Source organism: Hemicordylus capensis, chromosome 2 (genome assembly GCF_027244095.1).
Source record: "Hemicordylus capensis ecotype Gifberg chromosome 2, rHemCap1.1.pri, whole genome shotgun sequence".
NCBI lineage: Eukaryota > Metazoa > Chordata > Lepidosauria > Squamata > Cordylidae > Hemicordylus > Hemicordylus capensis.
This window is the reverse complement of record NC_069658.1, coordinates 419,562,951-419,635,039: the sequence shown is the minus strand read 5'-3', so window position 1 is coordinate 419,635,039 and position 72,089 is coordinate 419,562,951. Positions and strand designations below refer to the sequence as shown.

The 72,089-nt window shown below is 45.6% G+C and overlaps 2 long non-coding RNA genes across 3 annotated transcripts; one reads left to right on the top strand and one right to left on the bottom strand.

The window, feature by feature from the left end:
* Positions 1-31,261: 31,261 nt before the first annotated feature.
* On the bottom strand, positions 31,262-37,700 carry LOC128341806 (uncharacterized). Of its 2 annotated transcripts, none has more exons than XR_008314590.1 (4): positions 37,585-37,700; positions 34,876-34,960; positions 33,075-33,206; positions 31,262-31,773 (listed from the first exon to the last, which is right to left on the bottom strand). It is a non-coding gene; the product is annotated as an uncharacterized LOC128341806 (long non-coding RNA). The 2 variants fall into 2 exon arrangements; XR_008314589.1 differs by having other exon boundaries at positions 34,884-34,960.
* Positions 37,701-37,738: 38 nt separating this feature from the next.
* On the top strand, positions 37,739-51,491 carry LOC128341807 (uncharacterized). Its single transcript, XR_008314591.1, has 2 exons — positions 37,739-37,819; positions 46,573-51,491. It is a non-coding gene; the product is annotated as an uncharacterized LOC128341807 (long non-coding RNA).
* Positions 51,492-72,089: the final 20,598 nt, after the last annotated feature.

Sequence of the window (72,089 nt, the reverse complement as noted above, 5' to 3'; positions counted from 1 at the left end):
TTGAACACTACAGTATCAGTGGGGAACTGTGTCTTCTCTGCCACTGTGGTGGAAAGTCTCTTGTGTTGATTGCCACAATTTAAAAAAGTGCTAGAAATGCTATTAAGTTAATTGTATCATTCAAAGAGGAAATAACATATTGGACATTTTGCAATGAAACTGGCATTCAAGGACTTCCAATTTCCAGGATTTTATATATCCTGTTAGGAGACTATCATATGTCAGTTTGTGCTGAATTGCAGGCTGATGTTGTTGCTTTATGTTTTCCAGCATCATGTATGGAAATAACTGGCTTCGTCTTTTGAATCTTGTAGTAAATGACTGGCCCATACAAAAATTAGTATTACAGGTATTCTACTTTCTACTGTTTCTCTGTAACACTCCAGAATAAGCCTCACCTCCCTCCCTCCTTTCTTTCCTTCCTTAGCCCTTTTCAGCGTTTTCATCCATGCTGGGCATTTCACTGTCTCCTGCTTGTTTTTTGTTTTGCCTCCACTTGTATTTCTATAATACAAGCCAGTCAAAGTGGACTTCCTCAGAGATGTAGTCAGAACCTAACCCTAGAATAGTGTTTCCCAACCTGTTACACATTCACATGTAACAACAAACTGCGGGTAGACGAACCTGAGGTTAATTTTTGTAAACATGAATCGCATTGCAGATGTTTGTCTAACCTTATCCGGCAACATCCAGTTTCAGGGCAGGGGAGCCACTCCCTCTTCCTGGTCCACTGAGGCCACATCCCAGCAAGGAGAAATAGATGTGGGTGTCGTCAGCCTATTGATATCACCCAGAACCAAATCCCTTGATGACCTCACCCAGTGGTTTCATGTATGTGTTTGTTAGATTTTTATACCATCTCACCCAGATGGCTCCAGGTGGTTCACAAACATAAAAACATATTAAATAACTAATTATATTTCATTATATTTTAATATATTTAACATTTAAAACACACATAAATAACTCATTAAAACAAAATTAAAACCAGCTTAAAATCATTTCAGTACCCACTAAACACCAAGCTAAAAAGATATGTTTTAGGGTTCCTTTAAAGGCTGCTAAAACTCTTAAGCCTCTAATATCCATAGGGAGTGCATTCCAGAGCCCAGGAGCAGCTACAGAGAAGTCCTGATCGCGAGCCACCACCAAGCAAGCTGGCAGGATCTGGAGATGGACTGTGGTGGTGGGTGCACCACTCCAAGCAGCTTGTCCACATCCTCAGGAGTCACAAACTGAAACAGATCCAATCTAATCATGCAAGAGGGATTGCTGGACACCTCTGTAACTGACCCTGCAGAAATACTGGAGTCCAGATCAGCCCGAATATGAAAGATTTTATCTGCAAAGAACTCACTGAATGTGTCACAGTGGGACATAGTTTCTGGAAACATATTAACTCAAACAGAAGGAGTTTGAGTTAAATCCCTAACAATCTGGAGCAGCTCTGCTGGATGAGAACTTGCAGGCACAATACACGCTGAATGAAATCACTTCCTTGCTGCATGTATTGCCACAATATAGGCCTTCAAATGGGCCCTATGCTAGTCTTATCGAATTCAAGTTGACTTCTCCTCCATTTGCACTCCAGATGTATACCTTGCCGCTTCAGCTCCTGTAGCTCTTCCATATACCATAGAGCTGATTTTGAAGCGGATCAGAGGGGATGCTTCAAAACGATGGTGTCTACGGCTCTGGTAAGTTCCCTGTTTTAGGTATTCACCAGGGCATTGACAGAATCACTGGCAGAGCCAACTCCAAAACCCTCCAAGGCCCTTTGGAATCCTACTGGATCCAACAGTCTTCTCAGACAGACTGTTCTAATAGGTTCACCACCCCTGCAGGGGTCAGACATGACTGCAAGACCAACCTTAACCAGAAAGTGGTCCGTCTATGACAATGGGGAAACTACAGGAGACACCACCCACAGAACACCTCCCTGATCTGAGCAAAAGACCAATTCTAGCGGGTGACCAGCAACATGCATAGGTCCTAGGACTAATTGGGATAGGCCCATAGTTGTCATGGCTTCTATGCACTCCTGAGAAATCACCCAGCACCAAAAGCCTGGGCAATTCCAGTTCAGTGACCAGCTCCATCAGCTCAGTTAGGGAGTCTGTTAGGTAGTGGGGTGGGCAGTACACCAACAGAATCCCCAAGCTATCTTGAGTCCCCAACCTAAGGTACACACACTCAATAGAAGTCAATTCTCTCACAGGTATCCTGGTAAGGGAGATGTTATTCTTATGGACAGCAGCCATCACACACACACACACACACACACACACACTTCCCCTAACCTGCTCAACAACAGAGTACTCTTGGGGAAGAAGTTGGGCCCACACAGGACCACTAGCCTCTCCCAACCATGTTTCAGTTATACAAGCCAGGTCGACTCCTTCATCAACCATCAAATCATGGATCATTTTGATCTTATTTTGAACTGACCTGGCATTATAAAGGAGCATGGTTAGGCTCAGTGGGGAGTTGGAAATACTCCCCCCCCCCAAGGCCTGAGAGCTGATAGGGCAGCTGGAAAGGGAAACAGTAACTAAATTACTGGACTCCCTTCCTCTGTAATGGCATGCTGGCCTGCCAATCCTCTATCCCCCACCACTACAGAAATAGCCAGCCCAATCTAATCAAATGCACCCCCTACTCCATACTTAGCAAGAGAGCCCAGACATATCCCTGTGAGCTGCCTGGCACAACCCACTAAAAGAAAAAGGGGGAAAACTAAAATGAAAACTGGAAGACCTTGAACATAACTTCTCTCAGACCTCAGTCCCAAACTGAAGGCCCAGTACCAAAGGCCAGCCCTTGGGAAGAGCAGGGGAAGAGTAACTGTCCTTATTTGGCCCCATATATAATCTCTCTCTGGTGGCTATTTGGTGGTGTCTCCCTTGTGTCTCATTCTAGATTGTGAGGATAGGGAACCATGTTTTCATTTTATTTCATTTTATTTGCTATGAAATTGCTTCAAGAACGTCTTTAGTTGAAAAGTGGTATATAAACATTTATAATCCTCATCATCCTCCTCAACATGATTATGCTTCACGTTCACAACTTTGACTACCAGTCATGGGAGGGGAAGATTCACCTGCTTTCCCAAGTGTATTCTGTTACTAGCTACTGCTCCCTATCTCTGTGACTTCTAGAAAAGATATTACAATCTATCTATGCAATAATTCATTGACTACAACTTCTTAAGCACATATTTGCAAAGTGCTTACCATAATGACTTTAGAAGGAGATGTTACGGTCTAAAGATATCTAGTAAAGTTAAGTCAACAGACTGCAGACTAAAGGGCCTGAATGATGTTTGGTGAGATAAAAGCTTCTAACCACAGCACTTTCTTCCAATGATCTCAGGAGAATTCGGAATACAGCTGAACTAGGGCTGCAGTCTATTGTGGCATATTTGGTATAATTCACGTCAAAGATGTAAGGTGACAATGGATTTGTATGTGACAAAGCAAGGGCAGTAGTACACACTTTTTTATATTCTTCTCTTGTGTACACAAAAGTGACCTTATGCATCTCCTCCAGAGTTAGTGAGGATCTGAGTAAAAAAAAAAAAAACCCCATAGGGCTCTGTGGGTGCCAGGAGTCGAAATCGACTTGACGGCACACTTTACTTCACACTGAGGTGTTTTTCTGAGCATTTTGATCTTTTGTAGTGGGTGATCACAACAGCAAATAAGTTGAAGTACAGGAGAATCCCTTCCCCTCAGTGCCAGCAGTGGTGAACAAGTGGAGGCACTTTTGCGGGGTGGGGGGGGCAACCTTCATGGTACAGCCCCTCAGGGCTTTGTGGCCCAGAAGCATCTGGGAATGGAACCCATCTTGCAGATTTGCTGGTCTCACCCACACAGAGCTAAGAGACTTGCGGGGGGGGGGGGGACACTTAGGCAAATCACCCCTACCACCACCAAGCTGGGAGGAGATAGACATAGGTTGCTGCTCTTGGGCCTGGTTTACTCACCCAGGGAGGCATTGCTAATTCACCTCAGCCATAGAATTGCACTAACACTTCAGGTTAATTGATGCTGCAGATCTAAATTTAAAGTGTGTTTTCAAAAGGTGTGGCCCAGTTTTTAACCCACACAACACTGTCATCTGTTATTTGGGGATCTGGGTGCAAAAAGACCTGTCTGAAACCCTGGCGACCCACTACCACTCAGTTTAGACCAGGTTTCCCCAACTGATTGTGGCTGGGTATGCTGGGAGTTGTCGTTCAGAAACATCTGGATGGCTGCTGGTTGGGGAAGCCTGGTTTAGACAATACTAAGTGAGAGAGAGAGACCGATAGTCTGACTCAGTGTAAGGCAGCTTCCTCAACATTCAAGGTCAGCTTCCTTATTCTAGTGCTTTGTGACCTTTATTTATTTGAAGACCGATATTCTCATTTTAACTGAAACTTCAGATTTTAGGTCATCGTCACATTGTCAGCTCTTCAAAAGCCCATTGAGCGAGATAATGGGCATCCCTCAATGGTGAGCAGAGGAGAAGTTCCTTTGCAAGAGAGAGAGAATTAATATTGTAATTGGCAGCTGTGCTCAATTCACTGCAATGGCATGAAGCAGTAAGCTAGCACAAATTTCAGCCCACTTAACGAAACGCTCTGCAAACATGCCCCTTCTGTCCTCTCCAAAGTCCTTGGGTTTTTACATTCTGTGAAAGTGAGAGCCGGAAACCTGATGATCAGTTCATGTTGTTTCGGGAGAACAATACAATCTATATTGTGATGGCCACACTAAAAATGCATTAGGAGCAGCAGTAGTCTCTGGTGGCATTGGCAACTATGTAAATGTATAACTGCTGAGTCAAAGGAGAAGGCTCTATAATAAATAAAGACAAATCACATTAGAAAAAGCTGCTACCCGATAAATAACTGAATTTCAGGAAAGGTGGAAGAGGTGCAAGAGCGGTGCAAGGTATCAAAGGTTCTTCTCACTTTTGACAAGGCCTGCCCCGCTAAATCTTAATCCCCCCTCTCCCCACCAGACTTTGCCCCCTTCAATGCTGAGATAGAAGCATTCATTCTGCTCTCACTCCCTCTTCCACTTCTTCCACTCCCTCTTCCACTTCTTCCATTCTGCTCTCACTCCCTCCCCACAACCTTTCCCTCTTTCTGCCATCTGACTTAATGAGTTGACTGCTCCTCTTTGAATCCCTTCATATCTCCCCTTCATCCGATCCCCTCCTAACTTGGTCACCATTTTTCCTCTCCACCACATCCTCCTCTCTCGCTCTCGCATGAGCTTTTAAACTTTAGAGTTTATTTAAAGTAGTTTAAGAAGATAAAGAGTGAGTGATGGAGGAGAATGGAAACGACGTTTCCTTGGAACATAGGAACATGCTTTATACCGAGTCAGACCATTGATCCGTCTAACTCAAGTGTTGTCTACCGTATGCCTACACTGACTAGAAGCAGCTCTCCAAAGTTTCAGGAGTCTCTCTCTGCCCTCTCTGGAAATCCTGAGGATTGGACCTGGGGTCCTACTTTGAGCTATGGCCCCATCCCCTAACGCAGTTGTTCCCAAAAAATTTTTAATAAGAGTACCTCTTCGGTTGCAAACCTTCCACTCAGGAACCCCATAGAGATTGTCTGTGTGTGCACAGAAATTTAAATGTTCCAGTTATGAGACTCTCTGCTCCAGTCACTGGCTTACATCCAGACTCAGTTACTCATGAGTATTCCCACTGAAATTAATGGGACACGTAAACTTGCCCCATTAATTTCAATAAGACTGCTTATTTCAATGGGAGTACTCATGAGTAACCTAATCTGGATGGAAGCCAGCGACTGGAGTAGCCCATCTCATAACTGGAACATTTAAATATGTGTGTATGTATCCACATTTATATATAAAAACTCAAATTAGTCACTGGTTCACATCCATGCTATGTTACTCAAAGGACTCTTATTGAACACAGATGCATAGACAGCTGCTATATACTGTGTCAGACCATTGGTCCATCTAGCTCAGTATTGTCTACACAGACTGGCAGCAGCTTCTCCAAGGTTGCAGGCAGGAGTCTCTCTGAGCCCTATCTTGGGGATGCCAGGGAGGGAACTTGGAACTTTCTGCATGAAAGCATGCAGGTGCTCTTCCCAGAGCGACCCCATTCCTTCAGGGGAATATCTTACAGTGCTCACATGTGGTCTTCCATTCAAATGCAACCAGGGTGGACCCTGCTTAGCAAAGGAGACAATGCATGCTTGCTACCACAAGACCAGTTCTCCTCCCTTAGATTTCCCTTATTGAAATCAGTGGGACATGTTTACTTGTCCCATTAATTTCACAGTCATGTCAATTTCATTGGGAGTATTGAGTCAGTGCTAATTGTCTGAAGCCTGTCAGTCAGGCTGAGGGGAAGGGTATACTGAGCTTTGGCACATAGCCAGCCAATCAGGAGCAGAGGAGGAGGACCTTCACCCTCCACTTTTGTTACAGACACATTGGCTTCAAGCTGGTGATACTCAGGTGGAAAACAAATAGCATCACTGACGTGTAGGCAGGCAGTTGCCTAGGGCACCGATTCTTAGGGGGTAACAGCAGCACCACTGACAAGTAAATTAATCATGTTTAAGTGGGCGCAGGACCCATGCCACCCTGTGCGGCAGTATACCTGCCAGCTACTCAAGTTTTGGGGTGCACAGGCACCATCTTCCAGCTACCCACAATGCTGCCTGCCTGGCTAAGGGAAAGGGGGAACTTTGCTGCACCAATGCCAGTGCTGGTAAGTCAGATGGGCAGGGCCTGCCTCCTGGCTGGTCTCTGGCTTGCTTTCCTCCCCATCCAACCAGCTCACTGTGTCCTTGCACTCTCCCTGCCTCCCTCCACTCTGTTACTGCTTGCAGCTTCTCAGGTGGGAGCCTCTATCCTGGATTCTCAAGTGCCCAGACCCCAAAGTAAGTGGTGTGTCCAGCGGTTGGCCTGGTGGGTCACAGGAGGAAGTGCCTTGCAGCACCATTAAAAGCTGCCTCTTAGGGAGGCAGAGAGGTTGGTTGGCCATGAGGATCGTGGCAACAGAGCATCTCACAGTTCTTCTCAGCTCTTCCTCTTAAGCACACGCTAATGCATAATCAAGCAGGAACTGAGCAGGTGCAACTCCACCCACGTGCCCGCTTTCCCCCAGAGCCTTAGCCTGGCTCTTCTTCTGAGTAATGCAGCTCCCCTCTTCTCCCTTCAGTGTTCTCTTATTCAGGCATAAACTGTGCAACCAATGGTGGTGAGTTTTCAGCCTCTCTCCAGGATTGCAGTTTTCAGCTAATGTTAAAGCATTTTAAAAGGGAAACTATAATAGCTAGAGCAATGGTTCTTTCTCCCAGCCCCAGCCCCACTGCCCCCCCAAAAGACAACATACTGAATTCTGAAATTTAGGGAGAATCCCCATTGGGTGTGCCATGGGTCTTGCAGCTCAGGGCTATACCCCCCACCCCACCCATGGCTCATTTTCGCATGCAGGCTGTGGTGGCACCAGAAAGAAAAATGAGGGGCTCACAGAAGGGGCAAGGGGCATTTATGGGTGGGTGAGCTGTGTCCCACGAGTTAGATTTCTGAAACAGACATGGGGGGGGGTAGGTGAGGGGGGTAAGCTACTTCTCTGAGCAGGCACTTGCCCCTCCATCTGAAGCCCTGCTCTTGCCTTCAGGTCTCCCCCAGTCAGCACTGTGAGCCCTCAGGCCCTCTTCTCTGGAGATGGGAAAGTGACTGGGCTGCTGTTTGCATTGCTGGCTATTTCTATGAACAGAACCAAACAACAAGGAATTTGTAGTGGGTAAAAGAACCAACAGAAATGAGAAAAACAACCCACCCACCACATGTAGTATTCTATAGATCCTAGTCTGTTATGAACATGAAAACCACAATTTTATTTTCACTATGTACATTGCAAACATGGGAAATCACAATGATAAAAATACTAGTCAAATAAAATTCAATCGAATTATTATACTTCCATTCCTACAAAATGTATGTAAAAAAGCACACTGCAATTGTGCATGTTGGAGCTTGCCAAAAGTCTGTGCTCTTATTGTTGGAATTCCTCTGAAGAATATGTAGTCAAAGTAGTTCCTTTATGCCAGCCAAATGCATTTCGATCCTCCTGATCTTCCTCATTCTATAGAATACTACCTGTGGTGGGTGGTTTGTTTTTCTCATTTCTGTTGTTTCCATGAACAAACAGCCCTCAGTCCAGTCCAGTCACTAAGTTCAGAGACTTGAAACAACCACCATTCCACTCTGTCTTTCACTGATAGGCCTGAACAATGGCTCCCACTACCACCACCCTTCCCACCAGGTAAAGGGATGAGGGAGAAGAGGAGAAGAGAATGATCTGGAGCTGTGGAGGAAGGAGGAAAAGGAAAGGTCTGTCACTAATGGAAGGAGGAGAAAATGGAAAGGTGAAAAGAAGGCATGAATGCACAATGAGCAGAGAAGGCTGCCTCTTTGGTGCACCCCTTTGAAAGCCTGCAGCAGAACCTGGATTGGGGAGTCTTTGAAGGAGGCTTATGGAGGGCATGTGGGGCAACAAGAAAGGAAAAGGGGGCAGAATGGAAACATAGCAAGGAGAAGGGAAATGGTTCAAGGTGGAGGGGAGGCCTTCCTAAGATTGTCCTGAAGTAGACAGCATTAAGAAATCCTATTTAGATTTTTAAATATATTTGAGGATTGAGGGAAAGAAGAAACTACACCCACACAAACACTCTGTCTCTCCTTTCTTTCTCCAACTCTCTCTAGCACTTTCTACTGGGCCAGGCTGCCTGCCTCTGGTCAACAGAGAGTGCTGGCAGCTGAGCTGAGCCAAGGACTGGTGATCTCACAATGGGTGCTGTTGCAAGAAAAACAAAGCGCCCTCAAGAGCACTGGAATTGCCCAGGGGGATGTTGTGCAGCCCTGGCCCAGTCTTTCCTTCAGCTCTGGAAATTAAATCTCCAAGTGGAGAATGGATTCATTGTGCCTCTAGAACACCTGTACAACACTAAGTAACTGTGCAATGCACAAGACATAATGGGCGGAATAGCGATGTGCATAGCAGGAGGGAGGAGCAGTCATCCTTGGTATGGGAAATGGTGGTTATAGGTATATTCCATCTGCAAAATGTCGATGTGTATGAGCTTAGCTCATCTGCTTTGGAAATTTGGAATAATGTGCTTTGCCTGAGCCTTAATTCCTGCTTTCCATTTGTGTGGTGCTTATCGTAAGCATGGTATGCTACACCTCTCAAGTAGCTTGGCTGTGCTCTGTAAACACTCACAGGTGTGTCCCTTTTTTCACTGGCAAAATGCATAGGTATGCAGTGTCCATGCCGAGTTCCACTGCAGAGCTTCAGTCTTCCACTTCCTCTTTGACTTTCTCTTCTGTTCCAGGGCTGTAACATCCAAGAAATTTTTCTAATAAGCACAATCTCTGTAGACATGGGGCCTGGGGAGCACATTTATCATGTATTTAATTTCCACCCAAGAAACATTTTAGCAAAGTTTATTATTAATATCATACCGCTAAAGTCCACAGATTGGATTAAAGCTTAACCAATAAGAACAGAAAAGCTTGATGTTGTGAATCTAAAATGAACACATCATCTGCACGAGGAGTAATTGGGGGGAAATGCATTAAAAAGACAAATTAAATATCAAGGATGGAACAGATTTAACACAGCATGGGAGGTAAAAAGCCATCTGTATGCACAAGAAGAAGAATGGCATTGATGTAATAGACTAGTAAGATAACATTGGTGTGTTTTTTTTAAATGAACAATTCATGTTATACAGTATGGCAAGATGGGTGTGATATCGTAGCAAACTTTATCTATCACTTGGTATGATAATTATATGCCCTGATCCAACAGGGCATATGTCAGTGTGTCCATGTGCATGCCTATTCTTTTTTCTGAATCAGGTGATGGTTTATTTGTGCAATGGGAATTCCCAAAGACTCGCAGAACAACTCTAGCACCTATACACATAGGAAATATTTATCTACTACATCAGAGGTTCTCCAAATTGGTCATTATGGCTGGGGAATGATGGGAGTTGTAGTCCAACATATCTGGAGAGCCAAGTTAGAGGACCCCTGTACTACTCCAGTGTAAAACGGAGAATCTCTGTTCTTCACATTGGAAACCTAAATGGAATGGGGAAGAGAAGGCCAGGAAAGGGGCAGACTACACCACATTTCCTTGGAAGAATATTGGGGGGGGGGGTCAAAATGACCCCATGTCTCTGCCCAACCCAGCTCCCATCAACTGTGGGTGATGAATGCATACTTCCCTCTGCAACCAGGGAACATCCCTTTGAGCAAAGAGCAGCATGCAGAGCTTTAGCCCCAACCAGAGATCAGTGGGGTTGGAGTCAGTGTTCCCTCTAGCAGGGATTTCCAGATGTGGTTGACTACAACTTCCATAATCCCCAATTGCAATTGCAATTGCTCAAGCCATTGGCTGAGGATTGTGGGAGTTGTAGTCACCAACAGCTGGGACCAACATCTGGGACTCTGTGTTACAGGCCAGACTCTGCGTTACAGGCCAGGCCTGGTTGGATTTAATTGTTTTGCTCTGGAAAAAGAGCACAAAAGAACTCTTCCTTTCCACTCAAAAGCAACCACGAGGATGAAAACATGACTTTTTTTCACAGACATATGCCTTTATAGTGTCATCAGCAGCATTATTTCCACAATGATGCGTGAATTTACAGAAAAGCATTCCCTAAACATTATGCCGTATATGCCAAGTCAGGATTGCAGGGTCTTTTTTAAGATTTTGAGCCCTTTGAGGACAGGGATCTGTCTTAATTATATGTTATTTCTCTATGTAAACCATTTTGGAAACTCTTGAGAAGTGGTATATACATGATTACAGCAGCTAGGATTTTATATGCCGCCAGTTGGCTTCCCCCGGTTATCCCATCCAAAGAAGATTGGCTATTGAAATTATGGGACTATGCTTCGATTTCCAAGGCCACAGCTTATATGAATTATTCTTCAGAAGAGTCATTCGTGTTAGTCTGGGAACCTTTTATAAATTTCAGTATTCAGCAAGGTTACCATTTGTTTCCAAGGTTTGGCCTTGATTTGTAAGTTATGACTTTGTATTACTGCAACGATTGTTTTACTGTTCTTATGGCTTTGTTTTTGTTTTTGGTTTTTTTGTCTCAAACTCTGAAAGATCTATCTATACTATGTTTCTTGATATTTCAAGAGATGTATTTATGCTTAGTTTGCTTTTTTATCTTTCAGTAAAAATATTTAAAAAGAAAAAAGAAAAAGAAAAGTGGTATAGAAATATGTGTTGTTACAGAGGAATGTTCTTGATGTTTATTAAATGTTTATTATTTATTTATTTATCAAATTTGTACACCGCCCCAAATCTTCGTCTCTGGGCAGTTAACAATAACATAAAACATGTGTTGTTGTTACAGAGGAACGTTCTTGTTGTTTCCCCTTAGCCAGTGCATCTTCCAGAAGCACTCTAACATTTTCTTTCCCAAGCTGGCTTTTTATGGCCAGGGTTTAGGAGGCATAGGGGAGAACAATTAGCATATCGCTACCTGTCCTAAATCCTTGGGATGGGGTGGGCTATGTGTTCGGGTAAGTGATGAAAGATTCAAACCCAGCCAATTGCAGCTTGCTCTGATCACCAAACCGGACACCATCTAGGACTGTCAACTCTCCAGGACTGGCATGGAGTCTCCAGGAATCAGCATCAATTGCCAGGAGACCATTGAAATCAGTCCTGGGGATTTGAATGTCTTGATAGTACGAAACATATTGGGGGTGAGGGGGAGAGACTCCAAGAATAGCTTCAATCCGAGCTTATAGCACTTCGAGTGCAAACTTGGGCACGTGTGGTCACAAGTCAGTCCCACAGTCTTCACTTGCCGATGGGGCCCTTGTGGAGTGGTAGAGCACCTGCTTTGCCTGCAGAAGGTCCCAGGTTCAGTCCCTGGCATTTCTAGGTAGGGCTGTGTATCTAAGCGAGTCCACCCCGTCCCGGCTGCAAGGAGGGTCCTTGGGGGTCAGGCCTCAGAATAAACAGGGGGAGGGGTTACTTGTCACCCTAGTCCTCCCCCTTGGCACGTATTGGTCACCAACACAGCCTCTCACCGGAGGCCTGTGACACTCTCTCTTTCTGCCCATCACTGGCAGTCTCCCTTTCAATATGCCCCTTCACATGCTGCACAACTCCAGCCACCCTTAATTAGGACTCCACCCTACTTTATTACCCCGATTAAGCTTGTACAGGTGTCAGCTGTGGCATCCCTTCCCCCCCCCTCTCCCTCACTCAGCCCCCTCCCTTCACCTTGAGGCGCAGCACTGATGTCATTGTGATGCACCTCCTCCTCTGTCCCTGAGCCGGCCCTCCTCTCCATTAGCACCTCCCAGCTGTCCACACCACCCATAGCCTCCAGTGCCCTGCTTGACCTGGGAGGCTCTGCTACCTTCTTGCCTCCCAGGCTGTGGCCTGCCCCCAGAGTTCCGTCAGCCCCAGGAGATGCTACCATGGAGGCACCAGTAAGGGTGGCAGATGATCTCACCAGACACTGGGAAAGACTCCTGTATAAAACCCCGGAGAGTCACTGCCAGTCAGTGCAGAGATTGAACTAGGTGGACCAATGGACAGACTCAATATAAGGCAACTTAATGTATTCACTGCACTGCACTGCATCCTGACTATGAATTATGTTTAGAATTGCAGCCTGGGTCATTCTCAAGCATCCATATTTCACTTCTTCTGATGCAAAAATTGATAGTGTGGAATTGGGTGAGATTCCTTGGTGCTATATACAGTAAACTAAACCAAGCTGCTGCTGTCATTAACAGAAATAGATTCTCCTGTAGCTACTGCAAAAACACACCATAGAAATAGCTGGGCTAGCTCGTGGAAAATAATTGTTTCTCAGAGCTGTCACTGTGTCTCTGGAGCCTGCAAGACTTGGCAGAATTAAATATAATGAACTGAGACCTCAACACAATTATTTATTTTCTGATTGGTGAAGTGCCATTTTCTTCCCCGTTCAGAAAATTAACCTCTGCAAAAGCCAACTTGCTCTACACAAAATTAATAAAGCAGAGCATGCTGGCAATAACTTACACATGTTTATTTATAGGAGATGTCTCCACTGAGAAGGGTTAAGATGAAAAATGGACTTCATTCTGAGGAGATTACTCCAAGTCTGGCCTCCCATTCATGCTGTTTAGACCCAGAAGTGTTCAAACGTGTGTCTCCTCTTTTGTACAGATGAATTCATACCTCTTAGTATGCTCTTCCCCTGAAGGTTACCATAAACAGAGATACTCTAATCCACCAATATGATTTTAGTATTGGTCTACTATGGGTCAGAAACAATATGCATGTGACCATGTGTAAACCCCAATAAGAAGTCTTGAGTCCAACTTATGCAAGCATGAGTAAAACACCCATGTAAGCATAACATGTGCACTCTGACACATTTGAATGTGGGCCACTCCAGATTCATGTAATCTTAAACCCTATTGCTGCCCAGCTGGACATATTGATGCCATGCCTAACACAGGCGGCTCTTCCATGAGGCCAGGTGAGGTGGTTGCCTCAAGTGACCAATTACTGTAACTCCAGCAGAGTGGAAAGATGTCCCCCTGCTATCTCACCTGCCTTTCTTTACCGTACTGCACAGCCACCACTTCACAAAGAGCTGCTTCTCTCCTCCCAACCCTCCCTAGCTTCACCACTGCTGCAAGACTTGCACGCACACTGCTCCATGTCCTCTTTATTTGCCACTGGCTGATAATGAGAAGGGGGAGGAAGCAGGAAAGGAAATGGGGAATTGGTGTTAGAGCATGTTTTATAGAGTTTCTCCAGTGAGCTAAGGTCCTTTCCTCATTTTATCTTCTGCTTCCTTCCCCTTCTTTATATCTACCATCAGCAAATCAGGGAGGAAATGGAGGCGAGTGTGCATTGCATGGCAGCAGTGTTGCTCCCACAAAGAAGGAAGAGGAGGCAGAGGGGAGTGCAGGTGCATGCATGAAACCAAGTGGAAGTGGCAGCTTTTTTCAAGAAAAGGGGTGATGGAATTTGGCACCCTGCCTCAGGCCCAAATAAGTCCTGGGCTACCACTGTGCAAATACTACATGTGTATGTGCTTGAGTACATGTTAAGTACATTTAAACATGAAATAATTTGCAGAAGAGAATGTGGACATTTTGATCCATCATATTGTAAGTAAGGCTGGGAGACCAATGGGGTACATTTCTCCTTCATGCCATGACTTTGGAAGTGTCTTGGACTAATGGGTTAACATTTAACTCTATGAGCCCATTCTTACAATTGGAGAATGGGCTTGAACGGGGTGAGGGGAGGAAGCCACAAAAAGTTTACCTCCCCCACAGAAGATCCTGTCCAGGTTGCTGGGCAGATGGATCAGCCATCCAGATGATTGCTGGCTTCTGCCAGTAGCAGGGAGGGAGCAGGGAGGTTTAGGGGCTGGGAAGCCCCCAGAGCTTCCCATAATGCATTATGGCGAGCCTCTCGATATCCACCAGGAGGTTACCTGTGTGTAGGTGCAGGGTGACACCAACACATGAGCATCTAGCCTGCTTATTGGGCACCTCGTGCTCAAAGCCCTGGTAAGCATCGGGTTCCCTAAGCGGGCATACCGCCATGCCACACCACACATGCCACACCATACTGCACAGCTCCTGGCAGTACACACATGCACCGAAAACCAGGCTGGGTTTCCTTAGCCTGGTTTTCGGTGCGTATGTGAATCGCTTCTATGTGGATCATCCCCCTCCCCAATACTAATAATGTAGAGCATCAGCATCCTTTTCTTCTCATGCGTATAAAGGCATCACACACTTTTGGAGGTAATTGACTTGTGACCACAATTGACCACAATTGTGACCAGTCTGATGGTTTAGACTGTGAATCATCAGTCTGGTTCAGGCGGGAGGATTATACATGTATAAAATAGGAAACTGAGTTTGCTGTGTACTGAATAATATATTATTCCCCAGACTCTTGGGGCTGATGCATACAGTCAGAAAGACCTCCATTCAATGCAGCCCACACTACACATATGCCTATGAGGATATAATGCATATCCCACTCAAATATAGTGGCAAAATACCATTTCTTCTTCTTTTTTTTCCTTAGTGAAAAATTATACCATAGAGAACAAAATTAATGGATTTGCATTATCTTGAAATTTATCATCCCATTATATTGCCAACAAGACCCATTTCCTTGTTAAAATGATTATCTATGAGGCACCATAGATATTCACGCCAATGGTGTGAAGTGCCATTAGGGTTGGTGCACGGAGCCGTCCCTGGGCGGCCGGATCAGCTGCCTACACAATTGCTGGCCACAGAGCCGGCAGGGGCAGCGGGGATTGGGGGCCAGCCGGCCCCTGGAAGTTCCAGGATGCCCCACATGAGCACGGGGGCATTCTGGAGAGACCCCCAGGGCCGGGAGGCTTGTTTTAGCCTCCTGTCAGGGGTCTCCTCATGTGTTGCAGTGGCACAGACCTGCGCCATGGCAGCACATGATCAACTAAATGGGGTTAGCGGAGCGCTCACTCCGCTAACCTCATTTAAGGGGAGGGGTACTTTTGGTAGTTTGCTGCTGGGAGCCGTGCAGCTCCCACGGCAGCAGATGTCCAGGAGAAACCAGGCTAGGCTCCCTTAGCCCGATTTCTTCTGGTCATGGGAATAGCTTCTCTGTGTTGTCTTCTGACATATTAGCCAAATCCCAGATTGTATTGAAAGGGGGTATTTTTGTTCCAGTAATAACCATTTTAACAGCAATTAACAGCAATGGGTAAAGGAGGGTATTTGGTTATCTCCCCTTTCTGCTGTCTCCGATGCCCATCTAAACATGTCCCTGATGGCCCCGCAGCCCACAGGAACATATTTTGGGGCAGGGCATTGGGGCAGTAGAGGTAAGGGGGAAACCACTATAAATCGCCCCTCCCATGTTGTGCAAGCAAAACTTTCTTCCCCTCTTACACCATTAGTCTGAATCAGAGGTTCTCAACCTGTGGTATTCCAGATGTAAATTGTAGATGGGGATGGTGGGAATTATAGTTCATCATCATCTGGAGCACCACAGGTTGGGACCCCTGATCTGGATGATGATGATGATGATGATGATGATGATGATGATTGATGATTCAGAACCAAGCCCCCAAACTGGGAAGTTTCACCCTGTAAATTTTCATAATACATTCCCTTCTATCATTTCTACAATAATAGAGGGAATTATCACGGGAAAACTGCAGCTGGAGGGGACTGCAGCTGGTCACATTTTGCATTCCCCCGTGTGGTACCAATGCATCACATGAAAGTGCTCTGGATTTTATGTACCACCCCTTAGCACAAATAATTGACCGCTCAGTGTTTACAATAATGACAACGCATGCCGAGAAAGAAGGGATCAGGAGACCGACAGCCCTCACAAGCCTTCAAAGGATGTGTCTCTCTTCCTCTTCTAATCCCTTACTCGCTAATTAAATTCTCCAGTGAGGACAGTGGTTATTCATTCAAAATAAAAACAAGCCTGCCAGCACACTCTATTACATGGAGAATTTCTGTATCTTTGGGAGAAACAAAAATACTGTCTGTCCTAGTCTGGCTTTGAAATTCATCCTTTTGAAAAGACTTAACCAGCAGCTAGTGTAATCACTTCAGAAATATGGACTCTGCTGAGTGAAGATCCTTCATTCTTTGACTGAAGTTGCAGAGACTCTAGGGAATTTCCACAGCAGATGCAGAAACTAGTCCTGAATCCAGAGAGAGATGGAGAAAGAGAGGGAGTGTAGAGGCTGAGAAAAATATCCATTCTTCTCTTGTCTGTCAAACTCCGACTACTGCAGTTGGATTCACTTAACAAGTTGTTCTGGTAAGCACTAATCTGCCTACTTTCCATTCACTATAATCTTAATTGATGATTACCATCCTCACAAGTTAGCCCATCTCAGCCTTAAACGTTCACACATCCTCTGTCTTGAATTGGGGTGGATGACATCATCACAAACTACACTTTTGAGGTGTCCCTATGTGTCACTCACAGCAACAGTACCAAATTTGGTTCAAATCAGTTAGGCAGTCCACAAATTAACTCACTTGTGCCTCAACCATTCATGCATCCACCATCTTGAATCAGGATATATTACATCATTACAAACCATGCCCCTGAGCTGTCCCTATGTGTCCCTACATCTGTGGCAAATTTGGTTCAAATCGGTTAGACAGTCCACAAGTTAGCCCATTTGCACCTCAAATGTTTACGCACTTGCCATATTAAACTGGGGTAGATGACATAATTACAAACTATACCCTTGAGCCATCCCTATGTGTAACTCACTACAGCAGTATCAAATTTGGTTCTAATCAGTTAAACATTCCACCAGTTAGCCCACTTGCACCTCAAATGTCCATACGTCCGCCATCTTGAATCGGGGTGGATGACATCATCACAAACTATGCCATTGAGGTGTCTCTACAACTGTACTCAGTTTGGTTCATACTGGTCCAGGTATTGTGAAGTTGAAAGCAGGGGGTGGGACACACATGGACACAGACACACACAGACACACACACACACAGAGAGAGAATGCTGGATGATCTCATAAGTTTACTTTCCTTAAGGAAAGTAGGCTAAAAATCTTTTTTCACTTAGGCTAATTGTGTTGATGGACTTTGTCTACTGGCAGACTAAAAAGTAACATTCTTCCTGAGTTGATAGCATACACTGTCCTCTTGAGCCATGTCCCCATAGCTAGAGCAGCGAAAAGCTGAGTTGTCTCAGGTGAGAAGAAATAAAGCATCACTGAGAAGACATCATAAACAGAGGGCTTGAAAGAATTGCTCACTCAGGTTATTGGCAGCTAATTTGAGAGATGTGTTAATTTGGCAAAGAGGGATATTCCTCCCTGTGTTAGGCTTTTGGTTTCTTTCTTAACATACCCCTTTTATCTCCATAGCAGAACGGGGTGGGGGGAATCCTTTGTTATCCCACAAATAAATAAAAGACTGGCTATGGTCTTTGACAGGGACTTCAAAGAAAGGAAAACCAAAAGTCCTATTTTGACAAATGCAAAACCACTGAGACACTTGGAAGATGTTCCAAAATGATGATGCAAAGACCTAGAGGTTGGGATGTGGAGAAATCATCTGAGAAGATTCTCTGATATTTCTCCTTGAAGGAACCCTGAAACTCTACTTTGGATTTCACTTTAGATAAATTTCAGTTCCTTGAGAAAATCTGGTGTAATAAGCGAGACAATGTAATAGCCCAAGCCATACAGAGTGCAAAAAGGGAACAGACAAAGATTCTGATACAAATGCAAGCACCTGAGGTTTCCACATGGGATTCCAATCCTGCCAGGGGGGCGATGATATGACCTAGAACCAGCCAATGGTGAGCATGTTCAATTATTCTCCCCAAACTGCCTGAATCTCCACCTGAGCTGAACAAGATGCTAAAATGCAATCAACCAGCACAATCAAAATCTCCATTGGATAACACAGCCATGGACTCAGGTAACAGCACTACAAACATCTGATACAGCTGTGTTTCAAGCCCAAAGAAAGGGAGGATTATATAATCATAGAGGCTGTTCACAAGATTGCCCTGGGTACATGTGGAGGGTGTCGGGGGAAGGCTGCCTTCATCTTGCCTTTCCCCCAGACAACCAAGCAGATCCTCTTCGGCATGCCTCCCACACGGCGTGTGCAGCTCTGTGCAGCTCCACGAAGCACTCTGCGAAGCACCATGCAGCTCCGTGAAGTGCAAAGCAGGGCGGAGGGATCTGGGGCTGGAACTTGTTTTTCTGGCCTCCAGGTATCACTCAATGCAACGTGCAGCATGCCCCTCAGACAGGTGTTCTATGAGCCCAACTCTGTGACTCCTCAGGCTGCACAAAGCCCAAGCAATCTCCCAATACCCAGTAGCCAAGTCAAAGGTGCAAGAGCACCCATAACTTCAGCTAACAGCCGGGTTGATTAAGGGGGTTAGGTGGGCAGGGAGCGGAGGGATTCACAAGGCTCCCACCACTTCTCATGGCCAGCCTAACCCTGACTGGGGCAGCACAGGCAGGGTTAGGCTGGTTGTGAGAACAGTTTCATAGAATCACTGGATTTTAGTGTTGGAAGGGACCTTGTAGGTTCTCTAGTCATGAATGAATGAATGAATGAATGAGAGTCCCCTGTTCAGAGCAAGACACTGCTGCAGAAAAGGGCAATGGAACCCTTGGCTATCTGGGGACCTCCATTATGCTGCATCTTGAAGCAGATAAGGAACCAGCAACTTTTCCTCCTGCCTCATTCAGTTGCTGGCTAGGAGAGTTCCCTCTGGCCCACCTGCTGCCTAGCAGATAAGCATGGGCAGTGCCTCCAACCTTGGTTTAACTCAGACCCAATTGGCACACAGGAGCATGCAGAGCTCCCAAATTAGAGCAGGAGGCTTCTCCTACCATGATTATGATTGTGTGAATGGCCCTAATATTTGGTGTTGAAATCCCTCTCTTTCCCTACCCCTGGATAGCTAGCTATTCTTGAGACTCAGGGGTACACTCCAAGAAGTGAAGAGGGCCACCTCATCGCAAACCTGCTTCTACTGTTTTAAACGCCCAAACCTGTTCTTACCAAATCAGTCATAAAACATTATCTTCCACATCACCCAAATTAAGAGGACCCATTCAGCTCATTCATGATGTTGTCTCAGGCCGCCATTGTGCTCATTTTCTTTGATTCAGTCCAATTGCACTGCAAAGTTACTCGGGTTTAGCTCCAATTATTTGACAGAAAGTGGTACGAAAAGTCTCATTTCCAGAGACCATGACTAATTTCCTACACAGCTCGCAACTTTCTCTCCTTAGAAATCCTGCCTTTCATGTCATTTCTCTTGTAATGATTTAATCTGCAAAGAGACTTAACATATTCTCTTTGATTCCACCCCCCCTCCCTTCCAAGTCTCAGTCAGAATGATCTCACAAACAACCTTAGTCTTCCTGCCTTAGTCTTTGATATATTCAAGATGTAAAGAGACTGTTCTCAGTTTGATCCAGATAGGATCTCAGTCAGTCCACTGGAAGTTTCACAGTGTGTATTTTTCTCCTTTATTTCTTTTTGTTTTGTTTTGTTTTCTTGAGAACCCTGGGAAGTCCTGTTATTGCATTGCTAGGCCAGATCCTCCTCGTGTGTAAACTGGCAAAAGGTAAATGGACTTCAAAAACAATTTCTTTTTATAAAAAGAAGAGAGAAAGTGAGAAGAGGAAGCCTCGGAGAACATATTGCATCTGGATGCATCAGAGATCAAACAGCAATATCCTGAATATATCAAACAAGGCTTCTGTGTACCTACTCTGCCTTGCACCAAGGCATGATCTAAACCTTCATTTCTGAAAGATAAAAAAGATTATTTGATAGGTGTTGTATGTATAATAGTGTTATATCTACATCATGTGTGAGAGGCTCTTCTACAAAAATTATAATGCTTGCAACAGCATGCAAAGGGAGAAGACCTCCTGATGTCCCCTCTGTTAAAGGAGATTGGATAAATGAGCACATTAGGAGTAGAGATGGGGTGAGAATGTGAACTCCTCTCTTTTAAAAAGTCTGGTCGTTTCAAGTTTAATCCAACCACCTTCTAGACAGGGGCAGCCCTTCCATGAGGCAATGTGAGATGGTCACCTCAAGAAGACAGATTGGAGTGACTGTGAGGCAGCAAGATGCCCTCCTGCTCCCCCACTTTGAAAAAAAGGGAGGAAAGCCGGGTGGAAGGTATGAGCAGCATTTTATGTCTTGCCTGAGACACACAGGGGTGAAGCCCAGCTCACAGGGATGGAGCCCAACAGCAGCCTCAGATTAACTTTTGCTACCTGCCCTCCAGCCACGTAATGGTGCAGCGGGGAAATGACCTGACTAGCAAGCCAGAGGCTGCTGGTTCAAATCCTGTTGCTATGTTTTCCAGACTATGGGAAACACCTATATCAGGCAGCAACAATATAGGATGATGCTAAAAGGCATCACCTCATACTGCATAGGAGAAGGCAATGGTAAACCCCTCCTGTATTCTACCCAAGAAAACCACATGGCTCTGTGGTTGCCAGGAGTTGACACTGACTTGACGGCTCACTTTATCTTTACCTGTTCTCCTGAGAAAATTGAAAAAAGCTGGAGGGGAAAATGTCACTTTGGGCAAACTGGCAACCCTACTCAAAATATAGTTAATCACTTGCCCTTGCTGCTAGTTCAACTTGCCAGTTTGACCGGCCATGCCTTCCTCAAAAAAAAGCCTACCTGTTTGGGTAAGGGAACAACTGGGACACACCAAAGGACCTGGAGGGCCCGTTCTTTTTTCAAATTATAAGCACTATGATCCCCACACAAAATTACACTTTGAACAGGGAAAGAGTGGTCTTGCAAGGCTTCTCTGAAGTGCTAGTGTGTCTCCCAACCCTCAAAGCCAGCGTGGTATAGTGGTTAGAGTGCTGGACTAGGACCGGGGAGGCCCAAGTTCAAATCCCCATTCAGCCATGATACTAGCTGGGTGACTCTGGGCCAGTCACTTCTCTCTCAGCCTAACCTACTTCACAGGGTTGTTGTGAAAGAGAAACTTAAGTATGTAGTACACCGCTCTGGGCTCCTTGGAGAAAGAGCGGGATATAAATGTAGTAATAATAATAATAATATCTTTAAATGGCTACCATACTTAACCATACGACCCACCCTCCCCACAACCAAGTAATCTGAATTCCACTTTTCTGAACCAGTATCTTGAGATATCTTTTGGTTCCTGCTTTGGAAAGGCATTGCTGTGGGCATGATCCAGCCAAAGGTAAGCACCTTTCAGTCTCATTGATTTTTCAAAGAGAAAGTTAAGCACACAATGAGCCAGACTTCATTGACCTCTTTCATCATGAACTTTAACAATAAATGTTCAAGGAATCCCATTCAGTGCTGCTCAGCTTAATAAATGAGCTCTCTGAAAGCCCTTATTATGAAATGATTAAGGGCAACAAATTCAACATAATTAGTTATAATTCTCAGATAATTCTCCAGTGTCCGTGGGGAAGGCGGAAAATGATCAGTGTCCCTGTCCTTTCACTTACAAACCTTTTTATTCAAGTTCTGATTGTTTCCCACCCCCCACCCCCAGAACCAAAATATCTTCCACCCAAATGCCTCCCTTCTTCAGTCAGCCAGTACACACACACACAGAGGCATAAATGAACAAAAGATGGGTACATTTGTTTAGATCGGTAAGTCATAAGAACTAAGGATATGGTAAGCATGGAGATGCATGTCCCAAAGCTATTAGGGAATAGCTGTGGGTATGACTGCATGAGCAGATATCCATCAATTTGGGTCTCATCTCCAAGAATCCCAACAAGAATATATTACGACATGACTCTCCACAAATCCTTTGGAGATGGGGCCACTCTGGGAAGAGCACCTGCATGCATGAATGCAGAGAGTTCCAAGTTCCCTCCCTGGCATCTCCAAGAGAAGGTTGAGAGAGACTCCTGCCTGCAACCTTAGAGGACCCGCTGCCAGTCTGTGTAGACAAGACAGAGCTAGATGGACCAGGCGCGTAACAACGATCGGGCAAGGGGAGACAGTTGTCTGGGGGCCCCACTGCCTGGAGGGGCCCCCCAGAGGCACCTCACGTGACTCCCCATTGCCCCCTGCCCAGCCCCAAGGCCCCTCAGCCACTTGCCCTGTTCGCCTTCTCCTGCTTGTTCTCCTGGCCGACAATCAATCGAGGCAGCAGACAAGCTGCAAAGAGCTCCTTTTCTCCCGCCTCTCAGCTGATCGGCGGGTGGGCGGGGCTTCCACGGAGGCCTGGTGTAGGCCGCAGTGAAGCCTGAACTCCAGCAGGGCCCAAGCCAGCCAGGAAGGAGGAGGCAGCCAGAGTGGCCTCCACTGTTCTCTGCAGCAGAAGACCCCTTGCTGCCAGGTAGTGTGAACTCCTTTTTGTGGTTACCTTCCCCGCCCCCCCGGATATATAGGCATCTGCTTGCCATAGGGCTTTGATATGGGGGGGGAGGGACTGAGAAGTCTCTGACTATTTATTTTTAAACAGCTTGGAAAATTTGCTGGCTTAAAAAAAACTATCTAAAAAGTCCTATAAGTGGCTTGTTTCATGGCAGAAAATTACAAAAACTTCTGGAAGAAACAGTATTATATTTATTTTATTCATTCATTTATAAATGCACTTATGTTCAAGTTGTTTTGCAACCCAGAAGGTCTGAGTGAGAACTGTGAAGCATGTCTTCTGCTTTTATTTTATTTTATTTTTCTTGTGTGTGAACTGCTCCCCAATAACTTGCAGGGACTTCAGGGTAAATCTGGCCAACATGTGAATGCAGCACCTCTATTCCAGAGGAGATGTGTCTTAAAGGGCTTTAAAAGCCTCCTGTGAAAAACCTCCTGCAATCAAACTTGACTGAATTTGTTCAGAATTCTGAGAAAACAAACATAGGTTCACCCTGCATGGTTGAAAGTCTTCTTGGCTAATCTGCAGCGAGGGGCCCATTTTAATCATTCATCTTTCTAGTGTGTTCTAGGCATTAAAAGTAAAACAAATGTATAGTACTCAATGTATATCACTATATATTGTGACGTGTGCGTATGTGTATTCAGTGAAATGTATTTCCAGGCAGCATACTTATTTTGGAATATCAGACTTAAATCCTTGGGGGCCTGGGGTGTGCGGAGGCCCTGGACTTTGAGTGGGGGGGGCCCATTTTAAAATCTTGTCTCTGGGCCCACTCCAACCTTGCTACGCCCCTGAGATGGACCAATAGTTAGGAATGTGCACGGAACCACGGAGTTGCGGTCTGGCACTGGGGGGAGTCTAGCTTTAAGGGTGGGGGGTAGTACTTACCCCTCCCACCACTCTTCCCCCTCCGGCACTGCATTTAAAAGCAAAGCTTTTGGGGCGGCAGCATTCCTCCCTGCCGCCCCTGCCCCCGTCGTTGCCAGGAAGAAAAGGAAGTTACCAGCATGCATGCGCCCATTGCAGCGCGCACACGCACGACGCTGCTACCGCGCATGTGCCGCACACGTCACACGTTGCATGCGCACGCAACGTGTGACGTGTGTGGCGTGCACGCACAGCAGCAATAGGCATGCGCGCACCGCAACGGGTGCATGCGTGGTGGTAACTTCCTCTTCTTCCTGGCAATGATGGGGACAGGGGCGGCAGGGAGGAACGCTGCCGCCCCCAGAACTTTGCTTTTAAGTGCAGCGCTGGAGGGGGAAGAGTGGTGGGAGGGGTAAGTACTACCCCCCTGCCCTTAAAGCTAGACTCCTCCCCCCCTGGACTGCCGGACCGGCCAGGTTCTGAACCAGTTTGGAGGCCTCTTCAGCATGGCCTCCGGATCGGTTCGTTCACATCCCTACCAATGGTCTGACTCAGTATATGGCAGCTTCCTATGTTCCTAAACCTACTTGCTCCATCCAGCTGTTTCCTGTCTGGAAACTACTTATTTTATTTTCTGTTAATGTTTGTGAGTAAAAATGCTTCCTGTTTTCAGTAACATTCAGCACTCATTCCCAACAACTTTATATCATTTCAGTGCTGTTTTTCAGTGGGCCACGCGCCTCCTTTGTCATGAAGCTACATATGACAGGATGATGCTGTCGATCCTTACAGACAAAAACATGCGGATCTCCATAGCCAATATGACTGAACAGCTGCGTGAGCAAATGAGGAGGAGGACAGTGAGGGCAAAGAATGGACATTATGCTGGGATGGATAGGGGCAGTTGCTCTTCCCCTGCTGAATATAAGGGTCTAAAGCCACCACTTTAGAGTGCCTCTTTGCCCAAGGCAAAGGAAAAGAAGGAAAAGGCATTGAAAGAACCAGCAATGATGGGGTCAGAAGGGTTCCAAATAGGCTTTTGCATTTAGATTCGGCTACAAAACGTTTTGTGCCCGAAAATGGGAATTTCAGAGGTTTTGTAACCAAAACAAAATCAAGAATTAAAAACCAGAGATTTTTGTTTCCAAATCAAAATGACTGTGTTTCGGATGGAATGCTTTTTTTCTTGGAAAAGCATTGCAGTTGAAATTGACTCCTCCACTCCAGCTGAGGCACTGAGTGATTAGCAGAAGATAAGATATGCAAAAACCTGGCAGAGCTTCCCTGTTGGGCATGAATGGTTTAGTTAAGTACGTGTTGTATTCAGTGTGAATGAAATGCAAACTGACCTTGCAAAGGGATTTAGAAGACAGCATTTTGAGACAGAAATATTCAAATATCTTTGGGAGCTCAATGCAATTCCAAAGCTCTTGCTAAAAGCCATGGTATAAGTTGCGTGGAGAAGCTTTTCCAGAAGCTGGTTAGGAAAGTTCTGAAATTACACAGGTTTTTTCTTTCCAAGGGTTTAGAAAGAATGTCTTGACTTGTTCAGGGGTCTTTTGAAGAGCTATTTTGTTTTTCTTCTGATTTTTATGACTTATAGTGGTGTCTAAGTTTTGTTGCCCAAGTTGAGCAGTCTAATGTAATTTAGGCCACAATGTAATTTGGTGGGACATGATGTCTAAGCCAGTGGTTCACAACTTTTGCCATTGCAGAGACAGGTCATCCACATGGGACTACAGGAGACAAAAGGAGGTGGGGGGTACGCCTGTCAATCTATTGACATCCCCAGGAATCGTAGTTGCTTCTCTCTTTCTTGTAACCATGATCCATGGTTTTTCATTTTCTTAAATGCAGTGATGATAAATCTCAATAATTTTGAACAGTAGGCTGATTTGTTTGGGCTACTGCTCACTCCACTTCAGTTAAATGAACATTTGAAACTGTTCCATAGTACCAAGGCAGGTCATTGGTCTATCTTGCTATCTCAAGTGACCTGTCGTCTCTGTTCCATGGGGAGGGAGTGTTTTTATTGAAAGATTACTTGAATGCACAAATGGGTTGTGCTGCTGTGCCAGTGCCACAGGGACAGGCTCCCACATGCTGCAAAATTCTCAAATAACTGTGCCAAAAAATTAAGTGTCATTGTTGTTCATGATTCTCTTCACTCTTTCGACTTGTTTATGGGGGCTTCAGGGGCAAAACAGTGGGTTGGGTGGCAGTGCCCCAAGGGATGATACCCCTAGATTCCAAATAGGGCAAAGGGCTTATTCCTTAGGAATTTTTGAGATTTATGCGTATTTAAGATTTCTCCCCATAAGGAATAATGGAGGTTTCAACAGACCCATAACTCCACCTGGGGGACACTGGGGTGGCCCGGAATGAGTGGTGGTGTAGTGCACATAGGGTGCCAACCACCCCCATGGGTTCCTAACCCATGGGCTGCTGAGTTCTAAGGTGTTTCTAAGGTTGTTCTAAGTGTAGATTCTAAGTGTAGATTCTTAGAAACACCTTGTTTCTAAGGTGTTCGGAGTGTAGATTCTCTGGTAGCATATGAGACTTTCAATGACAAAACATGAATCCACTCTCATATGCTACCAGAGAATCTACACTCAAAACACCTCAGAAACAAGAGAACCCAGTACCCCATGGGTTAGCGACCCATGGGGGTGGTTGACACCCTATGTGTTCTACATCACCACTCGCTCTGGGCCACCCAAGTGAAGTTATGGGGCTGCTGAAACCTCCATCATTCCCTATTTATTTATTTATTTATTTATTTGATTTATATACCACCCTTCCGAAATGGCTCAGGGCGGTTTACAATTAAAACAGAAGACATTGAAAACAATTAAAACAGAGATACAGATATAAATACCAATTTAAAACAACTTTAAAAACAATTAAACTATCAAAACAATTAAAACCCTGAAAACCAGGTATTAAAACAATTAAAACTGATTAAAAACCCTGAAAGGCCAGGCCAAACAGATAGGTTTTAGGGGCTCTCTTGAAGGACAGTAAAGAATCAAGATTATGAATTTCCGCTGGGAGTGCATTCCACAGTCCAGGAGCAGCTACAGAGAAGGCCCGCCTCTGAGTCGTCACCAAACGAACCGGTGACAACTAGAGACGGACCTCCCCAGATGACCTTAACGTGCGGTGGGGATCATGTAAAAAAAGGCGCTCTCTAAGATATCTCAGACCCAAGCCGTTCAGGGCTTTAAAGGTAATAACCAGCACTTTGTATTTTGCCCGGAAACATATTGGCAGCCAGTGTAACTGTTTTAAAATAGGCATCATATGGTTTCTCCGGGTTGCCCCAGAGACCAATCTGGCTGCCACATTCTGAACTAACTGAAGTTTCCGGACTACGTACAAAGGCAGCCCCACGTAGAGCGCATTGCAATAGTCAAGCCGGGAGGTTACCAGTGCACCACTGGTAACCAGGTTACTGATGCACCACTGTTTTGAGGTCATCCTCTTCGAGGAATGGGCGCAGCTGTCGAATCAGCCGGAGCTGATAGAAAGTACTCCTGGCCATGGCTTCCACCTGAGATACCAGGGTGAGGCCTGGGTCCAGGAGTACTCCCAAGCTATGCACCTGCTCCTTCTGGGGGAGTGTAACCCCATCCAGCACAGGAAGATCTAACTCACCCCTCAGATTCTGAGCCCCCACAATGAGCACCTCCGTCTTGCTTGGTTTCAGCTTCAATTTGTTCTCCCTCATCCAGCCCATTACTGCCTGTAGGCAGGCATTTAGAGAATGAGTGCCATTTCCTGGGGATGAAAAGGAGAAGTAGATTTGGGTGTCATCAGCATACTGATAACACCCAGCACCAAACCTCCTGATGACCTCACCCAGCGGTTTTATGTAGATGTTAAAAAGCATTGGTGACAGAATGGAGCCCTGAGGGACTCCATATAACAGCTCCCGTTTTGAGGAGCAACTGTCACCAAACTCCACCATCTGGAATCTGCCCGAGAGATAGGAACGGAACCACTGCAAAGCAGTGCCCCCTATCCCCAACTCCCCCAGGCAATCCAGAAGGATACCATGGTCGATGGTATCAAACGCCGCCGAGAGATCCAGAAGAACCAGCAGAGTCACACTCCCTCTGTTGATTCCCTGGTAAAGGTCATCCATCAGGCCGACCAAGGCTGTCTCAACTCCATAGCCCGTTCTAAAGCCAGTTTGAAATGAGTCTAGATAATCAGTTTCCTCCAAGACTGCCTGGAGCTGGTCAGCCACCACCCTCTCAATCACCTTGCCCAACCAAGGGAGATTGGAGATTGGCCTGTAGCTGTCCATCGCTAAGGGGTCCAGGGAAGGCTTCTTTAAGAGTGGTCTAATCATTGCCTCCTTCAGGCAGGGGGGCACCCTATCCTCCCTCAGCGATGCATTTATGATATTAATTAGGCCATCTCCAACCATCTCCCTGCTAGATAGAAGCAGCCAAGTCGGGCAAGGATCCAGAGAACAAGTGGTAGGCCACACCGCCCCAAGCAGCTTGTCCACATCCTCAGGAGTCACAGATTGAAACTGATCCAATCTAATACTGCAAGAAGGATTGATGGACACCTCCTCCATCGACCTTGCAGGAATAGTGGAGTCCAAGTCAGCCCGAATACAGGAGATCTTATTCGCAAAGAACCCATTAAAGGCATCACAGCAGAGCAACCCCGGGGACTGATTGGAAGTAGAAGGAGGAGAAACCATACTCCTCACAACCTGGGATAGCTCCGCCGAGCGTGAACCTGCAGCTGCAATGCGCGCAGACCAGAATCTCTTTTTCGCTGCGCGCACTGCCACCGCATAAGCTTTCAAATGGGTCACGTGCTGAATAATGTCAGATTCGAACCGAGTTCTCCTCCACTTGCGCTCTAGTCGCCTACCCAACCACTTCAGCCCCCGCAGCTCTTCAGTATACCAAGGGGCCCTTTTTGCAGCAGGTCGGAAGGGACGCTTAGAAGCAATCGTGTCTACTGCCCTGTTGAGTTCCCTGTTCCAGGTTCCTACCAGGGCATCGACAGAATCACCGGCCGCACCAACGTTGAAATCCTCCAAGGCCTTTTGAAATCCCACTGGGTCCAGCAGCCTTTTCAGACGGACCATCCTAATAGGTCCACCACCCCTGCAGGGGTGGATTGCGGCTGTGAGACCAACCTTAACCAGGTAGTGGTCCGTCCATGACAATGGGGAAACCACTGGATACCCCACCCACGGAACACCCCCCTGATCCGAACAAAAGACCAAATCGAGTGCATGGCCGGCAACGTGAGTTGGTTCAGAAACTAATTGGGATAGGCCCATAGTTGTCATGGCTGCTATGAACTCCTGAGCCGCACCAGACAAGCCAGCCCCAAAGTGGATACTGAAGTCCCCCAGCACCAAAAGTCTAGGAGACTCCAACATCAACTCCGCGACCAGCTCCGTCAGCTCAGTTAGGGAGTCAGTTGGGCAGCGGGATGGACGGTACACCAACAGAATCTCCAACCTATCCCCTAGTTGCCAGCCTCAGAAAGACACACTCATTATAAGTCAACTGTCACATTGGGGCCCTGGTAAGGGAAATGGCATCCTTATGGACCACAGCCACTCCACACACACCCCGCCCACTTCCCCTGGCCTGTTCCACGACAGAGTAACCTGGTGGGAGAAGCTGAGCCCACACTGGACCACTCACCTCCCCCAACCAGGTCTCCGTTATACATGCCAGGTCAGCTCCCTCATCCACGATCAGATCGTGGACAATTTTGGTCTTATTCTGAACTGACCCGGCATTGCAGAAGAGCAAGGCCAGATTCTGTGGGTCGTTGGAGCTGCTCCCCGAGGCCGAAGAGTTGACAGAACAGTTGGAAGTGGAAACAGTTATTTAATTACTGACTTCCCTTCCCCTGTAACGGCCAGCTGCTCTGCCAGCTCCAATTCTTCTGTTCCCCACCACTACAGTAATAGCTGCCCCTGAACTGCTAGGCACACCCCCAGCACCATCCCCCCCAAGAGAGCCCAAACACATGTCTGCAAGAGGCCTGGCCCAACCCAACCCCCCAGCCCTCAGTCCCACCCCCCAGCCCTCAGTCCCGGCCCCAAAGGCAGGCCCCCTTTGGCAGCCGGCTTCGGCCGCCACCTACAGGCAGCCTGACAGCCACGCCAACGGCTATGCCTATGGCAAGCCTCCTTGCTTTTAAGCCTGCAAGCCCCTGAAGCCACTCCTCACACAAGCAGCTCCCAGGACAGGCGGCAGGTGATGGAACTTCAGTAATCTTCAGCAAGCTGGGAGGCTGGCATCCAGCCAGCTGGAACTTGGCAGCCAACAAGCAGGCTGCACTCCGTCTGAGCTGGAATGTCCACAGGAGGCAAAGGGGCTAGATGGTAGGTCCCAGCAAGGGGGGGAAGAACCTATGGGGGAAGAACCTTAAAGACACGTAAACTCCATTAAATCTTTAAAAATCAGCCCTCTGCCCAATTCCTTTGAAATAATTCTGGCAGCTTCCTTGCCCCCACCCGGCACTACCACCCACCCCACTCTGCTCTGGGCCACCCTCTTTCCCCCTGATGTGAAGCTATACCTTTGCTGAAGCCTCCATTATTCCCTATGGGAAAAATCTTAAACTTCAAAAATTCACCAAAAATCAGCCCTTTGCCCACTTCCTCTGAAATTTGGGTGGTAGCTTCCCATTGGGCACTACCCATTGGGCACTACCAACCACACCCACTAGTTTTGCCCCGGGGCCATTTTTTAAAATCCAAAACATTTTGGATTCGGATTTTGCAATTTCGAACAAAGAACAAAATTGGGGTGTTTTGGATTGGCTGCTTTTGAACAAAGAACAAAATGAGGGTGTTTCGGATTCAGACCAAAAACAAAACAGAAAAACAAAACAAAACGCACAACTCTAGTTTCAAATGATACTGAAGTTGTGTGGATGTTCAGTAAAGTGAGTATTTTTTCCCCAGTAAGTCATTAGCTGTGTTGAATGAGTTGCTCTAGCAATGAATGTGAAAATTAAGAGAATATTCAGTGCAGTTCTAGGTTCTAATGTTCCTGCCAACCCCCCTCATCTCTCCATTTTCCATACCACAGATGTTTTGGATTGTTCCTCATCACAGCTGGAATTTGGACACCCTCTTTTGCACCCTCATTTGCACTGCCATATCTCTAACTTATACACTAATCTATGTATAGAAGCTGGACTGTGAAGCGGCAAAACATTTTAAACTCTGGCCCAACCCCATCACAGGTTTGCCTGTTTAAGACCCCCTCAAAGTGAATGGGAGTTCTGTAAGAGCACAACTGTGAGATTTAGATATGTATTTAAAGCTAATGGCTAAAAGTTGGAGTTAATGTTAATTGAGTTCTTCATTTTCTTCAGTAACAAGTAAATGGGACATGAGCACAATAATAGAGACTTTAATTAACAAACTGATTGTTATAAATGCTTGGTTTGGGGCCTTGCCATTACCGATAATGTTTAACAACTGCATAACTCCATTTTTAAGACGAATGTTATTTTTGAGGGGATAGAGGGCTATTAATTTCATCTCTGTTCAGAATTCCTACACACATTGAACTGTCTTAAGATTTAATTTTGCATTGCTTCTAGCCACACTATTAAGGTTATTGTTCCTTTATATAGAGTCAATAAACTCTGATATGATAGATCTGACGTCATTGATTGGAATATAGATCTCACTGGCTTGTTGCTTACGTACAATCATCAATAACATGCTCTCAACAGCACCGCCTGAAGCTGCCTAAATTCTTTACGCATTCTGCATTACATCTCTAGTACAGCCAGTCATTTTATTCATGCTTTGTAAACTATTCTTCTTCTTCATTGGGATGTGCATAGCTTCGGGGACTATTCAGCATCAGCCCTGAAACAAAGTGCAGTGTGTTTGGAGTTGATGCTCTGCCAAAGCAAAAACAAGGTAGACTGAGCCCTTCAGTTCTTTGAAGCTTTGCTTTAGCTCCCTCCCACCCCCTCACCTCTCACTGCTAGAACTCCTACAAATGGGACCAGCCAGGCAGGAAGGCCACTTTCCTACATATTCACTCCTAGAGTGAGGAAGCAGGCATAATCTTCCATGGTTTGCATTAAAAATGACTTCTTTTAAACTTTCCCTGGAGTCCTGGGGGAAAATGTAGGTGGTGTCCTTGGAAAATGTAGCCTTTTCTGAGGCTGCAACAATGGCCGCAGCCTCAGAAAAGACTACATTTCCCAGGAGCACCTGCACCATTCCCAGGACTTCGGGGAAAGTGGTTTTTGGTTTTTTTAAAGTAAATTTAAATAGAAACTGTGGAAGATGCTGCCTGCTGCCTCATCACCAGGAGGGAAGATAGGAAAGTGGATTGTGTGGAAGAAAACATGGTCTTCACACAGTGAGGCTATTCACACGATTGAAGAAAATCAGTCTAGCCTCTGCTAGCCCGATTTTCTGAAATTGTGAGAACCACCGGGCTTGGCTGCGAGCCCTGTGGTTCTTGAGCGGGTAACCTGCTCAAGTAGCCCGCCCCTAAAACCAGGTTTGCAGAGCGAGCGCTCCAAAAACTCAGTTTTTTTAAATCATTTTTTTAATCGCTGATGAGTTCAGCCCAAAGCAAAGCAACTGTCTCCTTCAAAGCCCTGAAGTGGAGACCCCTTCAAAGTGCCCAGGTGACCCCCAAATCAAAGTGGGGCTAATTCGCAGGGCCCTAGTATTTATTGATTTGTAAAACTGCCTTTTGCTCAATGGCCTCAAGGTGGCATACAGCTTGAAAGAAGGTTGTGCAGAAGAAGGTTGATTCAATTTGGACCAAACCAAACTTGCTGTTTGGTTCTGGTCAAACTGGGGCTGAATTGAGGCCAGATTGGGTCCTGTGTTCCCTGCAGCAGGGATTCCCAAAGGGCACAGCAGCTGAAGCTGTGCAAAGCACCCCTGTCCGGTGTGGCCTGCTGAACATCCAGTAGCAGTTCCACACCCAGGATAACCCCCAAACTGTGCAGCTGCTCTTTCAAAACCAGTACTACCCCATATGGAACAGGTTGAACCCTCTATCCCTGACTGTCTCTCCTACTCACCAACAGTACCCGCATCTTGTCTGGATTAAACTTCATTTTATTAAGTAACATTCAGTCCATTGCTGCCTCCACCCCTTGGTTCAGAGCTGGGAGATACAGAATATGCATATATTGCTTTGCAACAAATAACGTTCTCAAAATAGTTCACATACCTAGTGGTAAAAAGAAAATTGTTTCCTGTTCCAAAAGGGATCACAGTCTAAAGAGAAACAGAAGGAAGATGCCAGCCACAGTCACTGGGAGGAATGCTGCACTGGAGTTGGATAGGGATAATTGCTCTCCCCCTGCCACATATAAGAGAGCCACCACATGAAAAGTTACCTCTTTGCCCAATTAGCAGGGGTGGTATAAAGTATAACTTGATAACCAGCTGTCTTCATGCACTTTGTAAAGCACCATGTAATAGCAACAACAATAAGGAGGAGGAGGATGTTACGTCAAATAATCACCCTGATGTCACCTTCAGCTCCATATTTGCTTGTGTGGCAAAATGCTCTTGTGAAATGAACCCCATGTGGCAAAATAACTAAGGTCATTCACATGACCACGCTGTGCAGGGTTGATGGGGAGGCAGGCTCCTATCTTCCTCTCTGCACACGATCGCAGTTTGACTTAGAATTCTGCCACTCACAGGACACACAAGCAGTGCTGTGGTGAGCGGCAGAGCCAGGAGCCAAAGGAGGAAGTCCTCTGGCATCCCACAATGCACTGCACCAGGAGCACGGTGCATTGGGGGATTTCCCTACAACTGGGTGCTCTTGCTGCCCAATTCTGTGGACACTCAGGCTGCAGGCAGTCTGAGCATTCACATGACCAGGGAGTGGGGTAGAAGGGTATGCTCATGCCCTTCTACCTCACTTTTTGCCTGGGTAAAATACCCAGGCTACTCCAATGCAGAGCGCTGGGATTGGGACCAATCCCAGGGCTGCACACGGCCAGCCCAAGCCCGGGAAGGGCTGGTCGTGTGAATGACCTTACTATGTCCTGAGAAAATGCTTGTGGGTGGAGCAAACAAGGGGTGGGAACAGGGGGTGAGCAATGGGCTAGAGCTGAGTCTGTGGTGTCTGGTGTGGAGGCAGGCAGGGGTCTCACATATAGCCCTTCTCTCAGGCTCCAGAGACCTACATTTTGGATTTCCATATGCTTTCCTAATAACGAGATTCTCCTGGTCCAAACAGTATCAAAGAGCTGCCAATCAGAGGGATTGCAACAGTAGAAAAATACAAGGCCTCACACAGGAGGCTCACTAGACAGGTGGCCCTCATTATCCACAGACTTTGTATCCACGCTTTCGTGTAACCATGACTGGGTCTTGGAGACCCAGTTTCATTATTCGCAGGTAGAAAAATAGGCAAAATTCACCTATCCATGATTCTGAGTGGACAGAAATGATCCGGAAATGACTTCTTGTGTCATTTCTGTCCACCATTTCGGAGCAGAGATCCATTTTGGGGCTCTTTTTTAAAAAAAAAAGGCAAATATGTAACTATTTTCGGGGTTTGGGGGGCACTGCTGGAGAGCTGGAAACCTGGAGAATAAGGTACTGTCCTTTCCTTCTCTTTTTTTCTGCCCCCCTTGCTTATTTGGACCTTTTTTGTGTTTAGGAACCTAACAATGCCCCCCTTCTCATTTACTCACGGGTTCCTTATTCGTGGGTTTTGTATTCACACCTATAGGCAAGAAAGGAACCCCCATGAATAACGAGGGCCACCTGTATGGGCAAATACTTCATTTTAAAATAGATAAAGGACTCCCATCTTAAGGTTGCAGAAGCCCTGAGGTTAAAAACCTGCCTTCGTCTTCTAGCCGCACCTTTTAATAACCCATTCTCTCTCCCCACTCCTCTCCTGCTAGGACATTGACAACTTTTGTAACAAGCAGGACCATTCTCTGATGATCCTTTCTCTGGATTGCCAAATGTTCTATAAGCAATTAAGTCAAGCGTTATCTCACATTCTTACTTGATGGTAGGCATCATTTGTTGTTTCTTCAGTTGTTTCTTGAGTTAATTAGAAGATCATATTTCTTACAGCAGTGTCTAGAGAACCAAAACAGAGCAAAGCACTAGGGAAACAACCCTGCTTTCAGTGTCAGAGAAACATACATCAAAGAATAGTGCATCCAAACCTACAAACTTAACTCAGGGCCATTCGGACAAGAGATGAACTTGTCCCCTATCAGTCCACAAATTGATAGCATGCAATGGGGAAAGCCAAGGAGGAAGAAGCAATGGGGGTGGAGGAGTACAGGAGCTCTCTGCTTCCCAAAACTACCTCCACCCAGCCCATGAAACTGTATAGACCTTTCCTTAGTAATATGAAGGGAACGGTGTACCCTAGTAATATAGTTCAGCAGCAGTTGAGAGGTGCTGTGTAATGGTATTTAGTTTATCATAGATAATGATGATGATGATGATGAGGATGATGATGATGATGAATTCGATTTCTATACCGCCCTTCCAAAAATGGCTCAGGGCGGTTTACAAAGAGAAATAACAATCAAATGAAATGGCTCCCTGTCCCCAAAGGGCTCACATTCTAAAAAGAAACATAAGACACACACCAGCAACAGTCACTGGAAGTACTGTGCTGGGGGTGGATAGGGCCAGTTACTCTCCCCCTGCTAAATAAAGAGAATCACCACGGGAAAAGGTGCCTCTTTGCCCAGTTAGCAGGGGATAGCAACAGTATTTCAGCTTTGATACTTGGCATGCGATAGCACCTATTCTGATGTATTTCGATGGTGAACAGATTATTATATTTGTCATTTGACAACTATGGAATTTTCAGCTTGATGCCTGCCAAAATCCATAGAGTCCAGAAATGCCAAAATTTAGAAAGTACTCATATATTAAAATTTGACATAAAATGTTCATATACAAAAACAAATATGATTTTCAAATTTGTGTCCTCATCTTTGAAAGTTTAATGGCACAAATGAAGGATTTTTGCCATTTTTAAATATTTGCAAAGAGTGTTTGTTTGTTATATTTACACCGCCCCAAACTCATGTCTCTGAGCAGTTTACAACAAACATAAAACAAATTAAAACATAAATTAAAACATTAAAACAGTTTAAAACCACAATTGTGCTCACTTCGGCAACACATATACTAAAAACCACAATTCTAGTTAGGAACATGGGAAGCTGCCATATACTGAGTCTAGCTAAGTATTGTCTTCACAGACTGGCAGCAGCTTCTCCAAGGTTGCAGGCAGGAATCTCTCTAAACCCTATCTTGGAGATGCCAGGGAGGGAACTTGGAACCTAGATGCTCTTTCCAGAGCAGCTCCATCCCCTGAGGGGAATATCTTACAGTGCTCACACTTCTAGTCCCCCATTCATGTGTAACCAGGGTGGACCCTGCGTAGCTAAGGGGACAAGTCATGCTTGCTACCACAAGACCAGCTCTCTTCTAGATAGATAGATAGATAGATGGCATGGGTGAATAAAAGCGTCTTAAGAGTCTTTTTTAAAGCTGTCAGAGATGGGGAAACTCTTATTTCAGCAGGGAGCGCATCCCAATGCTTCGGGTGGAACAGAGAAGAAACTGGTGGCAATTGCAGATGGACCTCTCTGGATGATCTCAATGGGCGATGGGGCTCATAGTGAAGAAGATGTTATCTTAAACACCCTTAAATACCATTTGCTCTCACTCTGATCAAAGACAAGTGTACTCAAACCAGCCCCATGTGATGAGTTAGTTTGAAGTCTCTCTGTTGCCTGTTAGGAAAGCCCCAGCTTTAAAAGCTGCTCACATGTCTGAATCATTCAGCTGATGATAACAAAAACATATAGACACTCAAAGGAAATCAGCATTTGGGAAGAAGTCTCTAACAATTAAATCTGCTTTGATAAAAATTGAGGATGAAATACCAAAGAGGTATGTTGTAGGTTATCTCTCTGACAATTCCAGAAAGTCTATACACACAAGTGCTTTGATCAGAGCAGATGGATCACACTCATGAATCTAGATCATGGTCTCTTTTTCCCCATGGGGACCCCCCTGAAAAGAGAACCCACGTAGAATAGGAACAGCTGTCAGTCACGCTTTTCACTTGGGTGTCTTCAGGTGGGTGCATGATTAGAACTGCATTGGCAATAAGGCATAGATGGATTTTTATGAAGTTGATTCTCTGATTTAAATGCACACTTACACACACAACCAACAAACCAATTCTAATTTCAATTTCCAGGATCTAGCCCCTTTAAGGTCTGGAATTGTGAAGGACTTACTTTTTAGTTCTCAGAATGGATCGGAACCATTCATTTAATTGGCACTTGAGTGTACAGACTACTTTCTCAGATTGTCAGTGGTATAACCTACAACATACCGCTTTGGTATTTCAGCCTCAGTTCTCATCACTGGGGGGATAATTGATAGAGACTTTTTCCTAAACACTATTTTCCTCTCCCTTAAAATGCTTGTATGTTTTATCAGCTGAATTATATGGAAAGGTGAGCAGTTCTTAAAGCTGGACAAGAAAATTAAATCCATAAAGCATTTGAATGCCATGTGCTCCTCTTCCATGAGCTACATGAGTGTGAGATTGCTTCCCCTAGCTGAGAGGTACTGGGTATAGTTGATAGTGGCCACATTCATATGTAATGCGGAACCGAGGGTCCAATGATCCCACATTTCTCCCCCCGCCCAACGCTAACCTGTCCACATTCAGATGTAATGGCCAGGACCCAAACCGTAGGGAGGGAGACTGCAGAGAGGAGGGAGAACTGGCTGTGTGGGCAAGTGAACTAGCTGCCGGACTTCCTCCTTCAGATGAATGACAACTGCAGCAGCCAATCAGAACGGAGAGAGGGAAGAGCTTCCTTCCCTCAATTCCAGTCTCAGAGAAGGCTGCCTCCATTTCAGTGTTTGGCTGCCGAACACAAACCTCAGGTAGGAGCAGCTAAACTCACAACAGCCCAAGGGTTCAAAATTGGAGTTTGGGGAGGCAAATCTTGGGTCACTTTTCGAATGGGACAGAGGTTCAATGCATTAAGATGTACAGGAAATCAAATCTCTGCCCCATTTAACTCCGGTTTCCCATTACATGCAAAAGCAGTGAGTGTATCAGAGTGGGACCAGAATAACCTAGGCTTAAATCCCTACTTAGTTAACTTTTCTGGTGTTGGGGAAATGTCTCTGTATTATTGCTCTGTATTGTACAGTAGCTGACCTTTGAACAGCCCTCCAGCGGCTGTTGCTGGTGTCTATCTTATTTTAGTTTAGTTTAGTTTAGTTTGTGAGCCCTTTGGGGACAGGGAGCCATTTTATTGTTTGTTTGTTTGTTTGTTTGTTTATATCTGTGTGTAAACCACTTTGGGAACTTTTGCTGAAAAGTGGTATATAAATATTCATTGTATTTCTATTCATAATAAACTGATTGATTGACCCTACTCAAGTCACGAAACATTAAGGAACCTACTGTAGGTTACAAGGTTGTTGTGGGAATCATGTCAACGCTGGCTTGAAATCCATCTCCCATTTTTGCTGATGCTTCCACAGTCAGCAGAAATGGGAAGTTTCAGATTTGCTTTGGAGGGGAGCTCAGGAAACTACCTTGACATTTTTGAGGTGAAGGGGACAGGGCATATGTGATATGCTTACCACTGAAAAGGATGTGGTAAGCTTACCAATTTTCTTTTGCTTAGCAAAGTAGCTCTTTGGCAAGCAGCAGCAGTAGAGCTTCAAGTGCTGCTGCTCTTTGCAGCACCTGTCAGCACCTACCAGATGCCATTGCATGTCACTGTAAATACACCTGGGAGTGACCAATGACATGATGTCACATCATTCCTGGTGCATTCTGAGAGGAAATGGAAGCCACCTGTGGATATGGCTGTCGCCACGGCTCACCAAGGGGCAGCTTTGTGAAACAAGACTCTTTCACCCAATAAGCACACCACATGCCCCCAGAGCTCAACACCTTTGAGGGAAGTTCATGAACTCTCCCATGAAACTACTTTTTTGACCGCCTCTCAAACCTCTCTGAACCACCCACATAACCTAAATATTTGCTGGATATTTTATTGAGTGATGTATCAGGGCCAGCACTGGATCAAATAGATACAAGTAAACTTGGAGGGGGCTGTTGCTTAGGAACATAGAAACACAGGAATATAGGAAGCTGTGATTGGTCTATCTATCTCAGGATTGTCTACCCAGACTGGCAGCGGCTTCTCCAAGGTTGCAGGCAGGAATCTCTCTCAGCCTTATCTTGGAGATGCTGCCAGGGAGGGAACTTGAAACCTTCTGCTCTTCCAGAGCGGCTCCATCCCCTAAGGCGAATATCTTGCAATGCTCACACATCAAGTCTCCCATTCATATGCAACCAGGGCGGACACTGCTTAGCGAAGGGGACAAGTAATGCTTGCTACCACAAGACCAGCTCTCCTCTCCTCTCCTCCAACATGCTTAATTGCAGAGCATGTGTTTTGCATATAGGAGGACCCCCTATATCTTGGCCATGTCCAGGTAAGGCTGAGAAAAACCACTGTGTGAAGCCCTGGAGAGGTGCTGCCTACCAGAGTAGACAATACTGAGCAAGATGGACCCATGGAATAAAACAGTACAAGGCAGGTTCACATGTTCAACCTTGAATATGCTTCTCTGAGTCCTATGGGGAAAGGATGAGATGCCAGTGTTATAAACAAAAAGTGGCGAATGGTATATATATTACACCCTCTTCAGTCATTCCTCCCACCTCACATGAACAAACATATGAGGAGGGGGACTCGATCATACTAAACAGCCATATTCAAAGACAGAACTAGCCACACATCCCAGACATCTGTGTGTTCAGCACTTACTGTACAGACAAGTGCTGAACAGGTGGGTACGGATGTGCAAACAGGTTCGATGGTTTGGGGTCAAACTGAACCACCTCCTGTTCGGTCTGACCCCGGACTGCACCCACTCACCCTCGGCCCATTTGGGAGGTTCATGAGTTTGTTTGTTGTTGTTTGGGGGGGGGGTTAGTTGTTTATTTTTAAATTTTTAAACTTACCTCCTCCTGGGGTGTTCTCCGAGGCAGGGCAGGGTTCGCAGAGGTTCCTCCTCCCCCTCCAGCCTCCCTTCAGTCCAAAACTGGCCCATCTTTCCTCCTGGCATCGTGGCCATTTTGGAGGACTCCACACTTGCACAATGGGCCTCTGCATATCCTGGGTCATGCCAGGCCACACAGAGGCCCATTGCACAGGCATAGCGGCCTCCAAAATGGTTGCCACACCAGCAGAAAGGTGCCACACCGAATAGGCCGAAGAATGGCTGAATGGGCCAGTTTTGCACTGAAGGGAGGCCAACGGGGGAGGGGGAGCCTTTGCGGACAAACACACACCCTGCCACTGCCTCGGAGAACACCCCCAGAGGGAGTGAAACACCCACACACAGAGACCATACTAGTGGGGTTCAAGGGGGTGCTGGACTGAACTGGCCCGATCTGGACTGGACCAGATGGTTCCGTGCACACTCCTACAGGCGGATGATGGGGAGCATGGCTAGCTGGAACACTCCTCTTTGCACCCGTCCATGTATTCAGGTATAACACAATGGGCTTTATTCGTTGCCATTCATGGCCAGTGGTTACAGGGTTTTGGCTGTGTCATGCCCTCTTTATCATGTCCCTGGTCCTTCAGAGCTTTTCAGTCTGCAAACAAAACAAAACATGACTAACACTATTTTCAAGAGCTTGTTCACACATAGCATGGAAGGGCGATAAGAGCCTTTGAGTGGCGAGGGTAGTGGTAGTAATAGTGGTGGTAGAGCAGATGTGGAACTGGGGGGATTTGTGAGTTTTCTGTGGGCAGGAAGGGGAAATTTTGAGGGAAGAAGCCTGGTATAACATCAGATTCTTATGCTATTCTGCTGGCAGTCTGCACTGTCCTGGCTGGTGTTCTATCTCTTGATATGCGAGGTATCAAATCTGAGGTGGCTTTTAAGATGATTAGTTAGCTTCGGTATACAATTCGTTCTCCTTCTAGAACATGAACAATACAACTTTTATTTGCTTTGTCAAATTAGAGAAATGTGCAAGTGTTTATACCAACATTCCAAATAAAGAATATGACTGAATGACCAGAATGTGGAGAGATACTCTTGGATGTCAGCTGTTAGTGAATAAGCTGTCCAGATGTTGAGGAGGGAGGTTTTCATAGTTAGTTCCAATACTAAAGAGATAATGTCTGATCATTCTATGCATAAAAGCCTTAGCAAATGCTTCTGTCATTCAAAGTTTCACAAAGAAAATATAATTTGTGCAGATTCGTCTGCAGCCTAGACAGATGGAAGCACAGCAGGTAGATAAATACAGCCATTCTCTCCCATGAATACCTTCAAAAGAAAGGTCATAGATAAGACAGTAAGTAAAGTGAATGGAGATTAGGAGGGACATCTGTTTATTTTGGATAGCAAGAAAAAAAAATTCATTGCTTTTCAAAGAGATTTCTGCTCACAGTCTAATCGGTGGACATCTGCTTAATTCTGAACTCTTAGCAATTCTTAGTATTAGTCTTCCCATTAAAAAGAAGAGAGAGAGAGAAAGGAAGCACAATTAACGCCGGGGAAATTTTTTCCGTATTTCTATAATGCATTCTGTTATACGTCACACAAGCCAACATGCTAAACACAAGTCAAGCAAATGTCAGGTGCTGCCAAATGGGAACTTCATTACAGAGCACCTTACAATGTTCCCTTCTCCCTGCTTCCTAGTGAATAAAGCCAAATGACTGACACTTGCTTTGACATAGTGTGAGCATCCCTAAAATTGTGGTGCCTAGAATAGGGCAATACAAAGCTGGGCAAAGTTGTTTGATGCCTACTATGAAAGCAGTGACATAATGGCTGCATTCACATGTAATGTGGAGCCATGGGTCCAATGGACCCCTGGTTCACCACCACCACCACAATGCACAGTTACCTGTCCACATTCAGACATAACCAGCAGGACCCTCTCTGCAGGGAGACTGCAGAGAGGAGGGGGAATTAGCTACATGGGCTTCCTTCAGGAATGAAGGACAGCCCCAGCAGCCAATCACAGCCCGAGTGAGGGAGGAACTTCCTCCCTCAACTCAGGTTAGAGCTCAGTGGGGCTGCAGTTCAGTGTATGGCTGTAATGCTGGAAGCTTGAAGCCTCATGTAGGAGCAGTGAAACTCACTACAAGCCAAAGCTTCAGACTGGGGTATCAGGAAGGAAACCTTGGGTCACTTTTTTGTCCAGACTGTGCTTGCAGGGGCAGAGCCACCATTGAGCGAACGGGTTCAAAGAAACTGGGCCACTGCCCCTGACATCAGACGCGGGGGGTGGCATGATTTAGCTCCCAAGCAGGGCTGCGCGGGGCTGCGCAGCCCCGTTGGGGATCAGCCAGTGCTACGTTTGCAGCACAACCGGAGCAACGCTCCCTGGCAGGGAGAGTCATTCCAGCCGCACTGCAAACACAGTGCTGGCCGATCTAACTCTCAAACGGGGCCGCACAGCCCAATTTGGGAGCTAAACCACACCCCTGCCCCTGATTTCAGATGCAGGGTACATGGCTAAATGCTGCTGGCCTCCCTCCACATCTGTGTGATTGCACACATTCAGATGTACTAAAAATTCAACCTCGGACCCCTTCAGCTCCAGTTTACCATTATGTAAAAATGGGGCATAGGATATGTTTTCCTGGTATGGCTCTTCTGTTTTGGTGTTTACAGTGGTATGGAGCATGGTCCTCTGTGGAGTCTGAAATGCCAAGGCTAGATCAAGAACAAAGCCCTAAATAAATAAAGGTTCAGGTGTGTTCAGCATTCCTAGATGTGTGGAGATGGGGCTGTAGCTCAGTGGTAGAGCATCTGCTCTGCATAAATAAGGTCGCAGTTTCAATCCCTAACATCTCCAGGTAGAAAGAAAACTCCAACCTGAAACCTTGAAGAACCACTGCCAGTCATTGTAGACAATACTGAGCTAGTGGGACCAATGGTCTGACGGTATAAGCAGCTTCCTATGTGCCTATGTATCCAACCATATTTAAAACAAGCTGATAATTTGGTATTCCATCCAGCGAATAAACAACCACATTCCAAATTTGCCATGCTGTTGCTTGCATAGCAAAATCTGAATTTCAGCTCAGAATAAAACCATTTCCATTTTGGCACTTTAAGTGTTGGTTCCAGATGGGAGATTTTCAGTACTAGCTCCCTGGTGTTTCAGGATTTCAGCTACAAATCTGTTGTGGAGAAGGAGACACAGTGGGAGTTCTGCCTCCCCTAGACATTTTCTTTCCTGCTCCCTTCCATTGAAATATTGCCCATGAAAGAGAGTCTGGATGACTTCAAACTTTATGGTTAAATATCTCTTATCGGAAGAATCACATAAGTTCTCATATGGAATATCACAGCAGTCTACAGTATAAACATTAAATAGATGACAGTGTACATGTGGATTTTAATTGGCTTTCCTAAAATGCAGTTACAATTGTATTGTACAAAGCCGACCAAAAAAGCAACAAAGTCTGGTAATAGTTTTGGGGTGTCCCCCACCCCAGCTATTGTTTATATCATGCAGGTTCTGCTATGAGCAGTCCACATATTCAGCATGGCTGGTAACATACCACGGGCCAGTTTGGATGATTCCATCCCTGCCAATAATTAGGAAGGGAATGTGCCAATAGCACATTCATCGGAACATTATCGGTAGACATCCCAATTCTCTCTCAGAATGCCAGTTTATCACATGGCGGGGTGTTCAGCCAAATGGACGATCTTCATGTGCTCCAAATATTTTCCAAACAAGTATTTGGAGCATGTGTAGAGGGGCGATTCAAATAAACAGGGGGCGCCACATGTGATGACATGCCAGGAGGGCATTGGAATATCTGCAGAGGATGTCCCAATGGGCATGCTGTCGAGCAGCTACGAGCGACTGCCTGTCTGCGGGCAGAGCGGGCTAAGCCCACTCTCTACGCAAGCCCAACAGAAGCTCTTCTCATGGATCATGAGAAGAGCTTCACGGAGTCTTGCCATCTTGGATACATGCATGCCCAATTTCAGAACTCTAAGCCCAGCCATTCTGGAAATGTAAAGGGTTGGGCAAAGAGGGGGCATGTTGCACTTTTTAACAAAGGCAAAGGGCAGATTCTTTCGCATGGAATGGAATGATGGTCCAGAAGTTTTTGTAATTTTCTACTATGAAACAAGCCACTTACAGGACTTCTTTAATTTTTTTTTTTTTTTTAGGTTAGTCCTGCTAACCTGTCCTATCGTAGCCCAATTTCAGAACTCTTGGCCAAGCCACTCCAAAAATATTTTAAAAAGGTGAAAAGTGTGGTGATGTTTACCCTTTTTTAATAAAGGAGAAGGGCAGATTCCTCCAGCTGGGGAGCTTCAGTTCCAGAAGTTTTGGTAATTTTCTGCCATAAAACAAGCCACACATAGGAGTTTTTTGAATTTATTTTTTTTTTCATTCAAAAAAATCAACATATTGACTGATCTGTTTCAAAACCATGATGGAGAGTCCTGCTAACCTGTCCTACATCTGTGCCAAATTTCAGAACTCTATGCCAAGCCATTCCAGAAATACAAAGGGGGATCTCTTTTCCCTTGGGGACAATCATGGGTCTCTCTAGAAGAGTGGGCACACAGACTTGGACTCCGAGGTCTGTACCAAACGGCACCCCTATTCCTGCCTGTTGCCATTTTGAAAAACACAAAAGGCCTATTCAGACCTTTGAAATGAAACCACTCCACCTGGTTTCAGTGTTGATACTGGGTCCAGATGTCCCGCCCCAGCACATCACTCATTCTCTCATAGGAACATAGGACCATTGGTCTATCCAGCTCAGTATCAGTGCTCACACTTCTAGTCTCCCATTCATATGCAAGCAAGGCAGACCCTGCTTAGCTAAGGGGACAGGTCACTCATGCTTGCTACCACAATCTCTTCTCAACATAGCCGCTCAAAGTTCCTGTGGCATTTGAAGAAGCAAACTGTGCCTTTTAACTCTGATGATTGACACTTCCATGATGAGCACCCTGGATTGCCTAGGCTACTGATCATGGAAGCACCTGCCATCATGTTATGCCCTTTGCCTCTTTAGACAAACACTGCACTAGCTGTGAGTGGCTTGCTGGGTCTGGGGCGGGACTTCTGGACCCTCTTTCAGTGCTGAAACCATGTGCAGCAGTTCCATTTCAAACATCTGAATAGGGCTAGAGTTTCATGCAAATAGAGTGCTGGCTCAAATCATAATCATGCCCTGGAAGCAGCTCTAAGACTAGGCTGCCTGAACGCTTTCAGACAGCTGATTTCAACCCTTCGTTTTCTGGGGAATGATGATCCAGTTTTCAGGCAATTACCACAAGCTTTTACCAGGGTATGTGTGTGTGTGTGATTGTATTAATTCCGACAGACCATGGCTGCCCCTGAAACAACTTATTCAGCAAGCGGAAACTAGCAGATTATTACACAGGCACGATACCATATATATCTTTCTGCATTGCACTAATAGTGTCTGGTTGCAAAGCAGGTCACCCTGAGGTAGGTTGCCATGATTTTAATGTGAAGGACACCTTTAGGCATGCTTCCACTCTTTTTCTCATTAACAGTTTTGCAGCTCTGCGTCAGTGGCTGTGCCATCTTGTAAGCTGACACCATAATTTCAATGCTATATAATGTTAACGTCAGTGTAAGAGAGTCGTATGATGTTTTCCCTCCTTTTGTGGATTCAGGTTTGAGAGTTGCTTTCAAGACATAATTAGATCACAAATAAGATCACAGGAATTTGATGGGAGGGATTTTACACAGTGAGCCAGTGTTCACATTGGCGCAAGTATATATATCTTCCCCATTTGTATGGTCCAAATGAATCTTAACATTCACTGGCATTTTGCTAGGAGTTTAATACAGAATGGAGGGGGAAGAGAACGGGGAGGTACTGAACTGAAAGAGAGGAGTTCTGATATTTTTCTTGAAATATCTATTCAGAGGAGGAAGGAGCCAGACTTTTGTGCCTCCTGATGCAGTTGAGGAAGAGGACTATGTGGAATCGGGCTAGGGGAAAGAGGAGGAGAAAGAGGGAGTGTCATGTCCCTGCCCACCTGATTCAGTTTTTTTTTTGGGGGGGGGATGCACTCTGGCTCAGATCTGTGGGTTTGCAGTGAATGATCAAGAAGATGTATGGGTCCTCTGCGGTTGTGTTGCCCCCCCTCCGCCAAATGCACTCTAACCCAGACCTGTGGGTTTGTGGTGAAATGCATATATGATGAGAGGATGCTTATTTTGCAGGGGGCTATATAACCCTCATAAGCTTATTAAATCTAGGGTACAAAATTACCTAGCTGCACCCCTGGGCAGGAACATATCTAGAGCTGCCCCCCAGTTTCACATAGAGTGGAATTTGTGGTGCAATCTGAAGGGTTCTGCCCAGTCAAAAATATATAGTGTAGGGATGTTGAGGGAAGTTCAAAGGAAGTTCAGCAAAACTAGCAACATTTCTGAGGAATGGCGAAGGTCTTACATCTACATACACATATATTCCGGGCTGGATTTAGGGGCAGGTGACTCAGGCAATCTCCTAAGGCACTAGACTTGAGGGTGGTGCCAGGTAGTTCCGTTATTCATAAAATGGAAGAAAAAGCTTCTATAAAGTTTTGTATTTATTTGAGAACTTCTTTGTTAAAAGGGAAGAAGAAGAAGAAGAAGAAGAAGAAGAAGAAGAAGAAGAAGAAGAAGAAGAAGAAGAAGAAGAAGAAGAAGAAGAAGAAGAAGAAGAAGAAGAAGAAAACTGCTACTTGCATCAAGCAGACTAAATTTAGCTTCCTTACCTCCTCCTCCTCAATCAGTAGGATTGCTGATTTTCCAGCAAGGCTTCAAGGCGACTGTGTCAATTGGCCTCTACTGTGCAAGCTAGCAACTGTCTGGATCCAAGTCAATCTACATAACAACAACAACAACAAATACTTACATGCCACTTTTCAACAAAAAAGGTTTCCGGAGTAGTTTACATCTGAAATCCTCCACATCAAAATTTTCTCTAGATTTTGGAGTTTTTGAATTATCTGCTCTTGTTTCTAAAGTAGAAGCAATGCATTAGGAATCCTCCATTGCTCTGATTTTAGTTTATGAATTTTATACAGCATGCAGTTTGCTGCAGCTTTTAGTTCCATCAGTTCCCTTATGTCTCCCTCCACCCATGTGTGCATTGATAAAACACAACAGGAAAGCAGTCTTGATGGGATGTATGTGTGATTTCATCCAGATTCTTTTCTTGCTGTGCTTTACCGATGCACAGGTGCATATTGATAAAGCACTGCAAAAAAGCAATCTTGATATGACTCTGCATATGACTGAACTGACATTCTTTTGTGTGGTGTTTAACTAATGCACTGGAGTGCATGTGCTCACAGAAAGAATATTGATACAATCATACATATTATTGGGGGTGGGGCTGTAGCTCAGTGGCAGAGCTACTGCTTGGCATGCAGAAGAAGGTCCCAGGTTCTATCCCTGACATCTCGAAATATGGCTGAGAAAGACTCCTGCCTGAAACCCTAGAGAACCACTGCCAGTCAATGTAGACAATATTCAATGGTCTGACTTAGTATAAGGCAGCTTCCTATGTTCCTATCCCATCAAGACTGCTTTGCGGCATTTTATCAATGTGCACATACAGTGGGAGGCAGGGGTGGCTGGTACAGGCCCCCTCCCCCCAGGGGAGTGGCAGGAAGCATCTTTAAGTGTTAATTAGTTGTTGATTACCTCCCATTCCGCTGCACTTGAAAGCTCTTCTCAGCAGCAGCATGCCACCCAGAACCCGCTACAGTAGAGGATTGACTCCACCACTCAGCTCTGGCCTCCACACATGTATGGAGGACATTTGTGGACCACACAAATGGCCTCCGCCGGCTGAGTGGCAAAACTGATCCTCCACCGCATCAGGTGCTGAGTGGCGCATTGCTGCTGGGAAGCGCTTTCGGGTGTAGTGGTAGGGCAGGTAAGCACCTACTAATTTGCACTTAAAAGTGCCTCCCGCCCCCCGCCCTCAGCGATGCCTGCCACTGGTGGGAGGAAGAGACAAATGAACCAAAAGAACTGAACAGAGTGATGAACTGTACATGCTCCAATTATAGAACTAATTTTAGACATTCTTCTAGCCCAGAACTGAGGAGTAGAATTAGGGAGAAATTGACCCATGGAACAAAAGAGGAATGGAACAGGGAGAATCTGCTCACCCCTACTTCAGATATCACATTTTAATAGATGGGGTGTTTCCCCTACCAGGGTGAGTGCTTTATGCTAATAACTCCCTGTGCAAAGGATGCCACCATCAAAACGTGAAAGGGGCTAAACTCTTCCTGACTTTTAGAGCTGAGATCTCTTCGTCTGTTTAACAAGATCTCATCAGTAAATTAGCCTTTCCTGTGAAGGACGGCATCTCTGGGAAATGAGCTTTGCCCTCATATGCTGCATATTGCGGAGGGAGAGGGCTCCTTTCAAAGCGTTTGCATCAGGTGTCCTCACTTCGAACGCACTTCGCTTTGCTGCAGGTGCCTCTTCAAAGGGTTTTGCTTTTTGTCATAGGAGGAAGGGGTAACCACCTTCAAAGGACTTCATTTAACATGACTGAAGGAATTTAAAGGCATCCGAACATGAAACGTCTGGAAACGTGGTTTTAAAATTTGATGAGCCCTGACTTCTTTCTCTCTATAAATGCTAGATTTTTTCCTCAGATAAACATGTCATGCGGAGGGTGGGGGTGGGGACAGTTCATAAACAGAATTAAAGATACAGGCTTGAGCCAGATATCCAGTTACATGAAATGAAGAACATTTGCTCATGTATGGGGGAGGGACCAAATCCTACTCGTTCACCCACCCCAGTTGCAATGCCATGCCACATAAAATATGCCATATTTAGGGAGGGGCCATAGTTCAGCTAGATGATCCAGTGGTCACAGCTCAGTGGCAGAGCATCTGCTTTTCCATCCCTGGTTCAATCCCCGGCAGCATCTCCAGGTAGGGCTGGGAAAGACTCCTGCTTGAAACCATGGAGACCCACTGCCAGTCTGTGTAGACAATACTGAGCTAGATTGAGCAATGGTCTGACTTGGCAGAAGGCAGCTTCCCATGTTCCTATAACTCATTATAAGGCTGCTTGCTTAATATGTCAATCTGTAGTATACCCCAGCTCTCTGTCTCAGCCCCCCAGGGGTGCAATGGGCTGTGCTGGGAGAGGGAACTGGGCAGCTACAGTGTTTTTGCCCAGGCAAGTGGTGACCAAGCCAATGTGCATGAGCAAAGCTGCAGAATTACATCAGGAATTTAAGCATCTCTGATGTATGCAAGTGATTAAGATGGGATTCTCAGGTAGGCGATTTCAAAAGAAACATAGGAGATACTTGTAAGAAAGGTTGCATGTTGTTATTTACCTAAGCAAGGCCATTTCCAGTTTCCTGGGTTACTTTCCAACTTACACAGTTAGAATCCTCAAAAACACTTCTTGGAAGTGAGACTTGCAGTTGTCTCTGCTGGCCAGATGTTTTACAATGAGAATTTATTTCTTTGTTTTAAAAACGTTGACTTCATTTGTCTTCCATAACGAACCCATAGAGGATCACACCAACAATTATTTAACAATTCTGAAGGGTGTTAAAATATCCAGGGATGTGTATCAGACTAAAGTATCAGACTAAAACTAGGAAGGCCTAGAGTCACATCCCCAATCACCTGGAAAGCTGATTGGACTAATCACTGTCTCCTGTCCTGGCCTAGCTCACAGGGTTGTTGTGAGGATAAAATGGAGGAGTGAGCCATGTATACCATCCTGAGGAAGTGTGGAATAAAAAAGAATTGCAATAAAGTGGGTGAAGCTTCTCAGGAGGTGATGGGGCTACACACAGATCAGATCCTGGTTATCTATCCTGGTTAAATAGGATTCTTTAACCACAGAAGTTTGACCAAGATTATCCAGGAATTCTAGATTCTCACAATCAGCTCCGCGGGCCTCAGTGATCTTGGTTAATTCTTTAACCAGGATTGCTGTGATTGTGTGAATTCAGTCAAGATGAATCCAAACTGGAAAACCTAAGATATAATATAATGCAGTATGAGCAGTCTTCCTTAGGTACCCTCACTTCATCCTGCATCATCAATGCATGAGAGAATATAAATTGCAAATCTGCCTGGAAGGTACAACTGACTGCAAGACAACCACAGTGTGACGCATAATGAGAATCCATAATGATATAAATATTTAATTCCTTTAACTAACTACTTCTAAACACTATAGATATGCAAGTGTAATTAATTTTCAACCACTATCTGCTTTTCCATTCCTATGCTAATTAGCAGTGCACAGAAGAGATGCTGTTACATAACTGATTTTTTTTGTATGTACATGGTTATATCCTTGTACATTTGCACAGAATATGCTGAGCGCCGTAGCCTCCCTTTCAAACAGTACCTAGGGGAGTGCCTGCCACAAGAATGACACAGAGATTGATACAGGGTCTTTCATTAGAAGATAGTGCCAGCGCATCATACATTGTTTGGTAGTATTCCCCCCCCCCCCGCCCGCTTTTGGTACAGATTAAAAATGTCAGTATTGAAAATTGGAGGCACAAGAACACCATCAATGGATATTCTTTCATGGAGTATGAAAAACAGGATTGAAGCATATGAAACAATTCCCAATTTTGTACTAAGTCATAAACTGGAAAAGCAGTCATGGCTGACATACAGAGCTGTTTCTCATGACTGGGAGAAAGGGCTCAAAAGGGGCAAGGGTGTAGAGGAAGAATGGCAGTTCAGTCCCCAAATAGCTAAGCAAAACCTGTTTGGTGAGAATGCCCCTCCCAAGGCCTTGTGCTGCAGGGAGGGTAGTTTGTCCCAGCCCCGCCCTGGCACGAGCCCTGGAAGACCACTGATTGGTCTAGTGCCTCTTTGAGGGCAGGGTTGGAACTGCAGCTATTGCTGCTCCCCACTCCAAACTCTCAGTTGGTGCTGGGATTCCCCCCCCCCTCCCTAGGTGGTGAACGGGCATGTGCTGGTCATCCTTTTAGGGGCCAAGTAGGAATTTTTGGCTTCCAACATATAGGCTGCTGTGGGGGGGGGGGGGTTTCGCCTACTCTGTTCTGCTTGTCTAGATGTTAGCTAGTTAGTTCGGTCACAGCTGGGAGGGACAGAGCAGACTGGGTTGTCAGGAAAAGTAGGATTTAATAAAGGTGAGCACTCTTGGACAGTTAAATAGGTTCATTGGTCTATCACTCCCTTGTGGTTTGAGCGGCCCAGGGATGCTGGTGGGCCATGTAACCAGCTTCAGGACTTCACAAATCCTAGAGCTCAACCGTCCAAGAGATGTGAAGGCCTAGAAGTGTCGAGACCCCTGTGGGGTTGACTATGAAGGGATAGGAGCGGGTTGTTTACCTGCTTCCTTCTGGAGTCAGGGTGTGGCGACCACATAGGACACAGGGAAGGACTGTGGTGTCTAAACCTGGTCTTGTTAAGCTCGCACTGTCGGGGGTGGGGGTGGAGTATTTTGCCTTCTTTTGTCCACTACTCAATTAATTGATTGATAAATAAAGTTGTGGCCCTTTATACCCAACACTTGGTGTTTGTGTCTTCTTGGGCTAGGGTCTGGAGACAAAGCAGCAAAGCAAGAGGTCTTGAAACAGTTCTTTAGTATTGAAGAACTACAAGGATTTATTTCAGGAAAGGGTTACAAACACATGTGGAAAAGCCTGCAGCTTAATTTCAGCTGTAGTTCATGGCTGAAGAGAGACCAAAACAAACAGCCATCTCTGGAGAAACAAAATAGAGACTAACGCTGGAAGAACAAAGAGGGCAGGAGTCCAGCACTTTTATCCCCACCAGTGGTCACTATGAGACATTGCAGCTGAGAGCTGATGCTGCTAGGGTTCTAGCTCCAACAGAGGAGAAGAAGCCTCAAAATGCTTATCTCCCACACAGACTAGATCCCTGCTGTTGCTGGGTAGCAGATCACCCATTCAAACGACTACCAGCTATACATACAATCGGTTAGCCTGGATTAAGGGCGCCCTTGTGCCCTTAACCCTGACTAAGTGGCGGGCTCCCTAAATGGGTTCATGCTTCGCCACTGCCGGGAGCCACACAGTTCCCAGCGGTTTACATGTGCAGCAAAGATTGGGCTAAGACAGCCAAGCCCAGTCTCTGCTGTGCGTATGAACAGCCTCACAGACTAACACTGCTCTAGTGCATATGTGTTGCGCTAGCTACAGGCAATAAGTCAGAAGTTTGTGTTCCAGACTAGTGGTGTGCTAGTGCAAAGGGGTGCATTTTCATAACAGGGTGTGCAACTTGTGGCTGTGAACGCTCTTCCTCCATCCACATATGTTGCAGAGCTATCTACAATACAGTACTTGTTGCACTAGTGTAACATTTGTGCAGGTGGACCAAAAGCACAAGCAACTGAGCAACTTGGAGAATCTGATCAGCTATGCAACCTTCTTGCCTGTGCTCATCTTTGTGGTGCTAGTGCAGCAGTAATATGTGTGGTGTTTTTGGTTAATCCATCCTGGTGGGGGCAGGGCCCTCCAAAGCCCTGTAGGTCCCAGCTCCAAAAATGCCTAGGTGCACCACTGCCACTGAGGAGAGGAGAGCAGGTCCTTACCTGCTGTCTGCAGCTGCAATGTTGCTGTTCCCAAGAACCCGCACACAATGTCGGCACACTCATGGCATCCATGCCAACCGTGTAAATGGCACCTGCACATGTGCAGGTGCCATGTGCATGCCGGTGCCATGTGTGGGTTCTTGGGGCAGCACCGTCACAGCTGGAAGCTCCATGCAGTGGCGGAGAGCAGGTAAGGACCTGCTCTCCCCTCTTGAAAAGGTCCCAATCGCTGCTCCCCTCCCTACATTGCCAAACTGGTTAGGACCTTATTGAACTGGTTTGGCACCAAACCAGTGCACAAACCTCTGTTTGTGCAGTACACATCCCTCAAAATGGCTCCCTGTCCTCAAAGGGCTCACAATCTTCAAAACAAAACAAAAGACAGGCACCAGCAACAGCCACTGGGGGGATGCTGTGCTGGGTGCGGAGAGGGCCAGTTCCTCTCCCCCTCCCCCTGCTAAATAGAGATGATCACCACTTTCAATAGGCGCCTCTTTGCTCAGTTAGCAAGGGATTTTTAGCTTTTTATGGCATTGATCCTGCCTAAAGCCTACACCAGATTAACATTTATCCTTCCACGCAAGAGAGATTATATGTATGAACCAACATGTACATTTTAACAAAGTCTTTATTGCACTGAGGCATTAAGATATTAGTCACACATGGTGGATTTTTACGTTTCTACTCCTAATGTCATATTAAAAGAAAATGGCTGATACTCTAGATTTATGGCTTGCTCTTCTGTTTCATGAATGACAACAATGACATGATGATTGACTTTTAGACTGACTGTGGCTTTGTCTAACACTAGGGTTCCCCCCCCCACAAATGAAATTAGCTTAAAGTAAGGACAATCAATAAGCAGCCAGTGTGGCACAGTGGTTAGTTTGCAGGATTTGGGATGGGGAAATCAAAGTTCAAATCTCTACTCTGTCATGAAGCCCACTGGATGGTTTTGGACTAGTCACTATCTGTCTCTGTTTCTGCCTATTCTTGCTCACTATTCTTGCTGGGAGGATGAAGTGAAATGTGCCACCTGAGGGATACAAATGTGAATATTAATAAGTAGCATAAATACAGATAACGATTTAACAAATAAATTTCTGCCATATGCATGTAACCATGTGGTAAGCCAGTTCTCTCATTCCATCAAGCAGTAATGAGGACTTTAGCATACATCTACACACTCAAAGAATCAGTGGAGTACAAATAATGCTTTCCTTTCCACTTGGCAGAATGTTACAGATGACCAGCTCACCTCCCTAGTCAAGGTGAAATAACAGAATTTAATGACCATTTTACAGGGACAAAGGTCTGAAAGATTAGAAGAGAAGAGAGAGAGAAACTAGGTGTTTCTTGGTGTTCCTTCCAAAAGTTTAAGGAAAATGCTGGGCAGAAATGTAAAATGGCTGCTACCTGGCTAACTAAAGATATTTGAGAGTCAATCTAACACAACCATTTTGCCAATCTAACACAACCATTGACACTTCCAGGCCTCTAAAATTATTGGTTTTGCACTTCTGTGGGTTACTGTGCATATCTTTTCACTAGTGCAATCATGATAACCTGAACACAGTACAGAATTTGGGGATGGGACCATAACTCAGTGGTAGAACACCTGGTTTGCATCAGATACTAGAGATGGGCAAATTGATTCAAATGCAAATCGATTTGAGCTTGAATCAGGATATTTCAAATGATTCAAACTTGAAATGAAACTCCCTTAAAATAAAGGGCCTGGTTGAAGTCTGAATTGAAACAACCCCAATTCAAGCTCAAATCAATTCGAGTGATTTTAGTGCCATTCTAGTGGGCTTTCCCCCCTTGCTAATTGGTTTTCTGGCACTGGCTTCCAATTGGCTTGAGATCTCCTTGCCTCTTGGTTGGCTTGTCATCATACAAATCAAGTGTTGCCATGGGCAATTGTGCCCCCATTGGCTGGGGGGAGGGATGGAGGGACAGGGAACAAAAAAGGAAGGAATTTCCAAAAAATTTCAAAGGGTCTGGGGAGGGGAGTTACAGAAAGCCCTTAGTGTGCCCTTGAAAAGGATACATCATGAGAGGAGGAAGGAAGGAATCAAGAAAGGTTTGATTTTGAACTCATTCTCATGCAACAATAAGGAAAATGTATCCACATCTCAGCTCCAAAGCCACTACAGGCTGCAGCACACTCATCTGCCCTCACTGCCCAGCCGTTGCATGTCGCACTAGCATACCCGGCAGCCCAGCATGGTACAGGCAGCTGCCACATCTCCACAGCAGAACTGGGGGGCCGCCAAGGACTGTGGGGAACCGGACATCCGCCCAGAAGTCCAGGGGAAAGGGCACCATAGTCTGGTCCCTGCTCTTCTGAGCCAGCCATTTACTGGCATCAGGGAAGCTTCTGGCAGCATTGCTTCTTTAAAGCCACTTTTCATTTTTGTTTGAGACTAGAAATGCTGCCAGTCCCTAAGACGCCCAGAGACAGAAGTTTGGGGCAGTGTACAAATAAAATGAATGAATGACATTCAAAACACCAGGAGGCGGTCAAACAAAACTCAGATCATCACCAACCAATCAGGTAGAGGAATTTTTTAAAAAAATCCTATTTGGCCCCCCAAAGGGTGACCAGCTTGACTCTTACTGCTACGAGTTGCTAGGCAGGAGGGATGGAGCTGTATTTCAGTGACAGAGCATTTGTTTTACAAGCAGATGGTCCCAGGTTCAGTCCTTAGCATCTCCAGGTAGGTCTGGGAGAGATGCCTGCCTGCAACTTTGGAGAGCCGCTGCCAGTCAGGGTAGACAATACTGAGCTAGATGGACCAATGGTCGGACTCAGTACAAGGCAGCTTCCTGTGTTCCTATGTTCCTAGGAGGAACAACCTTATATGCTTTGCTTTAGGATCTTTACATTCCGATCCATGCTTAATCCAGATTAATATCTCCCTCTGTTTCCTTGTCTGAGTTTCACTACAGCAATGAATTGGATTTACTTTTCTTCTGCAGCTGTGTGTGTATGACCATGTGTGTATAATCTATCGTTTTCCTGGGATCTTCCCTTTCAAAACCACATAGTCCTTGCATCCATTGACCTCCACTGTTAATGATAAAGAACATTATTTTCTTTAGCATTTTCACTCATAATGGGCCGTATTCTAATTACTATGTTAATTACTGCAGCTAGACTTCGCTCATATGATGAATGTAAACATTGCCTTTGACTGTAAAAATTGCATTTATCACAAAGGGCAGAATAACGCAGAACCAGCCATAAGAATACATTTTTAAGGAGCATTAATTAACAGCATACTTACGGATGCATGGAGCATTCTGTGAGTTACTTAGGGGAAAGGCGCTTTTAAATTGGTCCTGTTTTGAAAGCAGCACAGTGCACTCTACAGGGATCCTTCCTCAAGTACAAGGAGAGATAATCCTTATTTGATTTCACAGAGAGAATCACAGGGTATTATACTTGCCAGAGCAACAACAGTTCAAAAAGCCTGCTAGACATTTAGGGGGGCAAATGTAATCCAATTGAATCAATAGGAGTCTGCTCGTTGACTTCAGCAGAATCCAGACAGAGCTGCTGGTCTCCTTCCAAATCACTACAAGCCAAGAGCTGCCTTTTAAGATAATGCTTGTCCAAGGAAAGAAAAAAACAGAACTGTCTTCCGAAAAGTCAATAGCCTCCCTGCCCATTCCCCCTGACACTTTAGAGTGGCTGCCAAACTGGGATGAAGCTCAGTGATGGAGCACACACTGGGCATGTAGATGTTTTGGGGCTTAGTTCCCCCCATCTGGAGTTAGGATGAGGGCTGGGAAAGTTGTTTGCCTAGGACCCTGGAGATCCACTGCCAGGTCGCCCTGGGGTGTATGGACCAATGTCCTGCCTCAGTACAATGCAGCTTCAGATGGACATATATGCTTGGCTTGTGGCAAAATGCAAATCATGTAAAGTAATTAGACATAGATATAGATATTTGTGTTCACGGTCACAAAAGCCATTGGCTGATTGATGGGATATCAAGTTTAAATAAATGTAAGTCCCCTTGACTGTCATGGATTCCCCTTTACAAGCATCGGGGGAACCCTATGGGGTTGGAAAGGGTGGGCAAGGCACGGGAGGTTACCTTATGCACTGCCATGGCAGTGTGGCTCCTCGGTGGTGGTGGTGGCGGGCTGCCACTGGCGCTCCCCTCACATCAGTGTGGGCTGGCAGGGACCCGGTTTGGGCCTCCACTAGCCCGTACTGATGGGAGTGCCAGCGGAGCCTAGGGGAGACACCACCAGCCCAGCACTACTGAGGAACCATGCCATCACTGCGGCGCATAAGGTAACCTCTCACCCACCCCCGCATACCCTTTTCCAACCCCAGAGGGTCCCCCAGATGCTTGTAAAGGATTCCTCTTTGCAAGCACTAGAACCAGTTGAACCGGGAGAAAGCAGTTCAATCCCAACGAGGTGTGGTTCGGCTCGAACTCAGACCGGCCCCCATTTCTGGAGGGCCAATCTGATTTGAGCTCGAACTGGTTGAACCAGGCTAGTTCAGATCAAACCCAGTTTGAGTTCAAACTGGTTCTCACACCCCTTCCAGTGAGGTCGTGAGAACAACCTCAATGTCTTAAAAAATAAATAATAATAAAGGCTATACCTGTAGTGACCTGTATACAGTCAATAAAGGTTATGTCTGTATTTACCCAAAAGAAAGATGACTGAATCTAAGAGCCCTCCGCCCCCATATTTAACAGGCAAGAACTAGGGGAAAAACTCATCTTAGATTTGGGTAAATGCAGTACTAGACAAGATTTCACAGGGCTATTTCAGGAAGGTTAGCCTGAGCATTTGCTTACACGTGGAAAGCAAAGTGTGGTACAGCTTGCTCTCAAGATTGTCAGTCAAAGTGTAAGCACATACGAGGGGTTAGTTCTGGGTGTAAACACCTGTATCTGGCCTCCTTTAGCTGTACATCCGCTGTACAGTTTATACTGCTGTTACCATGGGTGTGCTGCAGCAGGAGCATAAATATTTCTTCATCTCACAGAGTGGCACCATGCCACACAAAAGCATATTTTCATATTACCTCAACCCAGGGGAACAGATATAGAACAAAGGGGGACACATGTCTCTGGACCCATGAAGGAGCCCCGCCACCACCACCACTGCCAGCTGGAAACAGCCTGCTCTTCATATTCCCTTCCCACCTGCCTCATTTATCGGTAAGCTGCTGGTGCCTGATCAGAGCATGTGGAGTATGTGATAGTATTTGTATAGGAACAAGAGAAGAACATGCTGAGAATGTTTTGCTTTTCACCATGTCCATAGAGTTCACGAAGCATTATGGAAGATACAGGTTAGTTGAAGATGGAAGGTTTGGATGGCCAAGCCAAAGGCAGTCCACCTCCCACATATGGGAGGATGGAGAAGACTTTTGAGGATACTATGGACGGCCAGGAAAACTAACAAATGGATCATAGAACTAATCAATCCAGAATTTTTATTCAAGGCTCAAACTATTATGCTTTGGACACATTATGCGAAGACTCAGCTCCCTTGAGAATTCCATAATGCTGGGGAAACTTGAAGGAAAGAGAAGAAGATGATGACTAGCAGCAAGGTGGATGGACTCGATTACAACAGCAATGAATGAACCACTGAGAGACCTTAAAGGCCAAACTGAAGACAAATCATCCTGGAGTTAAACTATCTATGTGGTTGCTAATTCTGATGATTATTATGTTTTTTGTTTTTTAATGGATTGCCACGCGAAGGTTACAGAGAGGATTGCAAGATTTTGTGCTATGGCATGTAAAATGAGTCGAGATAAACTTAGCTGTGTATGACCTTGCCATCTTTGTAACTCAGTTTTATCTAATTTATTCTTTTGATGTATATTTTTACTGTATTGTATTGTTTTTATTCCTTGGTTTTTTGGTCATGGACCGTAATAATAAATTTGATTTGATTGGATATGTGGTCACTAAGAGTCAACACCGACTTGACGGCACTTAATCAATCTCTCTATCTCTCTCTCTCTCTCTCGGCTTAGATACCACAGAGCTGCCCGCTCTTCAATCAGTGAGGTGCACACACTGGCTCCATGAGTGTGGTGAGCCCATTGAGGCCTCCATGGCTCTTTAGAATAATGTCATTGCAGAAGGATGCTCACTCCATTGGGAATTATTGAAGAAGCCGCCTACAGTGCAGACCCTATTCTTCAGAGCCACAGGGGCTCTGTGCATTTGCAAAGAGTGGCAATGGGGTCTCCACATTCATGGAGCCAGCATGCAAACCCTGCTGATGGAAGAGTGGGGGGCTGCACAGTAGCCACTGTTTGCTGCTAGCCTGGAAATGCAAAAGTAGATAAGTTGCCAGCAATACATGGTGGTGGTGGTGGTTGTTGGGCTCTGTTCAGCTTGGTGGTTCACAAGTTCTGCAGGCTGGTACTAGGTTATAATGGTTTGCATCCATGCAATGGTACCTTGGAGAATGGAGTAGTGATAAGGAAGAACTGCATGCGGATAACTGGCTATGATTTTTTTCATCCCTTTTGTTCTGGATTTTGCAATACAGTCCTTTATTCACTTTGCAGAGCTTTACGTCTTTTATTCAGGTTGCAGTAGGAACACAACCAGGCACAGAAATTAAAGGTTTTATCAAGAGATTGATATGATATTTTTGACATCTGGAATAGAAAATGGTTTACCGTATTATTATGCAGGCAGATAGCTGTAAAATATATAATCAGTATTTGTGGGATGTGCTTCTGACATTTGCCATTTAACTGCTATAAAGTATTAGAAACCTTCCATTCTGTCTCTTGAGGTGTATTGGGTTCATTACAGTATCACAGAAGGAGACCTTTTCATTGCACATTTGGCTGAGAATGAAACCCAAGTTGTGAGTGGATCTCATTATTCCTTAGCACATAGTCTTTGTTTGCTAGTAAGTTTGGTGCAGCTATTATAGTAACACACACACACACACACACACACACACACACACACACACCCCAATTATTTATATTGAAAAAATAACTGTAGCGTCTACCACTTATACTGTACACTGAGACCATCCTCCAAAGACACAGCAGTTACCTCAAATCAATATGTGAAATTCTGCCAGGGCTAGTTCCAGAGATCTTCAGCAAATTACCTTCCATGTTCACCTTCCTCCTACCTGGGTGGGCCCTGAGAAAATAGCTCCTCCACCACCACCACCACCACCACCACCACCACCACACTAGGGATGTGCACGAACCTGTTCAGAGGCCCTTTTACAGGCCTCCGAACAGGTTCGAACACTGGGGGGAGGGGTTTGAAGTTCGAGGCCAGAGGTGACACTTTAAGGGCGGGGGAGGGTGCACTTACTCCTCCCCCCACTTTCCCCCACTGGCACTCGTTGCCCATAAAAGCCTTTGGGGCTGTAGTGTACCTCCCTGCCACCCCTTTGGCTGGAAGTGGCCGGAAGCACCAGGCACGCATGCGCACCTCATGCGTGTGCACATCAGACGGGCGCACACGCACCCAGTACTTCCAACCACTTCTGGCCAAAGAGGGGGAGGGGGTGGCAGGGAGGTACACTGCCGCCCCGAAGGCTTTTACGGGCAACGAGCGCCAGTGTGGGGGGAGTGGGGAAGGGGTAAGTACACCCTCCTCCTCCTTTAAAGTGGCAGCCCCCTGGCCTCGAGCTACACCCTCCCGGTTCTGTGCACATCCCTACACCACACAGAAGCTATAGGCATAGAGGAGATCTCAGGAATAAGCAGGGAATCCTTCTGAGGGCCTTCAGCATCTACCCAATGATGCCAACCCCTGATGCCAAACTTAAATTCAGCAACAGCTTCACACTTGACCCTCAAATCTCTGTTATAATTACCTTACACTGCCTTAAAGGAGCTGAAGGCAGAGAACCTGGTTCTCTCCCCCTACTTTCCCCTCACAACTACGTATGTTATAAAATAGGTTAGACTAAGATATAATGACTGGCCTAGAGTCTACTAGGAATTTCATAGGAACATTGGAAGCTGCCATGTACTGAGTCAGATCATTGGTCTATCTAGCTCAGTATTGTCTTCACAGACTGGCAGCGGCTTCTCCAAGGTTACAGACAGGAATCTTTCTCAGCCCTATCTTGGAGAAGCCAGGGAGGGAACTTGGAACCTCAGGTGCTCTTCCCAGACTGACTCCATCCCCTGAAGGGAATCTCTTACAGTGCTCACACTTCTAGTCTCCTATTCATATGCAAGCAAGGCGGACCCTGCTTAGCTAAGGGGACAAGTCATGCTTGCTACCACAAGACCAGCTCTCCTGAGCTGAGAGGAGATTTTAACACAGGTCTCTGCACTCTATATCCACCTCTACAGGTGTGCGAACCAACTTGAAAATGAGCCGGTTTGAACTTGAACTGGTTCAGTTCAAAGGCTCGACCTTGGCTGAACCATCTGGTTTGGTCCGAGGTCAAACTGAACTGACTGGGCTGGCTCGGGCCTGATTCAAAGCCCCTACTGATGAGTAAAATGGCTTACTGTACAGTTTCTCCCAGCAGCGGTGGACATGGGGGGGGCAGCAGCAGCTCCCCTGACCCCTACCAGCCTTTCCCCAAGTCTCCAGCCCGGGCCGGTCTGGTCCGGGCCTTCTTTGGCCTATTTCAGGCCTTTGCACATGCATGGAGGCCATTTTATGACCTCCACGCATGTGCACGAGCCATTTGCATGACCACACAATTTGCTTAGTCATGCAAATGGCCTAAGCGCATCTGCGGAGTAAAAACTATGGCCTCCATGCAGCGCAAAGACCTGAAACAGGCCAAAGAAGGCCCAAACCAGGTCTGGACCAGCCGCAGACTGGCCCCGAGACTCAGGGGAGGCCAGCAGGGGCTGGGGGAGCTGCCCCCACCCCCAGCCACCAGAGCTGCCAGGAAAAGCTGTAAAGTAAGCTGTTTTTCTCATCAACCGGAGCTTTGAAAAAGGCCTGAGCTGGTTCAAATTTCCAAATTTCAACCAGGTGCCCATTTCTGAGGGGGCAGTGCGAAGCCAGTTGAACTGATCCAATCAAGCCAGATTCAAACCAAACCAGGAAAACTGGTTCTGTACACACCCCTATCCACCTCTATCTACTTTCCCCCTCCCTCCTTTCCCAAATCTGTATGCCTCTCTACGGGGCAGTAGAGATGAGCCAACTAATTACAAACCTATAAGTCTCCTCAACATTATAAGCAAGTTATATGCCAAGCATCTATGTTTAAAACTTTGCTCCTGGATGGATCAAGCAGGCATACTTGAGGATGAGCAAGCTGGATTCAGAACTCAAATGTCAGTAATAGACCATTGCCTAGTCCTGCAACATCTAGTGGATAAACATGTCAGGCTAGACAAAAGACCTTTGTACGCTGCCTTTGTGGACTTCAAAACTGTCTTTGATACAATTTCTAGAGGCCTTTTATGAGCTAAATTGGCTGCATCATCTATTGATCAAAGGCTTTCATATTTAATGATTAAATTACATGAGAGTTCTATTTGCATGCGGCTGGACTCAGATGGTAACCTCTCTAACCCAATTCCAACTTTGAGAGGAGGGAGGCAGGGCTGTATTTTGGCCCCATTTTTATTTAATTATTATGTAAATGATTTAATCAAACGTTTACAAAACTCTGACATTCACGCCCCGAAACTTGTAGATAAGAGGCTTCCAATTCTGATGTACGCGGATGACGCAGTCATTTTTTCTCAGATCAGGGTAGGTCTCAAGAGAGCTTTGGATCTCCTTGTGCTTTATGGTAAGGAGGAGCAGCTAGTTATTAATCATTCTAAATCTAAAATTATGTGTTTTAGTAGCAGAGTCAAGAAATCTACCTGGTTTTTGGATGGACATCAAATAGAGTGAGTTACGCAGTTTAAATATTTGGGTGTGGTTTTCCAGCAGAACGGTGGAAAATCTACGCATGTTAAAATGGTTACTGAGATGGCAAGACGTAGCGCGGTAGCAATTCAGCGATTTTACCGTGTACAAGGAGGGTTTTTTATTCCAGCAGCCTTAAAATTGTATTCAGCTAAAGTAATACCTCAACTTTTGTATGGCGTTCAGTTAGGCCCCTACAATAACTTTGCCATTTTAGAGAGTATACAGACAGTCTTCCTGAGATCTCTTTTTGCCACACCAAGACGTACCACCAATGTGGTTATACGCACGGAAGCTGGCCTATTAAGAGTAGAGGCAAGAGCCAGGCTTCAAATTATTTATTATTGGCTAAAAATACATCTGCAACTGATAGGGCTTATTCCCATGTTTCTTTCAGTGGATCCACAGCAGATTTGGTGCTTGATAGTGATTAACAAACTTTTTTCTATGGGATTATCCCCTGGGCGGTTATTGGGACTGAATTTGGTGAGTGCTAAAAGAATAGTCCACCAAAGATTAGAAGATATGGAGATTCAAAAATGATTGGGCCTGTTTACCCGAGTTTTATAAAGCCATAAAAATCAGGGCTGGGCTTTTCCCTGCTTTGTATTTGACCACCATCACTTTTAAAAAGTTCCACTGGGCTTTTTCAAGAGTTAGATTCAATACTCTCCCATCTGCTTTATTATTTGGGAGATTTCAACACCTTCCCCTGGAGACTCGATTGTGTTATTGTGATGCCGAAGAAGTTGAAACAGTAGCACATATTTTATTATATTGCAAATTTTATTGGGAGTTCAGACATTGTTTAATTTTTCCTATATTGCCCAGACTGTCAGACCAATCTGATGATTATTTAGTGAATTTTTTACTTTCAGATAGAGTTCATTCTGTCTCTAATGTAGTAGCAAAGTTTTGTTATATTGCTTAGAGTGTGTACTTCCCTGACTGTTATGAAGGAAAGTTAAATTGTTTTTGCGTTGTATTTTTGTTATGATTTGGTCAATGACTGTAAATAATAAACTGAACTGAACTATGGCACTCTACAGACAGAAGACTCCCAGAGCACTGAACAATAATGCAATTAAAAATATTAAAACTAAGACTAAAACAATCAAATACAAAGACCTTGATAAAATAAAGGTAGCAGAAGGATGAGAATCCGGCAACTCAAACAAAACTTTTAAAAACAGTTCCAAAATTCCTCCAGGCATTGGTGGGGGAGGAGTGTTGATTGTCATGGGCACTGTCCAATAGTTTCTCAGCCTGTGAAAATCGCACCAGAAGTAAGTAAGTAATAATTTATTACAGTCAATAGAACAGAATTGACATATCAATTCTGTCAATTCAGCAGGCCCTGGCAACAGTAACGCATGCCTTTGTTACCTCTTGTTTGGATTACTGTAATGCACTAGGGTTGCCTTTGAAAACAATTCGGAGGCTTCAACTAGTCCAGAATGCAGCGACCCGCCTCCTCATGGGTGGCTGTAGCTTTGATAGTGTTACACCCCTTTTATGGTCACTGCACTGGTTGCCTGTTCACTTCTGGGTCCAGTTTATAGTGCTGGTTCTCTCCTATAAAACGCTTATAGGCTTAGCAGCTGTATATCTCCAGGATCGCTTCTCTTAGCCAGTTGTATCCCATCCTGTGAGGTCCTCTCAGTTGGCCCTCCTTAGTGTCCTAGGCTCTGGCGTAGTGCGTGGTGCCTGAGCCTGTAGGATGACCTTCTCTGTGGCCGCGCCTCTTCTTTGGAATACCCTTTCCCCCAGATTTGTTCAGCTCCCTCCTTAGTGGCTTATAAGGCCCTTCTTAAGACTTACATTTTTTGCCAGGCTTTTGCCCTTTAATTTTTAAAAAAATAATATTGTTATTGTTATTGTTCACCGCCTAGAATCTTTGGAGGAGGCATATACAAGAAATGTTTAATAAATAAATAAACAATAAATATCAGTGCAGTTGTTCTGGCCATGCTCCTGTGCCATTGTCTTGTCTTTTCTAGGGCAAAGCATCAGATCCTATAAAAGTGTGCAAAAATCTTGGGCCATAGATCACGAAGGGCACAAAAAATGGTCATGTGGGCTACAGACAAAGATGCAAAGACAGCTTTTCAATATTATCAAGTCTCTGAAAAGCTATCATCAAAAACAGCCTGAATCCAAAGCAGAGAGACTAACAGTAGCCCCCATGTGGAACATCAATGATCCTAAATGAATGTCTATCTGCAGAAACTCAATAGTGAGGAGTGTGCTTTGTTCTTCTGGGTGCAGCAGGAAATGTCCTAAAACCAAGGAAACAGGCCACAGAAGAAACACATCTAAATGAGTTCCATACGCTTTCTGAAGGGTAAATGATAATTGAACCTTCTCCAGTTCATTGAACTAGGGCTATTACAGAAAATTGACTGACCTCTGGCTTTCTGTCCTTTTCCTTTCTCTTTCAAGAGAGCCCAGCCAAAAGCTGGTTGTCTGCTTTCTGCTGCGTTGCTTCCTTTCTTTGGGGCGGTGGGGGGGGGGATTAATTCCTCCGGGACCATGAAACAGGAATGGAAATGAAGAAAATAGCTACATGTTAAGAGGCACCATAAAGGGCCTTTAAACTCCTTTTTAAAAAATGTATTGTACTAATGTTTTAATTGTTGTCTTTTTAGATTGTGAACCACCCAGAGACTTGCATATGGGTCGGTATAAAAAATGTGTGTGATAGATAGATAGATAGATAGATAGATAGATAGATAGATAGATAGATAGATAGATAGATGACAAAGCTTGCTACAGTGACCTGTCATGTGCACAGAAATTCAGAATTCAGAACCACAGCATGCATACTGCTTTCATGACCTCAGGCCACATTCCCAGCTCACAGTTTCTGCAGTGGTTCCATAGGAGCTGATACAATTATGAGACTCTATCCTGGCAGGTTTCAAAAGAGTCTGAACATCATCTAGTTTTATGTATTTATTTTTCAAAAATTCATTTGGATCCCACCTTTCGGTCTTTAAGAAAAACTTCCCCAAAGCAGCTAATAAACTTCAGTTAAAACATTACAAGGAAATATACAGGTCAACATTCAGTCTCTTTAGTCATACCTAAGCACCTCTGAAATCAATGAGACAAGTTAGTCATGTCGAATCTAAATCCCATTCATTTCAATGGGATTTAATTGTGATTTACTAAGTCTGGATGTTGCCCAGTAAGCATTGCTAAACAGAACAGGTAAAAATCAGTAAGGATACAAAAAGTAAGTTTTCCTATAGGTAGTGTTTTCTGTAGCAGGGATTCCCAGGTGTTGTTGACTGCATCTCCCATCATCCTCAGCTACAGTGGCCTTTGGCTGGGAATGATGTCAGTTGCAATCAACAACATCTGGGAACCCCTGTTACAGGAAATACTGCTTGTGAGCCCCAACTCTTGAATGCTCTGTGGAAGAGCCATATATTTACAATATAGCAGAAGGCCAGCAGCAACAGGCATATTTTGAGAGGGGATGACGACGACGACGATGATGTTGATGATGAACATTTATGTATAGTTTTTAAATTTTAAAAAAGTTCTCCAAGTGGTTTATGCAGCAAAACAAAACAAATCAACAGTTCCCTGTCACAAAAGGGTCGGATTCATAGAATTTGGGGTTGGTAAGAGAACTTGGAGGTCTTCTAATCCAATCCCCTGCTCAGTGCAGGAAATGAGAGATGACTGCTGCCTAATAGGGGTGTGTGGTCACCTTAAGTGGCACAGTGGGGAAATGTTGGACTAACAAGCAGAAGGTTGCTGGTTCAAATCCCAGCTGGTACTACATCGTACTATATCGGGCAGCAGTGATATAGGAAGATGCTGAAAGGCATCATCTCAGACTGCACAGGAGGAGGCAATAGTAACCCCCCGCCCCCCTGTATTCTACCAAAGAAAACCACAGGGCTCTGTGGGCGCCAGGAGTCGACACCGACTCGAGGGCACACTTTACCTTTTGGTAGGGGTGTGTGAGCCGGGTCGAATTGGAGCCTTTCAGCTCAAGAGAGTTCAGGTCAAGCTGAACCGGGCCTGGTTCAGCTTGAACTGGCTTGGAAATCACTGATAAAGGGGGATGAGGTAAGGATTCCCCTTTACCAGTAAAGGAGGGGTTCCAGCAGGCCTAAAGAAAGGAAGTTGGAGCAGGAGGGAAATAAAAATTTACCTTCAATTTGCCGCCAGTGGTGGCTGTGGCAATCCGGAGGGTGGCCAGAGATGGTGGCGGGGACGCCCCCCATCCTCACCAAAGTGGGCAGGCCTGGTTAGGGCCAGGTTCAGGCCTCTGCACATCCTCAATGAAAATTTTTCTTGCCACTGTGCATGTGCAGAGGCCCGAAAAGGGCCTGCCCACTCCAGTGGAGGTGGGGAAGAGTCCTTGCTGCCACCCCAACCACCCCCAAGACTCCTGCAATCACCGCAGCTGCCCCCGGTTCGGTGGCAAATTGAGGGTAAATGTTTACTTCCCTCGCACCCCAACTCTTTTTCTTTAGGCTCCCCTGTTCGCCACTTACCCAGTAATGGTAAAGGGGAATCCTTACTGGATTCCCCTTTACCAGTACAGCCTCAAAACCCAACCCCCACTGGACTGGGCTCAAATTCGAGCTGAACCAGACCCGGTTCAGGTGCGCACAAAACCGTATCAGACCTGGTTTGGTTCAAGTCCAGTTTGACCGGATTTGTGCACATCATTCCTGCCCAGCAGCTGGATGAAAACTTCCAGAGAATTGTGTCCCCTTTTTTCAATGTCTGGACAGGGTGAGGGTTTCACAGCAATCAATGTTTCAAACGAGAGGAAGGGGCTTGCATTATTGCAAATATTGCACATGTACCTACAAGGCAGCCTGATCCAGCTGATTACTGTGCCTGCACATAGGTGTAAAACTCATGTTACATGTTGAGCTGGGTAAAACTTGGGGGGCGGGGGGATGGTATTGGATTTCAAATAAGTTAGTTGTATACGTTGTCAAACTGCTTTATTCTTTTGAAGAAGGATCTAGAATAGAAATGTGTATAGACAAATTAATCTGCATGCACGATATGTTTTGTACATTCTTCAGCTATAATGAAAGGTTTTCTTAGAAAGCTTTTCTGCCCCTTTAAAAACAAAATGATACGTTCCATCTTGATTTAATTTTCCAGTTGATAAGCATCTGATCTGTGATGACAATCAGATAAAGGAATGAAGACAATTTCCATATCAAATCAAATAAATAAATAAAATAAATAAATATCAAATGTCTGTGTCTGGAGCTACTGAACAGCTGATTGGCTTTAAAGACTGCAAGAAAAATATTTTTTTCAAATATAGTTCTATGCAGACATGAACTGAAGTTTATGGATTATAAAATGACATATTCCCACCTTTCCCTTCCCAGCTTCCCTTCCTTCCTTTTTCCACCAGCTGTACTCAGAGGTGCGGAAAGGAACCACAACAAACAAGAGATGGAGCAATGTCATTTACTTATGTGCAAGTATCATACAGATACCCAAAATTCATCAATTGTGCTGTTTCAATAGCTGATAAACACCTAAGGTGAATGTTTTAAGTGCAGAGAAGTTAATATTACATGAGATTACAATAAAGAACTTGCTCTGCTCAGCCTCATCTGTTCCAACAAAGATAACAATCTATATATTTATTTCTCCTAGGCATATCTGTCGCTAATCCCATGTGTGGCAGCTCTCGCGAGAGTTCGCAAGCAGCTGCAGATTAGCAACAGGGACAGGTGAGAAAATAGGCACACCAGTGGCAGACTGCCCAGCTGCCGGGAGCAGGTGGCAGCAGGCTGCCCGGCCGGCCAGCAGGAAAAGCAGCAGGTGGCGGCAGCGGGCCAGCCTGGCCGCCGGGAGCAGCAGGTGGCGGCAGCAGGCTGCCTGGCCGCCTGGCCGCCGGGAGCACCAGCCACGGAAGCCACGGCCTGGGGGGGAGAAGCAGGATGGGTGGGGGGGAGCAGGACAGCCGGGCAGCGGAGGCGCAGATGCTCTGCGCCTGGCCCAGCTAGTAAAAAAAATTTTAACCATATAAACTCATCCTTAGTTCAACCAATCCACATGAGTTTGTTACCATTATTCTGGGCCAGTTCTCACAATCCAGCAATGCGGGTGTGCATGGTTCATTGAACCGGCTCCTGGTTTGATCCAAGGGTCAAACCAGGCCGAACTGGTTTGGAATCGGTTTGATTTGGCTCGAGGAGTTATGCTTGTAAAGGGGAATCCAGTGAGAATTGTCCAGAGAGTATGGAGGAGCAGCACCTCCATGCCATGCCACCACCTCCAACTATGAGGTGCCTTCTTGCCACCCCTATTAGGATTATTTTGAAGGAAGGCAGGATTTCCCCCTTGGCATGTAAAGGGGAATCCTCACCAGATCAATTCAAACCCCTTCATCCACTAAACTGGTAGAACCAGGGCCAGTTTGGCTCAGACCCGACCGGCACCCCTGTTTTTGGCTTCCGGTTTGGTTCAAGTCCAAACCAGTTGAACAAGACTGGTTCTGCACACCGCACATCCAGTGATCATAGTTACGTATGTTGCCGAATGTCAGGTAGCAGAAGGATGCTCCCAGTTTTCAGTCGCTTGCATGGTAAAAACTGGGAGTGTATAAGGGTTGATAAAATCCTAGGGATCATTAGGAAGGGGATTGAAAATAAAAAAGTTAATATTATAATGCCCTTATACAAATCTATGGTGCGGCCACATTTGGAGTACTGCATGCAGTTCTGTTCACCATATCTTAAGAAGGACATTGCAGAACTGGAAAACGTGCAGAAAAGGACAACCAAGATCTAAGGATGTGCACAAAACCAGTTTTCCCAATTCGGTTCGAATTTGAACCAGGTTCAAACTGGGAGGGGGAGGTTCGGTTTTTGTTTTGCTCGAAACACCCCCACACCCGGTTCGAATTCGAACTGTCGAACTGAACCAGTTCGAATTCAAACTGGTTTGCACATTCCTACCAAGATCATCAGGGCCTGGATCACCTTCCTTATGAGGCAAGGCTACAGCATCTGGGGCTCTTTGGTTTGGAAAAGAGGTGACTAAGGGGAGAGATTATAGAGGTGTATAAAATTATACATGGAGTAGAAAGAGTGAACAGAGATAACTGTTTCTCCCTCTCTCACAACACTAGAGCAAGGGGTCATCCCATGAAACTGAAGGTTGGGAAATTTGGGACCGACAAGAGGAAGTCATTTGTGGTTTTTTTTACACAGCACATAATTAGTCTATGGAATTCTCTGCCACAGGATGTGGCAATGGCCACTAGCTTTGATGGTTTTAAAATGGGTCAAATTCATGAAGGATAGGTCTCTCAAGGGCTACTAGTCTGATGGCTACAGAACACCTCCAGCCTCAGAAGCAAGATGCTTCTAAATACCAGTTGCAGGGGAGCAACAGCAAGAGAGAAGGCATGCCCTCACCTCTTGCCTGTGGGCTTCTCAGAGGCACCTGGTAGGCCGTTGTGTGAAACAGGATGCTGGACTGGATGGGCCTCTACATGGCAACTGACTCCATCCACCTTTCTTCTGATCAAAGATCACTGATGCCGGTTGCCACATATACAACCAAGATGGAACCCTTGCACACAATTACTTCCCCATCATTTTAACCATGCAGATAACCAGGGATCGAGAGTGTGCATGCCGCCTTTTCCCTTCACTGCGTAACACTCAGCAGCACAACTACAATCACTAGATCGTGATAACCAGCCTACTATCTTCCACAAGACCATGGTTCGTGAGTTGATTAGGACCAACAGTCCACTCCTATGACAGAGAAATGAGCTCACCCTGCTTCTGGGCTGTAGCTTTTGTATATCAGTGGGACATTAGTCCCAAAGCAGCTGATTATAAGAGGTTGCCAGCTGGGTGGCAGCTGACTCTTCACTCTCCCCCTCCTGCCTCCCCAATTTACTGGCATGCCATTCACTCCTGACCAAAGGATTCACCTCAGCTTCAAGCCAGTCAAGTCTTCTCCAGAAGGGGAGGTGGAGGAGTGTCAGGCAGCCTTCCTCTCTCCTCATGACTGGCTAGGTAGGTGCTGCTCAGCCTCCTCTCACCCCTCCCTCAGTCTGGCAGGCTCAGAAGCAAGACAGCTGAACCCAGCTGAGGTGGTCTTACCCCTGGACTTCAAGGCCAATGCCCAGGGCCTCCACAGCCCCTGCCCCCCCTCAATCCCCTTTAATCTGTCCTGGGTGGTGTGGCATGATGATGCTTAATTTGCAGGGGAGGGGGGCCTCCAAAAGCCTTTAGGTCCAGGCTCCAAAATTACCTGGGTGCACCTCTGGCTGAACCTCTCTGCCTGGCTGAAGGAGGGATGGGATGAGCCCAAGCACTGAGCCAGCAAGTCACAAGGAGAGGCGGAGGGAAGCACATGGCCGGACTTGGGGTATGCTGAAGAGACCTGGCCACAAGGCTCCAGAGTGTGGGAGGAGGGAGGGAGGAAGCCATAGTATATAGTTGTTGCTTTGTTTGTCAGTAAAAATACAGGCAGTGAGGGAATGAGAGGAAAGTGCTGGAGACCCTCTTCACTTGTCCCTGGATGCACTCCAACCTTCCAATGCCCCTGCCACCATGCCCTGCAGAGAGAGGGGAGCACTCCACAAAAATGAGAGGGCAAGACATTGCATAAATGACCTCCCTCTTCAGTCATGGTCTGCCTGGTTGACACTCATTGGTATCCCTATGGTGGACTGGAGGGGGCAAACAAACTCTTCCACATAGGAACGGAACCCAGGCACCAATCACGAGATAGGGAGCTATAGCTCAGTGACAGCAGCAGACACTTTGCATGCAGGAGGTCTCAGTGTCAATACCTGGCAGTATCTGCAGGTAGGGCTGGGACTGCCTCAAATCCTGCAGGGCCACTGTCAATCCGAGTAGACAATACTGAGTTAGTCAAGCCAATGGCCTGACTCCGTCTACAACAGCCACAGGTGTTGTTGTTACAGGATGAGTTTTATTCTCTGCTTGGTTTACTTTACTCAGTATACTTTATTTTTTATTCCAGTTCAATTCTTTGAAAAACTCGGCTTGTCTTGCATGTCGTTCCCAAACAATCTCCCATTCCGGCAACTTATCAGGCTAAACCTGCTCAGTTTCAGCATCACAACAAAATCATGGTGTCTTGAGACCGTTCTCTCTTTCTGTTGCAACAATTGATCCACCTTGAAGAAAAGGAGTCCGTCAAGAAAGCGAGTCCCTGTTGTCTGTTGCTGCCTTTCAGATATCTCCAGCCTCATTTACAGATGAGGTGTTAGAATTCTGAGATGATACTGTACCACTTTAGATTGATACTGTAGATTTATCCCTGAGACGATACTGTATCACATTTAGCAAGGCTCGGTAACCTTTTGGATATTATCAGCTGTCATTATGGATGGCCCTCCTATGTGTACCAAAGATCCTGTCGGTAAAATAAAATTGTTCTATCCTAGTGTATCCTTTCCTGTGCTAGTTTCTGATTGCAGAGCCTTTTTGAGGAAGACTCTAGCACCTTGGGAGCAGTTCTCTCTAATTTTTTTTCTTCTGTGTGCAGAATGGGTATGTGTGCACGTGTATCCAGAGTGGGACCCTCCTGAGCAGGATCTGAAATTAACTGAGTGGACATCAAAAAACATGTGAGTGCCTGCACCTGCACACGCCTTAGAGGGAACATTGTTTGGAACTCGTCC